Here is a 72,089-nt window from a genome sequence, read left to right as displayed (position 1 = left end):
TAATAGATTTTTGTAGGGCACTTGACTTAGTACCACATGACATTCTGATTAAAAAAATAGCACTGTATAATATCAATAAAGCACACATTAGATGTATTAAGAACTGGATAACTGACAGATCTCAATAAATAGTCATCAATGGGGAATCATCACTGAATGGGGAGTTTTCCAGTGGGGTTTTACAGAGATTGGTTGGTATTCACTATTCACCATCATTGATCTGAAAATAAATAGAAAATTATTGTTAAAATTTGCATATGGCAAAGACTGGCACAATAGTAAATAACAATAAGGACAAGGTAATCCTACAGCTAGATCTAGATCACTTGGTAATCTGGGTCCATTCAAACATAATGCATTTTAATGCAGACAAATGCAAAGCTATGCATCTAGGAACAATGAATGCAGGCCTTAAAATCTATGAATTTAACATGGTATTTTTTTATGTTCCTTGTCTGAATGACACAGATTTTTAAAAGAATCTAGTGAACAATGAGCAATATATCATGCACTTTCATAATGAAATTTGACAAAAATAATTTGTGCTATGATTGCTGAAGCTTCTGAGATTGAGCACTTTCAGAAATACCCATCCATAATTCAATGGATAATTCAATACACGTGTATAAAACACAAAAATTGCCCCACCAATGATGACAAGCCAATATCAGGGCTTTTACCTATACAAATATTTGTTTCTTCGAACTATTCAATCACATCTTCCTCTGTCTCACTGCAATCTTTCTTCCTGCTTTCTTTGACTTTCCTTCACCTTCAATTTTCAGCCAGTTCCTCATGCATTTCAATTTTCCCTTTTCTCTTCTTAAAGAGAATGGAATGGTGATAAAATCAGGGACCTGTAGCAGCTACTAAAATCTGTTGCAGCCTATTTCAGTATAACATTTATAAACAGTATAATTCTTGAATTCTATTATTGTTTTAATCTTCTAGTTCCCAGTGTCTATGTTTTGGTTGATGGTGCTCTATACAAAAGCTGGGCCACACAATAGGGAACAAAGGAAGTCAAGCTAAGTTGCCTTCTCCTTGGGCCTTGTTGACAGAGGGAGAGAATGAGCGACCATGCTGAGTAGCCTCCTACTGTAGTCCCACAGCTGGGATTTAGTGCCAGTCTGTCAACTGAATATCTATATGATGTAACAGTCACTTTGAGGGTTAGAAATATTGAAGAGACCCCATAGGCTCTTCAGAGGGACTAACTTTAATGCTGCCCAGCATGGTGATACAGTCCCCTAAAGTGACTTCAGTACTCAATGTAGACGACATTATTATAACGCTCGTATGTGGAGCTAAAAGTGAAGATGATGCAGAACAACTCCAACTGTTACAGAACAAAGCAGTCTGCCTCCAGCAAGAAAAGATACTGAGAAGACATCATGCTGGTGCTGTTCACTTTCCACTGGCTCTCATTTCACTTCTGATGCCAAATCAAGACCCTTGTCTTAATCTTTAATACCCTTAGAGAGTGGGGCCCAGTTACCACCTTCTCATTCACAACCCACTGACATAGCTGTGCTCCTGTAGGATAAGATAGCTCATAGATCCCAGAGTAAAGCTCTTAAGCCAGAGGTAAGGCATTTTCCATCCATCCATTGACTGTAGGATGACCTTCTAGAGGGGAAGAAAAAAAAAGGCTAAATGTAACCATTTTCAGGGAATGCTTCAGGACTCATTTGCAAAAGCCTTTCCTCAATGGCTGAAGACAACTCATTACTACAAGAACAAGATGGAGGGTTAAAATAAAAGATGCTTAACGTGGGAGAGTTTAGAAGTAGAACCTGTGACAGAGTCCAGTAAACACATCACTAAGTAAAACTGAATAGCACACGCATGCACTACAGTAACAGCCATCCTAAATAAAACAACATAGCCAGGCAAACGTGAAGGGTATGAAGGGTACTGAATCAGACCAAATGAGCTGTTTTACCATAGGAAGGTGTTTCCAGCAACAGAAAAGTATTGAATATTTTTCCATGGGGAAGTTTCTTCTTAACACTAGGCAGCAACCAGCTAGCCTAGGTTCTGAAACATGATGGTTTATGTCCCTTGTACATTTTCACCTTAGCTAGTGTAACTGAAGAGATTCTTACTACCCATAAAAATATCTGATCATTTTTAAAATCCTACTAAGGCTCAGGGAATTGGCATTTACAATACACTGTGTATTTCCCCCACAAACGTAACACAGAATGCACCTACTCTACGCACATATCAATGCTGACTATTTTCATATAGAATTGCATACAAAAAAAATCATTAAAGGAACATTAAGGTTGCAAAGTGAATCATGCAGAAGTCTGGAAATGTCAATAGTAATGTTGCCCATGGAGTTCTCCTGAATTATGATCAATAATTAAGATATCTGTTCAATATTTATTTTAATCTCATTAGTCAATGTATGTGGCTCCCACTTTACAGCCAAGTAAAATAAATCTTCCTTCCTATTCCCTTTTCAAACCTAAATTCCTTTATTTGGGTCACTGTGATGGGGTTGGGGACCCACCACTGCAGCACCTCCTGCTGGCAACTCTGGGAATTAGCTCTGTCCGTTGCAGAGTGCCCTCTGCTGGTGGTGTCCCATCCGTCTCTCGCCATCCATTGGTGTCCGGACCCGCATTGGGCTGGAGCTCTCCTCAGCTCCTCCAAGCCTGCCCAGCACTGTCTTGTCTTGTCTTGTCTTGTCTTGTCTTGTCTTGTCTTGTCTTGTCTTGTCTGCAGGTCTCCTTTACTCAGGAGACAGACCTTTTCCCTTGAAGGTCTGAGAGAGACTCCCTACTCCCTTCCTGGGCAGCCTTTATATAGGGCCTAGCCTAGCCCCGATTGGCTGGCTGTAATACTGGCTTTCTAACAGGCCCCCCCTGACTGGCTGCTGCCTTGCCAGGCCACTCTGGCCTGTTGTAGCCCAATCTGGCATGGGGGTGGGGCACAGCCCCATCACAGTCACTAACAGCACCTCAGACTATCTACCATGGAAAGTTCATAAAATTTGCTTTACACTATTTATGTTGTTTGCTCTTTTGCATGTCACTCAGCTTGTACAAGAAAACAGACTAGTCAGTTCCATTTTAACACAGCACTGTCATCACATCAGTGTCAGTCAATGTAATCGAGAGGCAAACTCACAGCCAATCAAGGCTGCTTGCTCACGCACTGTGATGAGTCAGCCGTCAGGCGGGAAGCAGCAGCAGATCACAGATCAGTCTGAGCAACAGCACTACCCAGCCAAGAACCTTCCTGCTGCCTTACAGTGCACCAGACTCCAGCAAGTCCCAGCCTGCTCCTGCACCAGCCTTGCCAGAGCCCTGTCTTTGCCCTGGACTAGCCTCAATCTAGTGTTGTCACCAACTCGCTCTAGCCTTGCCTCCACCTCAGGATCTCCCCCTAAAACTTTCAGACTCAGACTATCCGTTTTGATGTTTGGCGTGTATCTGGACTCGGGATTCTGTATCAACTTGTATTGCCTTTGGACTCTGACCACTTGGCTTTGACCTCTGGCCTACACTTGGACTCTGGCTACGCTTCTGATTCTGGTTTCTGGACGAACGCTAATCTCAGGTTTGACCCTGAGTCTGCCTCCAGATCTTGATCCCAGAACCACCCTTGGCTGAGGCCCAATCCTACACCTACCTGTGACCGACGTTCCAACCACTAAGCCTGATTATTGGAGGCCATGCCTGACAGTAATTTACAACTTCAGATTTAAGCATCAAAGTACCTTCAATTTCTACTTTTGTTCAATAAACTTGCTGACTGCAGCTGAATTAAAAACTGTATGTTTTGGCTTCTGTGGCCTTCATTGGCAATAAAAATGGGAAATATTTTGACATCTAAAATTGAAGGCGATCAGTTGTATTTTGTGAAGTCCAGAGGAAGGTTAACAAATTAAAATCCTCGTCTCACTTCCAAGTATCACCCAATCATCACTCAGCTAAACAGCATTTCTCCTGGAGTAGCAGAATAGCTTTGTTAAAAATATCAACTACAAAATGAAGGAGTCAAGTGATATATAAGCAAATTTGTCTCTAATGAGTTTTCCAGAAGGCATCGGTGGCTCTTTAAAATGGTGTCTGAAATGCCTATGGAACACTGGGTTAGGAAGGGACTCATGGATCAACAGGACAATCTGGAAGCTATCCCTTTTTTATGCATAAGCAATGAAAGATGCCAGGAGAGAGGATATGTGATCATTCTTTGCATGGTATAATATCTTTGCAGCAGACATTTGGACAAGCTGAAGTTTGGCAATCAATCTATTTGGCAGACAGAGCAATACAATAGCTTAAGCTGGAGAAGATAAAAGCAAAGCAGAGTTTCCTGAACAGAGTCCCTGAGTAAGAGTTCAACAGCAACAAGAAAGAAATACAACCCAAATTCTTCCTAAGGGAATATCAGTGAGAGCGATTTTATACTATGTGAGGGCACATCAATTTCTCTCTTTTCCTTCCCAGAAAAATCAAAACCACAGAGGTACAGGAGTGTCTAGGTTCTTATATTGGTACCCCTCACAATAGCTCTTGTGGCACCAGGGTAATATTGGCAATTTGCTAGGAAACAGATGTAATTTGTAATTTGCTACATGTAATTTGAACGTTAATTTACACTGCACTGCAGTCAGTAAGCAAAATATAGTATTTTTGTTTACACAGCATACACAATGTTTAACAAAACTGGAAAAGGTTCAGAAAAGGGCAACAAAAATTATTAGGGGTATGGAACGGCTTCCGCATGAGGAGAGATTAATAAGACTGGGACTTTTCAGCTTGGAAAAGAGAAGACTAAGGGGGGAATGATAGAGGTCTATGAAATCATGACAGGTGTGGAGAAAGTAAATAGGGAAGTGTTATTTACCCCTTCTCATAACACAAGAACTAGGGTTCACCAAATGAAATTAATAGGCAGTAGATTTAAAACAAACAAAAGGAAGTATTTTTTCACACAACACACAGTCAACCTGTGAAATTCCTTGCCAGAGGATGTTGTGAAGGCCAAGACTATAACAGGGTTCAAAAAGAACTAGATAAATTCATGAAGGATAGATCCATCAATGGCTATTAGCCAGGATGGGCAGGGATGGTCTCCCTAGCCTCTGTCAGAAGCTGGGAATGGGCGAAGGGATGGATCACTTGATGATTACCTGCTCTGTTCATTCCTTCTGAAGCACCTGGCATTGGCCACTGTCCGAAGACAGGATACTGGGCTAGATGGACCTTTGGTCTGACCCAGTATGACCGTTCTTATGTTCTTAACCTAAAATGTATAGGAAGACAAACATACTTAGACGGTTCCAGCAGGGAAGTATCATTACTTCACTGAAATCAACTTCTTAACATGCAACTTTATTGTTAGGGTGGCCCTGTGCATTGTGTATTAGGCAATTTGGATTTGTTTAGATTGATAGTAGAAGATTCAAATATAAAGTACTCCCAAATGGGTTTACACAAATGGGAGCCCTCTCTAGGAACTCTGGATATCTGTACTTGACTGGCATTTATAGGATTTCAATATATTTCCTCTAAAAGACTTGGATTGCAGCAATGTAAGTTAACACATTCTACCTGAAATTCAGCCTCAGCTGAAAGTAGGTTCAAAAAATCTAGAGCACTTATTATCCCTTTGAAAGTTTCTGAACCATTGATCAAGTGATTCTTGAAACTTCTTCATCTGTTCAGCATAGGAATGAGTGAGGTCATGACTCATATTTCCTGAGACAGAATGTGAAAACGTATTCCACTAAAAATGTAACGGAAAAATCTTTGCAGTTTTGTTTAGTGGGATGTTATTTGGTAACCTAGGTCAAAAGCTAGTTGATTTTTGCCCTGTAGTAGTAAGGTATTTAAGGGAGATACAGTGTTTGAGAGAAATTCAAGCACAGACAAATCATTCACTCTCATCAGCTTTTCCATAGTTAGACTAACTTTATCCAGACTTCCCCTGTGGTGAAGTTACATTCCAGATCAGTACAGCAAATTACTGTATTCAGAGGGGTGGACCTACCCAGAGTCCTGATAAATGACTAGTATTTTTGTTTTGCTGGGTAGAATTTTCAGTTTCTATCCACTTCAAGTTTGTGCCCAATCAAGATTTGTACCTGACAACCATCTGTAAGTCCCTCAATAGTGAATTGGCTACTGACAGCAGAAAGGAGTGAACTGCAGGGGAAAGGGAAGAGGAGGAGTCAGCATTGACATCGCTACCTGCCTACCGAAAATGATGCCACAATTCATTAGCCCTTTACAGTAGCATCACCTGAAGGAGCAGGGGGTGCATTCGGTGTGATTGTGTTGTTGTTGTTGGTAATAGGGAGGCAGATTATTGAGACTTTAAGGTGTTTTTTGCGGAGAAGGGAGACTGGGAATCTGGAGGGTGGATGCGGGAGGACAGGACACAGATGCTATATTCTATCATTGTAACTTTATTATTAAATGCAATTAATTACAATCCTTTGGGTAGCAACAATCAATAACTGAATTGTGTCAAGAGCTGATTTCAATGGCTGCATAAAGGAAGATGTGTGCACTAAACAAGTGTTATTGGTCCTGCAAAATCCAGAAACTATGCTACATGTTGTTACTCTTTGTTGACCTGAACGTTAGCCTTTTGTGGTCCTGCAGGTTTTTTCAGTTAGGAGGAGAAATTGATGACAGAGTCAGGTAGCTGTCACTGTGCCTCAGTGGGTCACAGCTGAGAATGTCAGATGCAGGACAAACTGCTGGGAAATAGGGCAGACTTACCCCACACTGGTGGTTATTCTATTATTAGATTATGCCAACCCAGTAACAAAGGTAATCCTCTGTCTCACCACATTGGTTAACAAGAAGTCAAAAATACACCTTGGAGTCCATATGACTAATTCCTACTCTGTCCTTGCGTGTGGCTTTGTTTTCATCATAGACCACTACTGTTTCAGCTATCTATTCCACAAAGGAACTTGAATACTTTTTTACATTTTCCCTGAAAGAAAGGAGGCCATTACACCCACCAACATCAAAGTTCAATCCAATCCATAACAACGATCCTGAGCACCATCTACTGGCACCTTTCCTATTAACTAATTAACTATTCACATACATAACAAGGAGTCCGGTGGCACCTTAAAGACTAACTGATTTATTTGAGCATACGCTTTCGTGGGTAAAAATCTCACTTCTTCAGATGCATAGAGTGAAAGTTACAGATGCAGACATAAATATAATGACACATGAAGAGAAGGGAGTTACCTCACAAGTAGAGAACCATTGTTGACAGGGCCAATTCGATCAGGGTGGATGTAGTCCACTCCCAACAATAGATGAGGAGGTGTCAATTCCAGAACAGGCAAAGCTGCTTCCTTAATGAGGCAGCCACTCCCACTCCTTATTCAAGCCCAAATTAATGGTGTTAAATTTGCAAATGAATTTTAGTTCTGCTCTCTCTCTTTGAATTCTGTTTCTGAAGTTTTTTTGTTCAAGTATAGCTACTTTCAAATCTGTTATAGAATGTCCAGGAAGATTGAAGTGTTCTCCCACTGGCTTTTGTGTGTTACCATTCCTGATGTAGGGACTGTCTGGTTTGGCCAAGAAAAATGGCAGAGGGGCATTGCTGGTACATGATGGCATATATAACATTAATAGACGTGCAGGTGAATGAGCCTCTGATGGTGTGGCTGATGTGGTTGGGTCCTATGATGGTGTCACTAGAGTAGATATGGGGACAGAATAGACAACGAGGTTTGCTACAGGGATTGGTTCCTGGGTTAGTGTTTCTGTGGTGTGGTGTGTAGTTCTGGTGAGTATTGGCTTTAGGTTGGGGGGGGGGGGGGACTGTCTGTAAGCGAGGACAGGCCTGTCTCCCAAGGTCTGTGAGAGTGAGGGATCATTTTTCAGGATAGGTTGTAGATCATTGATAATGTGCTCTTGCTCATATCAGGTGGAATCAGGGCTGTACAGTATATTTTCTCTGCTCTACAGTAGCTAAAATCTTAAAAATAACTGTCACCAGATTGAAGATTATTTCTCTAAGTACATTTTCTTGTTTATTATGTTAGCACATATTTGCACTGCACAGTACTTACAAGCTTTGTTTTGGGGTTTTTAAGTTAGCTCAGTAAAATTAATGCTCAGTCAGTTAAAAAAATCTTCCTCTGAAGCTTTGACTCTTGTCATTTATTTCTGAGTGGTATCCATCATGCCATTACTATGCATCCTGCTATTTAACACTAACCCTTACTTAAGGCCAAATTTTATTCAGAATTACATCATGGACTGCACTGGATTTACTCCTGACTTACACCAGCATATGATAGCTGAGTACCGATTTGGGATAAAATTTTGAAAAGTGCCTAAGTGATTTAGGACACTAAGTCACATTTTCAAAAGTGACATAGGCACTTAGGAGCCTAACTTTCACTGAAAGTCCATGGGTGTTAGGGTCAGATTTGTAAAGTTATTTAGACAGCTAAAGATGGAAAATAGTGAAATTTTCAAAAGCACTTAGGTACCAGTCTGCAATGATAATGTCTAAATACCTTTAAAATTCTGGCCCTTCGTGCTTATGTTATTTTTGAAAATGGGATTTAGGCTCCTAAATTAGTTACATGGTTTTGATAATTTTATCCTATGCCCTTTATTAAAGAACTGCTACAACTTCATGAAAATCTTGAAAACAAGTTATATGTAGGAAGAATTCTTCTATCATAGCAAATATTGTCTTTATTTTTTACTAAGAATATTTGCATGAGAACAGAATCTTTATTTCCTGTGAGTTCCCCTAATGTATACAGATTTTTTCACACCTAAAGTTCTAATCTTCTGCACTTCTGATATTGCAATAGGTTGTAATGTAAAAATGTCTATAAGGGCTCAGTGCTCTACCCACTGAAGTCAATGGCAATGCCTGGGCTCTAACAGACCATTATGAATTCAGGGAGAGACTATTCAACAAAAGCAAGTGGATAAAATTTAAAAGAAAAATATCCAGGCTTCTTGTACAGATTAATAATTCGTAAAAAGTCAGAAAGTGAATTATGGATAACAAGTTGTTTATTCCTTATCTTAGCATAATATTTTGAAAGTATTCTGAACAGAACTTGATGGGGTATCACTTCTTTATTTCTAGTCTCTGTGCTAGAGAAAGAGCCTAGCTGTTATTTCAAAGAGATAACACAGATAAATAATGCCATTCTGACTTATAAAGAAAAAACAGGTACTTAAAAGTTGGGAATATATACAGTATGGGTCTGATAACTTTTTCACTGCTATATTAAAGAGGTACTGGTCATGATTCCATAAGATTAGTTTCAGGTTTTTACTTAAAGTAGGAGATGCAGAGATTGTAACTGCCAGTGAAAATATGCTGGGTGGGTGTTAAAGAAGGGTACGTTAAAAGGTGCCCCATAGCTTGGCATTTTGCTGCTTCTAAAAGTTTGCATTAAGTGGAGTCACCTTAACTGGCTTCAATTGTAATACGTAATGGCCTGCCCTAGTATCCAAGTTAGATTACACAAAACGGTGTATTTATCCCCAGCGCTCCGATATGGGTGAATTATATTGAGCTACAGTATCAGGACAAATTGTTTAAAAATATATAAAGGTATCCCAGGATAAGGTGTTGTTCTGATAACCTCTCTTCTATCCACTGGTGATAGTAAGAAATACATATTCAGTCTTGAGAACAATTATATAATCTTATTCAGGGGAACGGACTGTTGGGATACATGATCCCCCCTGCAACACAGACTACAGCTGAAGGCTGGCTGTGTCCTTCTCTGCTTGGGGTCTGTACATACGTTAATTACTGATAAATGGTGTTAGGTTGTAGGAATGTGTGAGAGAGAATCAATTCAGTGAATATCCTGGGCAGATAGGTAATACTATTCTGTGTGGGACAGTGGGACTACATAAAAGAAGCTGTTCCTACTTTCAGAGGCCTGCTTGAGTTTAATATAATGAGGTCAAGTGGAGATGAAATCATCATAAAGAGACCAAATTAATAAACATGGAGAATGATAGCAGAACATGAAATTAAATCCAGTGGTTATTAATCCATAATTATGGATTACATATAAAAGTGTGTATGTTTTCTGCATATGAGATGAGGGAATACACAGCAGCTAAAGATCATTAAGTGAGACAAAGATCTGGCCACAACAGACAAAAATAGGAAAGCTCACATACTCAGTTACTTGGTGTCAGTGTGACAAATAAATGAAAGTTTTGATTTTATATTTAAGACCAAGAAGAAGAAAAACCTGATGATGTGCAGTGGTTTAAAGAATTTACTAGAATATGTACTACCCACTAGTAAGGCAACCAAAAGTGAGTCATGAAGGACATGCTAAATGAGTGCTGGTTACGATTTTATATTTCACCTTCATGCCTTTTGTATAGGCAATAAATGTTATTAAAAAGCTATTTAACAAATCTTTACAAGTTTTCAAAACCTGCATATTCTCAGATATGTTCATTAATATAATCAAACAATTACGAATAGCAAACCAATTTTGGGGGAAATATTGGTTTAGGAATATTATTTGAACAGAAGTAAGGCCAGAATCTGACAAATAAATTGTTTATAACAAATAGCTCAGCAGATCTATTGTCTCTGTAAATATAATGTCATTTTCATCCCATTTCTCCTATGGATCAAGTTTTATCGGATTATATTTCAGTTGTTTAGGGTATTTGCAATCCCTTTCAGCTTCATACCAACACACAAAAGTTATCTAAGTCATTGCTATATATAAGATCCAGAACAAATCTTTGAAGAATTACACTTCGCATCAGCTGCCATGTTAACACTGAACTGTCAATTTCTATTAGCATTTAGGAATTTGATCTAATTTTGCATGTGTCTCATCCAAATTTCACTTGCTTCCATGAGTATGTCATGTGGGAATAAATCAAATGCTTTTATAAAGTCAGGATACACCCTAATTAATTTCATGTCTTTTATTAACAAAGGGGTGAGTCCTATATGCCTTGTTCATTCAAATTGCCTCAAGTGGGAATTTTAGTGCACAAGGCAAGTAAGATTGGGCCCCAGAGCATGCTATTCATTAAAGCTCAGTCAGTTTGGTCTAGGTCATACTAGTTTCAAATCTATATTGTATATTATCAGCTTTGTACCTCATTTACTCAATATGCTAAAATGTGTCTGCTCTGTGAACAGGTATTGAAATTAAATTTATTGGTGCATAATTTCTTTGGGCCTAATTAAACAGACTGCCTATCTGTAAGTCCTATTGAAGCCAGTGGGACTAATGGAGCCCCTGTATTTCTTAGTTTCCCTTTCTTAAAGATAGGTACTCTGTTGACCTCTTTTTAATACTCTGGCTCTATCCATTAGTTCTCCAAAATATTTAACTATCCTAAAACTACTTCACTCCTTACCTTTATCAATTTAAGGTGAATTTCCATAGATTTTTAGGACCAGAGAACACCACTCTCTGTAACTGCATAATGAATTTCATTTGGCACCATTAATCTGAATACATTTAAATGTGTTCTTTGGCTAATACATTCACATTCTCCCCATTTTCTTTGTTAAGTATTATTGCACTAAGTGTTCTCACTATTATATTTTTTTTACTGAAATCTGTAGAAAAATATCTTAAACATTCTCCTTGTAATCTATTATTCACAATCCTATCTTGGAAGGATAATATTTTCATGTAGCAGAATGTGATTAACTGAGCAGAAGGGATGTTTTGTGTGTGTGTCAGTGCTTGAAAATGCCATGGGTTGCATCTATTCTCCTGCCAACTTCTTCACTCATACAGCTTAATACAAAATGCCAATCTTTATGGGATCATGCCATTTATTCTGCATTTTTACTACCCTTACCCTGGGAAATTATTTTTATTTCGTGCAAACAGGAATAACCCCATAAACCTTAAGAATGTGTGTCTGTATTTTCTGGTTTCAGAGTAGCAGCCGTGTTAGTCTGTATTCGCAAAAAGAAAAGGAGTACTTGTGGCACCTTAGAGACTAACAAATTTATTAGAGCATAAGCTTTCGTGAGCTACAGCTCACTTCATCGGATGCATTTGGTGGAAAAAACAGAGGAGAGATTTATATACACACACACAGAGAACATGAAACAATGGGTTTATCATACACACTGTAAGGAGAGGTTTCAGAGTAGCAGCCGTGTTAGTCTGTATTCGCAAAAAGTGAATACTTTTTACCACCTGCTGAAGTGAATACTTTTTACCACCTGCTGAAGTGAAGAAACAGATTGACAGAGCCAGAAGAGTACCCAGAAGTCACCTACTACAGGACAGGCCCAACAAAGAAAACAACAGAACGCCACTAGCCATCACCTTCAGCCCCCAACTAAAACCTCTCCAACGCATCATCAAGGATCGACAACCTATCCTGAAGGACGACCCATCACTCTCACAGATCTTGGGAGACAGACCAGTCCTTGCTTACAGACAGCCCCCCAATCTGAAGCAAATACTCACCAGCAACCACACACCACACAACAGAACCACTAACCCAGGAACCTATCCTTGCAACAAAGCCCATTGCCAACTCTGTCCACATATCTATTCAGGGGATACCATCATAGGGCCTAATCACATCAGCCACACAATCAGAGGCTCGTTCACCTGCGCATCTACCAATGTGATATATGCCATCATGTGCCAGCAATGCCCCTCTGCCATCTACATTGGCCAAACTGGACAGTCTCTACGCAAAAGAATGAATGGACACAAATCAGACGTCAAGAATTATAACATTCAAAAACCAGTTGGAGAACACTTCAATCTCTCCGGTCACTCGATCACAGACCTAAGAGTGGCTATACTTCAACAAAAAAGCTTCAAAAACAGACTCCAGCGAGAGACTGCTGAATTGGAATTAATTTGCAAACTGGATACAATTAACTTAGGCTTGAATAGAGACTGGGAATGGATGAGTCATTACACAAAGTAAAACTATTTCCCCATGGTATTTCTCCCTCCCACCCCACCCCCCACTGTTCCTCTGATATTCTTGTTAACTGCTGGAATTAGCCTAGCTTGCTTGTCACCATGAAAGGTTTTCCTCCTTCCCCCCCCCCCCCCCCCCGCTGCTGGTGATGGCTTATCTTAAGTGATCACTCTCCTTACAGTGTGTATGATAAACCCATTGTTTCATGTTCTCTGTGTGTGTGTGTATATAAATCTCTCCTCTGTTTTTTCCACCAAATGCATCCGATGAAGTGAGCTGTAGCTCACGAAAGCTTATGCGCTAATAAATTTGTTAGTCTCTAAGGTGCCACAAGTACTCCTTTTCTTTTTGTATTTTCTGGGTGTGTATGAATAGCCTATGAATCTATTAATAAATGTTTTAAAAATATTCTTGTGAATTTAATGTTCATAAAAGATATGAGACTGAGAGTAAGTTCTTTTCTTTGTCACTAGAATCAATATAGCATAGAAGGGAGCAGTGAAACCTTCCCAACACTGCCCTGGCAATGTGTCTCAACCCTTGCTTGAAGAAAGTCTCTCTAAGGCTGCTTTGAGATTGTTTCAGTCTCCGTACACATTCCGTCTTTGGTTGCTGGGATAAGACACCTATCAAGGGTATGAGTAACATTGCTCTTCTATAATACCTTCTCATCAGTGGCTCTCAAAACACTTTACAACTATTAATGAATTAAAAAGGTATTACTATCCTCATAAAAACTCACCATTCACCCTATTTAGTTCTAGCTCCCATCATCCCTTCATTTCTAAATAATTGTGTGCACCATCTACAAATGCTTCCTTGGATTTCCTTTCTCCAATTCAGAGATTTCAAGGCAGAAGAGACCACTGTGAGTGGTTACTCGGACCTCCTGTATAGCACAGGCCAGAGAACTTCCCCCAAAATAATTCCTGGAGCAGATCTTTTAGAAATACACCCAAACTTGATTTAAAAATGGTTAATGACGGAGAATCCACTGTGACCCCTGCTAAACACTGCTTTCCAGGATAGAGTTGCCCATCCTGTAAACATGGGCTGCATTCTTTGCTCCTAGATGTACACATTTACATTTAGCTATATTAAATGCATATTGTTTGCTTGTGCCCAATTTATCAAATGATCCAGACTGCTCTATCAGTAATCTGTCCTCTAGCATAGCATAGGGCCAAGAACTGATACCTGCTGAACCTACTAGAAACACACCTGGTCTCTGATGAGTCCCCTTTAGCAATTACATTTTGAGACCTATTGATTACCCAGTTTTTAATCCATTTAATGTGTACCATGTTAATTTTATATCATTCTAGTTTTATAATCTAAATGTTGTGCGGTATCAAGTCAATGTCTTACAGAAATCTAGGTCTATTATATCAACACTATTACCTTAATCAATCAAACTTATGTCACCCAAAAAAGATATCAGGTTAGAGAGGATCTATTTTCCATTAACTCAATGCCAGACTGATAGGCCCAGAATTAGTCAACTTATCCAATATATGGCACAACATTAGTGGTCTTCCAACTCTATCCTAGATTATTTATTATTTTGAATACAGTATTACCTAGGAACCCCACTCAAGGATCAGTATCTAATTGCATAAATAATTAACACAGATGCCTGTCCCTGTCACAGAAAGCATATCCTAGCAGACCATCTAAGTGTTCCTCACTTTATATTCACTTAAAAGCTCTTTTGACTGGCAGAGTGGTGCAAAGAGGCATTAGTGTAATGTAAATAAATATCAAGCCTATGTCTTAGTGATATTTGTGATTATCTGTTTTAGGATGTGCGCACACAAATACCTGGAGAAATGTACAGAATAGCATTTTACTTTTTTTAGCATAGGCCAGCAAATATATAGGATGATAAACATTTGTCTGTTGTATTTATGACAATAGTACTTCAGCAGTGTTTATGATAACAATAAGAAATAGTTTTATTTTCAACTCCACTTGGTTAAACCCAGTTATCACAGTCAAGTTCAAAGCACAGTTCTCCCACTGGTCCAAAAGTCAGTCAACCAGGATGAAAGCCAGCTGTACCAATATGCACTCCCATTTATACAATGAAACCTTGACCCTTCTTGTCCCTTTATGTATTCTTATAAGTTTTGACACAGATAAATGTCCCACTGAAGTTTCCCATGCATCAAAAGTAGGTCTGGGTGAAAACTGCAAATAAGTAAATATAATATTAAATTTGTTTGAATTTAGTAAAGATTTGGCTTTGGCTCTTCCCAGACTAGGGACCGAATGGCTCGGCAGCAGTTCTGCGGAAAAGGACCTAGGGGTGACAGTTGACGAGAAGCTGGATATGAGTCAGCAGTGTGCCCTTGTTGCCAAGAAGGCCAATGGCATTTTGGGATGTATAAGTAGGGGCATAGCGAGCAGATCGAGGGACGTGATCGTTCCCCTCTATTCGACACTGGTGAGGCCTCATCTGGAGTACTGTGTCCAGTTTTGGGCCCCACACTACAAGAAGGATGTGGATAAATTGGAAAGAGTACAGCGAAGGGCAACAAAAATGATTAGGGGTCTAGAGCACATGACTTACGAGGAGAGGCTGAGGGAGCTGGGATTGTTTAGTCTGCAGAAGAGAAGAATGAGGGGGGATTTGATAGCTGCTTTCAACTACCTGAAAGGGGGTTTCAAAGAGGATGGCTCTAGACTGTTCTCAATGGTAGCAGATGACAGAACGAGGAGTAATGGTCTCAAGTTGCAATGGGGGAGGTTTAGATTGGATATTAGGAAAAACTTTTTCACTAAGAGGGTGGTGAAACACTGGAATGCGTTACCTAGGGAGGTGGTAGAATCTCCTTCCTTAGAGGTTTTTAAGGTCAGGCTTGACAAAGCCCTGGCTAGGATGATTTAACTGGGACTTGGTCCTGCTTTGAGCAGGGGGTTGGACTAGATGACCTTCTGGGGTCCCTTCCAACCCTGATATTCTATGATTCTATGATTCTATGATTCTATGTTTGTGTTCCTGTGCTGCCAGCATTTAAGTAATCAAGTTTTCCACATCCAAATCCTCACAGAAAGAAAATGTTAAGCTCTTACACAAGTGTTCACAATAGAAATGGTATTTTAGAGAGGATGGGAGGCAGTTTACCATCAAATAGTAATGAGACAGTGTTCCCAAAACCCCATTAACAGAGAGCTGAATGACGCAAACAAACATCCTTCACATCTAGGACCACAAACACAAATTATTGTGTGTCAATACATCAAGAGAAAATTAAATACTATGTACCCTCTTCTCCCAGGCAAAACAATTTTAAAATTGCCTAAATCTTACCAGACCTAGAAAGAAAGAGGAGAAAGTTTTCAGAATCCTAATCCTGCCTCTCGCCTACTTCTTCTTGACAGACCCAATTATCTCCCTGCATCCCTTAAACTTTCCTCATCATGATAATGTGGATCCAACCCCTTCTGAAGTCAAAGGCAATCTTTTCATTAATTTCATTGGGAGCTGGAATAGGATATATTGAGTTTACACCTATCCAATCAAAGAGTAGAAACTATACAATATGACCAATTGCAAGCAACAGCTCAAATTTCTATTGCCACGTACTTGTACTGGATGGTTTGTTATCAAACCATAAAGAAAAATCTCACTGAACATTTGGCAAGTAATTCCAAATAGATCATTTCAATATCCAATAAATAGTAAGAAAATTACAAGCTACTCGTGGATATTTCATGGACAAAAAAGGAAGCTCAATTAGTCAGGTAAATTATTCACTGCAAATTGCTCACTGAACACTGATGAGGATTACAGGACTAAGACTTCAGGAGACAAATTTCAAACCTATAGAAACTCAAAAATTGATCTCATCTGACAAGGGAGTACAAAAGACTGAGCCACTTCTTACAGAATCATAATGCACAAATGAAAGAGTGCAGAAATACACCCTCCATTTTTCAGTCTGTCTCTTCTGAGACAGTCTTGCAAGCAGCACGCACAGAGAGAGAGAGAGAGCTGCTGCAGTCAGACGTTTTCTTGTAATTAATTCAAAAATCCCTCCAGTGTAAACAATTTTGGTAATATTGAAAAACAGTGTTGCCTAGTGTTCAAAGCAAATGACATCCGTGTTTTGTTCCCAATTCTGCTGCTGACTTGCTTAAGCAAAACTTTTGTATCTCAGTTTCTCACATACATGCAGCCACTAGGGAGAGAGACAGAATAAAAGGCACTTGACTACCCAGATTATTACTATTTTATTATCATTTATGATTTTTATAATAGCACGTACAGGCTTTAATAATGGTGCAGGTTCCCATAGCGCTAAGCATTGTATAACACAAACTCAATGCTTGCCCTGAAGGGTTTACATCTTAGTATAATAGATGACAGGTGGATACAACAAAATGGAGAAGGAAAAGGAAAGATTGAGATAACTAATAATAAATTTGGTTGATAAAGATAATAGCGTTGATGTAATATACTTAGGTTGATTTGGTACCATCCAAATTCTGACTGAAAAACTGGAATGATATAAAATCAATACGGCACCCATTAAATGGATTAAAAACTGGCTAACTGACATGTCTGAAATGTAATTACCAACAGGGAAACATCAAATGGGTGTGTTTCTAGTTGACTCCTAGAAGGATGCATTCTTACCCCTACTCTCTTTAACATTTTAATAAATGACCTGGAAGAGAAGATAAAATCATCACTGTTATTGTTTGTCATATACAAAGATATGGGGAGTGGTAAATAATGAAGACAAAAGGTCACTGATAAAGTGGTCAGGATTGCTTGTAAACTAGCTTCAGAGTAGCAGCCGTGTTAGTCTGTATTCGCAAAAAAGAAAAGGAGTACTTGTGGCACCTTAGAGACTAACAAATTTATTTGAGCATAAGCTTTCGTGAGCTACAGCTCACTTCATCGGATGCATTCGCTGGAAAATACAGTGGGGAGATTTATATACATACACAGAGAACATTAAACAATGGGTTTTATCATACACACTGTAAGGAGAGCGATCACTTAAGATGAGCTATTACCAGCAGGAAGGAGTGGGGGAAGGAGGAAAACCTTTTGAGGTGAGAATCAAGGTGGGCCACTTCCAGCAGTTAACAAGAACGTCTGAGGAGCAGTGGGGGGTGGGATGGCGGGAGAAATAACATGGGGAAATAATGACAGGTTTCAGAGTAGCATCCGTGTTAGTCTGTATTCGCAAAAAGAAAAGGAGTACTTGTGGCACCTTAGAGACTAACAAATTTATTTGAGCATAAGCTTTCGTGAGCTACATTGCATCCGATGAAGTGAGCTGTAGCTCACGAAAGCTTATGCTCAAATAAATTTGTTAGTCTCTAGGGTGCCACAAGTACTCCTTTTCTTCATGGGGAAATAGTTTTACTTTAGGTAATGACTCATCCACTCCCAGTCTCTATTGTGGATGAGTCATTACTTAAAGTAAAACTATTTCCCCATGCTATTTCTCCCCCCACCCCACCCTGCACCGTTCCTCAGAAGTTCTTGTTAACTGCTGGAAATGGCCCACCTTGATTATCTCCATAAAAGGTTTTCCTCCTCCTCCCCTCCTTCCTGCTGGTAATAGCTCATCTTAAGTGATCACTCTGCTTACAGTAAGAAAAGGAGAACTTGTGGCACCTTAGCGACTAACAAATTTATTTGAGCATAAGCTTTTGTGAGCTACTGCATCCGATGAAGTGAGCTGTAGCTCACAAAAGCTTATGCTCAAATAAATTTGTTAGTCCCTAAGGTGCCACAAGTTCTCCTTTTCTTTTTGCAATACAGACTAACACTGCTGCTACTCTGAAACCTCTCCTTACAGTGTGTATGATAAAACCCATTGTTTCATGTTCTCTGTGTGTGTATATAAATCTCCCCACTGTATTTTCCACCGAATGCATCCGATGAAGTGAGCTGTAGCTCATGAAAACTTATGCTCAAATAAATTTGTTAGTCTCTAAGGTGCTACAAGTACTCCTTTTCTTTCTTGTAAACTAGGCAGAAGCAAACAATATGTAAGGTCATACATCTGGGAACAAAGAATGCAGTCCATACTTAACAGCATGGTGTACTCTATCCTTCGAAAAACTGATCCTGAAAAACACAGTCAATAATCAGCTGAACATGATCTCTAGGTACAACTGTATTTATAGAGTCATATAGTTTAAGGCCAGAAGGGACAACCAGATGATCTAGTCTGACCTCCTGCATATGACAGGCCATCAGCATCAGCCACTACTTGTACACTAAACGCAGCTACCAAAACTGGACCAAAGTTTACAGCCCACAGGGGACTACACTGTTATACAGAAGAGTTATATTTTCTATCCAAGCTACTTTCCAACAGTTTATATAATAGAGCTGGTTGAAAAGTTACAATTGTTTTTTCACAGAAAATTTCAAAATATTTTTCTAAATTCTCCATGAATTCAGTTCTAGTTTTTCACCAGAAAACAAAAAAATCAAGCAAAATAAATTCTGTAAAAATGTTTGCTTTAGTTGAAAAGTCTTTTTTGGAGGGTTGGGGGGTTAAAAATGCTTTGATGAAAATTTTTTGACCAGCTCTTTTATATATTTACTTTCCCTCTCTCTTACCAACCACCTGCACACTGGGTCATATCCTGCACTGATCTACCCCTGTTGCTCCCACGCTTTCCTGGAGCTCCAGTGTTTCTGCATTGGAGTAGACTATTGATTCAATAGACTTCAATGTTAATCATAAAGACCGACCACAGGCTTGGCTCAGTGGCATAGGCTCAGCCAGGTTTATTGTTAACAAAAGGGCCTCATATAGCAGTTTACAACTACACTAACACATGTATGCCAAGACAAGTGACAAGATATCAGGTCCATCGACATAATGTTGTTCCCTAGGCTAATACAATCCTGTCACTTCTATTACTCTTTATTTGTAAGGTCTCCATGATTTTCGTTCTGATCCCAAAGTCAGAGGAACTGCCTCACAATTAGTCATTTGAGTTTACCAATAGAACAGGCAACTTTGAAGCGTGAAACCTGGGAGAACGGATTCTAGCAGACTTAAGCATGGCAATGTCTTTTGAGGAAATAGTATTGAAAAATGTCACACATCAATCACACAATGTTCAATCTCCAAACATGGCAGGGTTTCAGTCAAACCCTTGAGCCTGACAAACACGGACAATGACGAAGAAATCTTTGTCCCTGGACAACTGAAAATGACTGATAACAAGGATGGCAATGTTGATGAATAACAATGTTTTGAAGTACTAAAAAAAAATTGAAGCTGTTGCATCTTTATGTTTTCTTCTGCTTTTTGCAGTCCAGTCTGTTTCGATGGCTCTTTATTGCTTAGGTAGGAATTGCTATAGGATGGAATTTGACTAGATGTTCTCTAATCCCATTGCTTGTCAGGATTGTTGGTATGGATGCACTGGCATGAAGTGAGCCATGTTATTTTGATGAGAATTCATGGCCTTTTCTTCAAGGGGAAAAATGTGCCATTGCCACTGTTTCCATTACAATTTCTAGCACAATTTCCACAGGTGAAGTGGAGATATTTTGATCATGTCCCAGACAAAAAAAGGCCAAGTCGTAATAGGCATTTGGAGGTGAAAACACTAGATAAACATCTCTGAAGACCCTGAGTAGGAAGATGAGTCCTTGTGCGCCTCCTCCAGGTCTCACCTGGTCCCTTCAGAATTCCTTTAAAACTTTCATTTTCAAGAGTAATGGCAGTGTAGAAAGTAATCTTTGGCGATACGTACCATTGTGTAACTCTAATTGTATATTTTACTTCTCCTTGATTAAAATTTTATTTAAGCAAACCTGAAAGGCTGCAAAAATGAATAAAAGGAAATACTTTTTATTGAATAGAAAATTAGTCTATGGAACTCATTGTCACAAGACAACATTGAGGACAGAAGCTTCTAAAAAGAACTGACAATGAAAACATTTAGAGTTATAATACTAAGGATTAAAAAATAAAATTGCAAAAATTGGTAACTGCCATGATTTTGGAAGGTCTATAAATAGTCAAGCTTTGGGCAACAAGCCAATCCCCAAATAATGAGGGTTTAAAAAAATATTATATAACTGCATGCTTCAGGGCTCTTGCACTTTATTTTGAAGTTCCTGATAAAGACCAGTATCTAAGACAAGGACATTGGACTAGATGGACCACTGGTCTCATCCATAATACATTGCTTATTTTCTTAACTGGAAACAGAAAATCATTACACTTGTGCATGTTGTATTTTGGTATATGTGGAATGCTCTAGCCTTCCTGTGAACTTTTTCCATTTTAGCAGGTAACATGTTCTTTCACTCTTTTTAGATGTGATGGCCTTTAGAGCTCCATAGTTCTACAAAGAACAGGCAGATATATAGTTTTCCTGAACATGTAGCACTGAGAATTAACTACACCTGTTGAAAATGTATTAAAGCAGCAAAAAGATCACATTGCAATGTACCATATAATCAGCATGCTAGTGTTCAACATTAATGTTTTGGGTACATCACCTTGCCGCATCCAGCAGACTTCACACCCTTTAGACTTCCTGCCCCCCCACCCCCATAACTGGTGCCAGACAGCATATGGTTCTCCTTACCTTTGTCTTTCTGAAATTGTCTCCTGACAGAGTAACCTATCCTCCAGGCATCATGGTCCTTCCTTAATCCCTGTAAATCTCCTCACTTGTTCCTTGTAATACCACAGGAAATTCTAGATTCCTGGCTAATACCAGCTGGCTACTTGCTCTCTGTCACCTTGGACGGATAGCATTCCATAGGAGAAAAAGGGAGGCCTTGGGGAAGGAACTTCAATGCAGAACTAGGGGCCACCAAATGAAATTAATAGGCAGCAAGTTTAAAACAAACAAAAGGAAGTATTTCTTCACACAATGCACAGTCAACCGGTGGAACTCCTTGCCAGAGGATGTTGTGAAGGACAAGACTATAACAGGGTTAAAAAAAGAACTAGATACATTCATGGAGGATAGGTCCACCCATGGCTATTAGCTAGGATGGCGTCCCTAGCCCCTGTTTGCGAGAAACTAGGAATGGGCAACAGGGAATGGATCACTTGATGATTACCTGTTCCGTTCATTCCCTCTGGCACACCTGGCATTGGCCACAGTCGGAAGACAGGATACTGGGCTAGATGGACCTTTGGTTTGACCCAGCATGGCCGTTCTTATGTTCAGAGAAAGGAAAAGGTGGGCTGGAGTTAAGCACGGGACCCAGAGCCCAGAAGGGGAGATACAAGAAAACCCTAAATGGAAAAACAGTAAGCCACAAAAGTGGGGCCCAGGTAGGAAAGGCCAGGCCAAGGAGAAGCTGGAGGGCAAAAACTGTAGACAAATACCAACAAGCCAAGAAAGCGAGGCCCAGGTGCAGAATACCAAGGCAGAAAGGGGATGAAGGAGCAGGTGTCACCCATACAAGAACAACCTGAAGAAAGGGTGGAAGGTGAACCCATCATACCACAGTTAGGGGGCCCAGAGGTGGGAGCAACCCCCAAAGGCCTCACTCCTAAGCAGGACCAGAGCACCATGGAGAATAAGGGGTAAGTTGGGGAACAAACCCAAGTGTTGTCTACAAAGGATAGGGTAGATCCCAAGTCAGAGACTGCAGGTTGTCCCTGCTGTGATGAAACTAAGTTGCGGAGTAGACCCCCACCTAAAGGGTACTTATTCTGTGGCTGGAGGATGGGAAAAAACCCCGCACAGGCCACCCACGGAAAGGCAGAGTAAGGGAACTTCAGGTACAGCGCTGGATCCTACCTCCATAAGGAAAGTAGAGCTCGGTCAGGGAGAAAATGAAGCTGTAGTGGAAAAGGGGAGCCCTAGCCAAGCTGGGAAACAAAGGGAGAATTGCTGTTAACCGCTTGAAATAGGGCTCTATGAAAGCCAGCACCCCACTCACTTAAAATTACCATAGCTCTAGGGGTGGTTAAAGTAGAAGGAAACACTTACACCTGCTGGTAGCCTGATGAGGTAATGAAGTAATTAGCTAACCAGCTGGAGAAACCTAAGCAAGGATACAAGACAGCAAAAAAGCTAACCCACAGAGCAGGAGGGTGCTCCTTAGAACTGATGCTATATGGCTGTATTGTACCAGGAGCTTAAAAAGGAGACAAACAAACACATGTGGTGAAATTACCTTGGTGGACCTCTGTGCTGTTTAATTTACCAAGAGGGCTTACCAGCCAGGATTTTCCCGGAGAGGAAGGGGGAGCCCATTCACAATCCAATATAACACAGGCCAAAGAATTTCACTAAGTTACCCCTGTTAGGAGCCCAATAGCTATGGAGGTCTCTCTTTTAGACATTGGCACCTTCAAATTCAAATGGTCTAGATTCCAGAGCTTCACTTGTCAGTATTGCCCTCAATGTGTCTTCCTTATTATTTATCAACAATTTAAATATATTCTTATAGCACCAAGTACTAAGCACTAGACCTGGGCAAATTTTTGTTGGATGAAACCTCTTTTTTCTATGAGAGGAAGGGTAGAGGTAGGGAGACAAAAAAAAGTCAGGTTCAGAAACGTTTGGCAAATTCATGTTGATTTGACAATTTGTTTTGGTTGGGGAAAAAAACAACCTAAAAAAATGTTCTGAAACTTGGAACAAAGCATACTGATTTTTCAGTTCAAAACAACTTTATTTCAAAATTTCCTTTAATTTCACCTAAAAAAAATAAATCAAAAATGATTTTAAAATGGTCAAAACCTAGATTAAATGTTTCCATTTTGTCAAAAAACAAAATCCACGTCATTCAACCCAAAACACATTTGTTGCTGAAAATTTAAAATTATGTTTTCAGATCTCCTAAGCACCAAGCATGCTTCAAGTGCTCACTGAACAACAACATGAATGCATTCCAAGGCACTGGAATCAGGACAAGAGGCTGAAATGATGGCAGAACTTAACTTCAGCTATTAAGGATAGGGTCATATTGAGATTGGAATAGCAATTCCTGGTGGATGGATTTGGAAGAGAAGAAAAGACAACAGTCTTAGGGCCAGCTCAACTACAATGGGACATCTTGTGGAGTAAGGTTCTATTCAACATGAGTAAAGGGTCTGGTCCTTGGTTAACAAGGTCTCCTTCTCAAGAAAACAAAACCATTCTACTGAAGTATAAAAACTTCACAAGATGGTGACCCAGTACCATGAGCAAAGCTGACCTGGAGTTAACTCCCTGTTTACCAATTAATGCCCCTGCACAACATCACACTAAAGTAATCCAAATCTGGGGAATATAGGTTCATTTTGGCAGAAGGACTGAGCCAAGATCAGGATGAAACCTTGTTTAGGCTGAAGCAATTTTACCCAGTTCTCATAAATAATACATCCCTTCCTTTACAAAGATAACGATATCAGAATAGTGCCAGTGTTTTGACAGAAAACAATATCTTAAGATAAGTAGGTAGTGAAAATCATGGAGGCTGGAATAGAACTTGGAGGAGACTCATTGACCATAATTAACCAGAATAGATTCAGGGAGAAAAATAAACTGGCCCTCTAAAATCAGACAAAATGATAATAGCATTAACATAGTGCTAGAGAGGCCCACCAGATGCTCAAGTCAATTACATCATGGCCCCGTGATCGTCACAAGCCACCAGCAGCCCTAATAAAACTAAAAAGTGAACTCATGCCAGGATCAACCTGACAAAGAAGGTCATTAAAGTCCCTCCCAATTACAGTCTCATTAATATGCCTGGGCCTGAAGCCAGAGAAAAAACATTTCACAGATGATTTTTGCAGAGATAAAATTGCAGCTGTTCTCACACAAAACATTTGAGTTTCTTAAACAAATAGAGTAGATTATATATAAAATAATGGGATGCTTAATTGATTGTAGACTTTTGTTTCACCAAGTAATATTTTTTCATGAGTGGGCAGGGAGCTTTTTTCCAACATGACAACGGACAATGTATTCAAAGCACTAATATAAAGTACAGTAAGTTTTCTGAAGAAGATAAATGCAAAAAGGGAATGAAAGGCAGGGCTCAGGGCAATACAGACAATGTGTATGATACATAGGGCAAAACTACTAACTGTGGTATGTAACCTATCACTTAAACCATCTTCTGTACCAGGTGACTGGAGGATAGCTAACATGATGCCAATTTTTTAAAAAAGGATCCAGAGGCAATGCTAGCAATTACAGGCAGGTCAGCCCAACTTCAGTACCAGCCAAATTTGTTGAAACTATAGTGAAGAACAGAATTATCAGACACATAGATCAACACAATTTGTTGGGGAAGAGTCAACTCGACTTTTATAAAGGGAAATCATGCCTAAGGCTAAGATTTAGTCATGGATATTTTTAGTAAAAGTCATGGACAGGTCATGGGCAGTAAACAAAAATTCACGGCCTATAACTGTACATGTCTTGTAGTATGTACCCTTAACTAAATCTTAGGTGCTCTGGAGGGGGCACTTCGGGGGCACCACATGTGCTCCGGGGCTGATGGCAGCCTGGGACAGCCCCTGGTGCTCAGGGGGTGGGGTGGGGGCCCGAGACTGCCCCAGCAGTTGCAGGTGCCGCTGGCCTAGAGACTGCCCAAACTGCTCAGCAGCTGTGGGGTCAGTAGCACCGGCCGCTGCAGAAGTTACAGAGGTCCCAGAAAGTCATGGTATCCGTGACCTCCATGAGAGACTCGCAGCCTTAATCATACCCCACCAATCTACAACAATTCTCTGAGGGGGTTAACAAACATGTAGACAAGGATGATGTGGAACTCATTGCCCGGGGATGTTTTTAAGACCAAAAGGATAACTGAGTTCAAAAAAGAATCAGAGAAATTCATGGAAGATAGGTCCACCAGTTGCTATTAGCCAGGATAGGCAGGGATGCAACCTTATGCTCTTGGTGTCTCTAAATCTCTGACTGCCAAATCCTGGGACTGGATGACAGGGAATGGATTACTCAATAATTGCTCTGTTCTGCATTCCCTCTAAAGAATCTGGCATTGGCCACTGTCAGAAGACAGGATACTGGGCTAGACGGATGTCCTACTCAATATGGCCATTCTTATATTCACACGTAAGCTTTCTGCTAAATCAGGATGGAGAGTTGTCTAAAGGCTAGAACAGAAAACTGGGAGTCGGGAGCCCTGGGGTCTACTTCTATCTGTCTGACTGTATGAGGTTGGGGAAAGTCATTTTGGGGGAGATTTTCAAAAGAGCCTAACATGCACAATTATGATTAATTGGAAATCAATGGGCATATGCCTCTAATTCCGTTGCACTCATGAGAATATCCCCATTAACATTTCTCCTGGAAAGATTTCAACGTATTTAGGCTACTCAAGATGCAGATTGATGCCCAGTGGGATTTTCAAAAGTTAGTGCCTAATTCCCTTTTAAGTCAATGGGAGTTACATAGCTGAGCACTTTTGAAAGTCTCACCCTGAGCCTAATAATATCATAAGGCATCTACATACCCTTTAAAATTGGCTGTCTTATGTCTCAGTTGCCTATGTCTAAAGTGAACATAAACTAGGAAAGAAATTGGCCCATTAACCCCACTGAGTTTAACAGACAGTTAAACAAGGGATGCATTTGATGCAATATGCTTACCTAACGCACAAGGTGTATTGAGACTTAGGTAACAGTTGTGTATGAAGGGTGCTCTATATTATATATTGCCATACAGACCAGGGAGATCACTAGATGTGCTCCCAAAGTGAGGAGAATGCCTCCCATGCCACCCCACAGAGGGAACACACCTACTACTAAACTCCCTTGAAGGGTGAAACCTATTCTGTTCCACGGACCAGTAAAGGAAGAGGAAGGAGAGACAGGAAGGGATGCTACCCCAGTACAAATAATTAGCGTTTTAACCTGTCTACCTCAGAGATTCCTTTCGCAAATGAGGATAATAACTAAGGGTAAATGAGAGTGATAGCTACATGTGCCATATAAATATTAATTCCTTTAAAATTATTATTTATATTGTGTTAATTCCCAAAAGGACTCAGTCCAGATCAGGCCCTCCCAGTGCTACATGCTGTGCACACACTCTGGAAAAAACATATTATTGATAAGCTGGGTCAGAGGTTTAAAGCAGATGAGCGCACGATGACAGGCACTGTCTTATTCCATTCCCCCACACACACACACACACTTAATTTATTAATTCATTTGTATTTTGTTCATTGGGGAATGGAGTGAGGAGGAACCACAGCAGAAGAGAAGCAAAAGTGACCAAGGAAAAGAGGAACGTTGAAGGGGAAGGAGAGACAGGACAGGACAGGGGATGAAGGGAAGGATAGAGGAGCATGGCAGGCAATGAGAGTGAAGCAGCCAGCTGAAGGACTGAGTGGAAGGATGAAAGTGGCACACTCAGATCCAGAGGCTATGAAGGGATAGGGCAGGGGTTCTCAAACTGGGGGTCAGGACCCCTCAGGGAGTTATGAAGTGACTACATGGGGAGTCGTGAGATGTCAACATCCACCCCCAAACCCAGCTTTGACTCCAGCATTTATAATGGTGTTAAATATATAAAAAAGTAACCCCTGGGATAGGGGGCTGTGTTGGAGTAGGTATACAGATCTACGGCTAGACCTCTCACTTCTCCCTGCTCTTGCTGCTGCTGTCACTGGGAACGTATCTACAGCTTTTGGGAGTTGTCTCTACCCCCAGGTTGGAAGGATTTCCTTTGTTTTCCCAACCTAGGACATTTCTGCTGTTGCTTCTAAGTCCTGCCAAGTTCCTTATCTTAATAGGGTCTGGTTGCAGTGAGTTCTATAGGTTAATTAATGGTAAAAGTAATATTTCCTTTTATTATTTTAAATGTTTATCCCCTTATTTTTCACGGAGTGCATTCACCCATTATTCCTCTCATTTCTGGGTTTTTTATGACAATTCACTCATGATACAGTCTATACTGGAATTTCAGAGCTTGTGTAACAGTGAGAGACCCTGGTCATCAGCAGGCAGGAGAGGACCTCTGGAGCTTAGTGAATGAGCCTCTACAGTATGAGCTAAAAGCCAACTGCCTGTTAGCTAAGGCTGTAGAGCAGACTCCTTTTATCTCTCTCTGTGGTCTCGGTGCCACTAGATGGGACAAAACACCATACCTAGGAGGTGTGCAGATTATATACTTCCCCTAAAAAGAAAAGGAGTACTTGTGGCACCTTAGAGACTAACACATTTATTTGAGCATAAGCTTTCGTGAGCTACAGCTCACTTCATCGGATGCATTCAGTGGAAAATACAGTGGGGAGATTATAATCTCCCCACTGTATTTTCCACTGAATGCATCCGATGAAGTGAGCTGTTCCGATGAAGTGAGCTGTAGCTCACGAAAGCTTATGCTCAAATAAATGTGTTAGTCTCTAAGGTGCCACAAGTACTCCTTTTCTTTTTGCGAATACAGACTAACATGGCTGCTATTCTGATACTTCCCCTAGCTGAGGAAGCACATCATGAGCTTCAGAAACTTCCCAGTTGAAATCCCAGCTGAGCCCCCAGTTGCCAGTGGCGGGGGATTGAACCTGAGGCCTCTGGAACTTAGTGAATGAGTCTTTACTGCATGAGTGAAAAACCAGCTGGCTGTTAGCTAAGGCTGTAGCACCAACTCATTTTATCTCTAAGTGGTCTCAGTGCCACTAGATGGGACAGAACACCACACCCAGGAGGTGTGTGGGTTATACTTGAGATGTGGGGGTTTTTTTTGGTTTGCTTGTTTTTCCTCACTAAGGACAAAGGACCAGAGTGTGACATCCTTTTTTACACTGACTATTACCTTACTCCAGGAGCAGAGAGAATATCTGCCGAGTGATGAACTACCCAATGTGAGTAATGATATCAAAGTCTGGCCCTACCCAATCCCTCAGTTGTGAAAAGATGTAATTTTTTTCCCCTTGGGTATTAGAAAATTAAGGAAGTCTTGAAAGTTGTGCTGCATCAGAGATTAAAGGGTCACTCCACTTGATCATCTACTGCTTTGATGTCATCACAATCAAGTGTACCCTCCTGTTGAGCATGCTGTTTGTTCATAAAAAATAAATAAATCAAGTCTGTAAACAAAATTATCCCTCCCCCAGTAAAAAAACAAACAAACAAACACAAAATAGTTGAAGTTATGTGCCAGCAACAATCTTGGCTGATACCACCTGGGAATGACCCAAGGACTTTGAGAGCTAAAAGCATGAGCTGCTGTAGCTCCAGCTAAAAGTTCTTAAGTGGAACTGTAACAGACTCTTGAGCTGTCCTCTGTTAGAGCCATATAATAACTAGTAGCATACAGGTTCCCCCGACACTGTATACAATGTGCCACTTTAGCGTTGAGAGGGTAGTTCACTCTCCATGTCTTGAATTGCTTGCTAGGACTGCCAGACAGGGTCCTCAGAAGTGTCATCTACAGCAATGATTCTTATGTGGATGCTTGTTAACTAGGAACTAGGCTGCATCCAGACATTTTGCATAAGACCTCAAAGCAGCCTTGAGATAATGGCTTCTGGCCAACATGATGCAAGCTGGTGACAGATGTGAAATGCTACGTCCCATTCAAAAGGTGGGACTTATTTTCCTATTGAGAACAATATTACTGGTTTTGTGGAAGTAGCTGGGGTCATGTTCCCCCATGCTGGCGATATCCTCAAGATCCACTATGAAATCAAGGGCCATCCCTGTGAAGAATCAACCCTTCCTGTATGCTGCTCTGTGGGCTCCCTTTCTCCCTGTCACTGAATGCCCACCCTTTTCCCCACTAGTGGATGCATTATAAAAGCCACAGCAGGGACTTTTATCAGCATTAAAAATGTAGAGTTACACTTGGAAATCCATGAGATCTGGGGGCAGCACATGTTATGCTACTTCTCATAGAATATCAGGGTTGGGAGGGACCTCAGGAGGTCATCTAGTCCAACCCCCCTGCTCAAAGCAGGGCCAATCCCCAACTAAATCATCCCAGCCAGGGCTGTCTCAAGCCTGACCTTAAAAACCTCTAAGAAAGGAGATTCCACCACCTCCCTAGGTAACCCATTCCAATGCTTCACCACTCTCCTAGTGAAAAACGTTTTCCTAATACCAAACCTAAACCTTCCCCACTGCAACTTGAGACCATTACTCCTTGTTCTGTCATCTGGTACTACTGAGAACAGTCTAGATCCATCCTCTTTGGAACCTCCTTTCAGGTAGTTGAAAGCAGCTATCAAATCCCCCCTCATTCTTCTCTTCTGCAGACTAAATAATCCCAGTTCCCTCAGCCTCTCCTCATAAGTCATGTGCTCCAGCCCCCTAATCATTTTTGTTGCCCTGTACTGGACTCGTTCCAATTTTTCCACATCCTTCTTGTAGTGTGGGGCCCAAAACTGGACACTGTACTCCAGATTAGGCCTCACCAATGCCGAATAGAGGGGAATAAACACATCCTTCAATCTGCTGGAAATCTCCTACTTATACAGCCCAAAATGCCATTACCTTTACACCCTCTTGTCCCCGCATAGCCAGTGTAGGCAAATGAGGATATAACCCTCCACCAGTACTGCTGAATCTAGCTTGAGGTTTTTCTAAAAAGAGCAACAGAAAAATATACTTTTGCCTAGCAATTAACTACAGTGTGCTGAGGGTTGAAATGCCTCTCCTCAAATAGTTACATAAAACAAAAGTTCAGGAAGCAGTGAGAGAACGCAGACTACAGTGACAACTTTTCCCTAATAAAACCTATTAGCCCAGGAGCATGCTGCTATTCACTGAGGGATGCATACAATTCATTCAAACCCATGCTAAAAATACCCCTGCAGTATATTGCTGGGGAGGTGGGGGCAGAGGAGCAAATGGCACCAGCAGCCAACATGTGATAAAAGGAGTGCTTTGTTTCAAGGCTAGCGACTTAGAGTGGTGATGACAGTGGCACTGTTTGTCCCCTTTCTGCTATTCAATGGATGGGCCTGCTGGCAGATCACTGGCCTTAACACTGCCACCTTCACCTCATACCATGATAACAGTTATTAAGTGAGACATCTGAGCTCTTGCCTGAAACCCCACAGGACAGTGCTTTAGGGTTCTACTGGTGATTTCTGGTGTGTGTGTGTTCGTTCAGAAAAAGGAACCAAGCTAACCGTAGCCTGATCTTACAGGTAGGCCACATACACCTCTAGTGATGTTCTGCACACAAGATTGCAAGGTCAGACCTTAAGACAGAAATCCCAGGAGAGAAGCATTACTGTGAAAAGGTGCTAGTTGTGTTTTCTGTGTACGTTTCATAAACAAAGGACATACTCAAGGAAAGGAAGTTTAGAGGATTTTGTTCTTTTTTTCCAAAACCAAGGATATCATATACTTACGCATGTGTGTACGCACATGTATCCACGCACCCACCCATAGCGCACTGCTGAATAACTGCTTGTGTTACCCAACAGCCCTCAGATGTAGGATTCATCACATTCAGTGTATATGTGAAGACACTCAGGGAGATGGTGGGATATTTTGGACTGCTGTGCCATCCATATGCTGCTGAGTTTTACTTCTAAATCTCCTTGTCATCAAGCCCAGATTCCACAGTGTGATTACTTTCCCCAAGGTCTGACAAAAATGGGGATCTAGATTAAAAACAGACTGTTTGAAACTCTCCCCACATCAGATGGAACAGATGCTTAGTGGCAGGGAGAGGAATTCGTGGAGTGGTTAGACACTGTGGCTACATCTTCTATTAACAATGCATGCCCATGTTTAATTGAAATGGTTCAGAGCTTTATAGTCCTGTTGAATTCACCACTTCTCCTGCATTTTAAAGCATCCAGAATGGATATTTAATTATCTATAGCTGGTCTGGCGGAAGATGGCAAGCCTCCTCTACAATGCAGAATTTACAATAGTAACCCATGCTTTTGTCACATCCAAGTTTAAGTAAGGTAATAAGGGCATGACAGATACAGGGGTGTAGATAAGAGACTGGTTCTCATTTCCTGGCCTCCTGTCACTGGACATGAAACTGGATACCAGAGGTCAAAGCCCGAGGATACCTGTGGTGAGATTGACCAGTCTGTAGTTCCCCAGATTCTCCTTCTTCCACTTACTTTTATACTTACTTCCCCCTGAGTAAGCTGCTGTGAACACACAACACCCTGTGCTTTCCTTTTGCAGTGGCTTCTAACACAGTTTTGGAGTAACTGCATCTTTGACCCATTCTGTGGTCTACCCAAGGGATGCCCCCTTAGGTCACATGCCTCTAGCTGTCACCTCCCTATAGGCAGAGTCCCACAACTGTCCCCCTCCAGGCTGGGATTTTAGGGCTTGCAACATTCCTACAAGTCATTGATTGTTCCAGCAGTTCTGGCCTACCTCAGTACCTGCAGTTATGCTCTCTCTCTCTCCCTCTAAAGGGTTACGATAGTGGCTTATCAGAAACTAGCCTGCTTTACACAAAGCAGTTCCTTTCTTTTGGGACAAAATTATGAAGAAAACACCATAAAACACTGAAAGATCTAAATGCTTACTAAGCTTACCAGGGATTGCCCATCTTCCACAGGAGGTCTGGTAGTTCAAAGTCTTCAAAGCTTTCGGGTAGGGTTTGCCCCCTTGGTAATAGGTTCATGTCCAAATGAGAGCTTCTCGGTTAGTTCAGGCTGACATTTTACAGTGTGGAGGCCTTTGTCTCCCAAGCCACCTGCAACAGATAGAACCAGTCAATGTTCCTTTCCCCAGGGGGATGAAGCTTCAAAGGCTGTGTACCTGCATAACTTACATTGGGGTTTTGAATTAGTCAACCCCCTCATGATTCCAGAGTTCAAAGGAAATCCATTCAGTGAACCAGGAACACACACATCCATATAACACTTATCGATACAAAGGTCTTTGAATATTCTACAGAACCTTATCATCTGGCACATCTCAATATAACAGTTTGAAGTCTTCATGTTTCCAAGGTCTGGGCAGATAACATTTATAAAGTTGATACAATAATCTCAAAGATATGGCAGTGTTCACCGTATCAGTCATAGCTTCCTCTTTTCTTATGGTGAAATTCAAGGTGTCAGGAGAATCTTTAAAGTCTTGCATAGTCTGGGATAACAATTATTTGAGTGCTCAAGCTCTAATCTCATAGGCCATCTCCACAGAGGGGCTCTTTGTATTAAAGATTCCATGACAGCAGAGCTTTCTTAGTAGAACACCTTCCTCTTACTTTTGGAATTTTCTCTCCTTTACCCATATCTAGCGAGCTTCAGAATAGCATTGAAGGCTATTTACTTTGCCTTTATCACTATTAGTGCTACTTACAGTGGGTATTTTTTTTAAACTTTGTAGCTAATATTCTAGCTGCCATGGTGTGATAAATGAAGGGTGGGTGTAGCTCCCTTTTATGGACACCCAGCCAGTGAGTTAGCTATAAAATTCGTCTTAGTAGCTGTTCTCTACTTGCTTTACCTGTAAAGGGTTAACAAGCCTACAGGTAAAAGAAAAGGAGTGGGCACCTGACCAAAAGAGCTAATGGGAGGGCTAGAACTTTTTAAAATTGGGGAAAGAAAAAAAAACCCTTCCCTTTGTGTGTTTGTTCTCCGGAGAGCAGAGACACAGAGCAATGATGCTATAAGCAGCTTAAGCCAGGTATGATCATAAATCATCAGATCATACCTAGAACTACTTATCTGGACCTCCCAAATGTGTAAGTAGATCAGGAATGTTTGGAAAGACGCGATTAGAATTATTTCTGTTTATTTCTTATGGCTAATGGACTCCTCTGTGCTAACCCCAGATGCTTTGGCTGCTACTCTGAAACCTTTGTTTTGCTTGTAACTTTTAAGCTGAACCTCAAGAGAGCTATCTTGATGCTTAATTTTTATAATTGTTTCTTTTAAGATCTAGCAAAAAGCCTAAGTTCCAGATGTATTTTCTTCCTTTTTGTTTTGAATAACATTTACCGTTTTTAAGAACAGAATTGGATTTTTGGTGTCCTAAGAGGTTTGTGCATATGTTGTTTAATTAGCTGGTGGCAACAGCTAATTTCCTTTGTTTTATTTCTCAGTTCTTCCCTGGAAGGGGGTGAAAGGGCTTGAGGGTACCCCACAGGGAGGCATTCCCAAGTGCTCCTTCCTGGGTTCAAGGGGGTTTTGCATTTGGGTGGTGGCAGCGTTTACCAAACCAAGGTCAGAGAAAAACTGTAACCTTGGGCATGTAATACAATCCTGGAGTGGCAAGTATTAGTTTTTTTTAAATCCTTGCAGGCCCCCACCTTCTGCACTCAAATTGCCAGAATGGGGATTCAGCCTTGACACATGGTGACAGACGCTTTAAAAGCAATGCAATAAATAAAGAATGGATTTGAAATCAGTGATTCTGTTGCCTCAGCAGCTTTGATAAGAGAAAAGTTGTGGTAGTTGGGGGATGGCTTGATTTCTGCTATTTTCTTTCATTTACTGAATTTATGTTATGTAACAGTCTCACAGAGAAGCGCACACAGCTTAACAGCCTGCATGACTTTGCAGTTTATTCTTGAAATTACTGTAATTCCCTTTTGAAATTATTTGGCAGCTCACCATCTGTAGAAAAGGACAGATCTGAAAATCTGGCTTTTCTGCAATTTTGCAGTGTCAATGCTGAAATAGCATTTTTCCTCATCCTGTTATAAAACACTGCGTAGAATGCACGTTTCTGTATGTCTGTTGGAAGGAAACAAAAACATTCAGAGGTTCTACAATGCCAGCGGCTAATGGAGATTCTCTTAGTTCAAGTGATAGCAAGCTGAGGTTTCAGACTAGGTGTATCTGAATTCCTTTCTGCCATCTCAGGTCAATTTCAAGTAGCAATGACAAACTTCCTAGATTGCCATTGATTTGTTAAAAAATACTTTGGTATTTCTGGTAATCAACAATAGCAATTAAATAAATTGTTTTTCAAACATTTTAATTTCTTAAAAGACGCTTTGAATTGAATTTAGATCTCGTAATGGGAAAACTCTTGGGGATGGGGCCAGGGTTCTTAATTTTTTTTTTTATCTGGACTCATTAACTGATTCCCAAGAAACATCACTTTTACAAAGAGTTTTCATTGTGTACCACAGGACAGCAATTTTTCACTCCTCACTACTAATATATATTGTTGTGGGTTGGGAGAAATGTCATTGAAGCTGGGGGGCATAACCACAGCCCAGAAGACAGCTGTAAGAAGCTGTTGAGCTCCCTATGGCACAGACATCTGAAACAATAGCATCCTAAAACACAGGCAGGTCACTATCTAAAACAAAGGCACAGGTAGGCAGAGGGGTTTTGTTGGGTATTGTTTTTAGTACAGTGTGTATGTAACAGAAGAAACACCACTGAAACAGACACAGAAGGAGCAGAAAACTGAACAGAGTTTGAACAAGATAGCATAGCCCTGAGAAAAGCCTAGAGAGATTTTGGGCTGAGTATTAGCTGTTGTACAGATAGAGAGTTTTCTTCCAGCAAATTTTTTCCCTAACAATACCATGCCTTGCTAAAATGACTAAAGACTAGCTATTATTTTAGGATCCTGAGTGTTAGCTATGATTCTTTCTTCAATGACAGAGCACAATCAAAGGCTCTACACTAAGATTCCTTTGGACAATCTCTGTCTTAACTTGGAAGCAACACTGGGTATAGTTAAACAGACCCAATAATAGAAACCAGTTTTGAATATCTCCATTTATCTTTATCCTGCATATTGAATGAGATCATGTGCTCAAGAAGGAAAGAAGACAGTTTATGGCAATTTTCATCTGCACCAGAAATACACAGTTAAGGTACTTATAGTACAATCCTGCAGAGTTCTGAGTACCTCCTGCAATGTGCTGCTCTTTACCATTAACTCCCATAGACATTAAAAAGAGAACTGAGGGCACTCATACCTTGCTAGATCAGACTCCTGGAAGACTTTGGCTGACTAGCCCAGATGTTTGTTTTCAGAAGCAATACACCATGAACTGCTTTTTAAAATTAGATAGATGATGCCATATGTATTTCAAGGACATCGCGCATAAAAGATTTGTGAAACCTCTAGACAAAAACAACCCTTTAGATATATGTTCAAAGCCATTGAAGATAATGTGAACTGCATATGCATATATTCTAACCATTAACAACTGCACTTACACTGCCCCATTTAAAAAAAAAATTCACTCTGGTTTGAGAAGTATTGGTTCCAGCAATGTTTTATATACTCAGAATGGAGAATACTGCAAAAGTAGGACCAGAGTGAATATTACAGCTCACCTGCAATGATACCATGACATGAATGTGTTACAGAACTACAGCAGCAGTCTGCCAACATTGAAATAATCTCAACTGAATATCAATCTCCAGCCATTGTTCCACTCACGGAGCTGACAAAGAAGTCAGCAGGAGCAATGGGAGAATATAGCACCCATTGTTTTGTACCAGCTTTTGCGCAATAGGGCTGTGCCACCCTGGAAACTTCCTTTGTTGGATGAAATTTTCTGATTCTCAATCAAACAGAAAAATCCTCAGATTTCCTCACACATTTTCTACTATGTTTACAAAACATATAAATCTCCACTGTTGGCTGCTTCATTTACTATATCCTTTCTTTCCAGCCATCTTGAATTGATCCTCCTTGTTGCCCCGAACCAAAATAGAGATGCCTTTCATCTAATGGTGAGGTACATAAGATTAAATCTCCCCTACATTTGCAGAGATAGACATATCTATTCTTCTATTTTCTCTAAGTTTAGGTCTAGGTTTTTAAAAAAGGTTCCACTAGTTTAAGTGCCCAATATGGAACTCTGATGTTCAGGAGGTGTTGAGCACCTACAGCTGCCACAGAATTACTCTCAGATGGAGTTTGGGTGTTCACCACTTGTGAAATCCAAGATGTCTCAACCAGGGCATCCAAAATCAATGGACACTTTACAAAGTGCAAGTCTGAATCTATCGGTTTGTCTGTATTTGCATTGCAGATGAAAGTACCTGTCAGCAAAGCATTGTGTTCTTACTCACCTTCTTCTGTATTGTAAGAATCATCTTTGCCCCTTTAATAACATTTTCATTTTCTTCTTCAGGACAATATAAAGCAGAGTCAATTTTCCTTTCCAGTGCTTACATACCAGGGCCTTTCTGAACCTCTGTCTTGCAACATTAGTCAATACATGACTCATCATTATCTTTCCTTTCACTTCTACCAGGCATGTCACTGGCCCAGCTTCCTTTGCTCAGTGCTCAGAAACCTTACTATTCATTCAGGGCCCCTTATATTTCTCTCTCTCTCTCTCTCTCTCTGACCCCCGAAAACCCACACAGTCAATCTCCAAGTTCTTCCAGGAGCAGGCTACCAAAACAGCAGGTTGTAGACAGGATTTTTTAGACAAGCTAGTATGTATTGAGTGTTTTCTCCTTATGTTTTTTTTTTTAAGTGAAATACATCTTTCAGCTAGAAAATGGTTTGTTTTATTTGTACATAAGGGACTATATTCTGACCTCACTCTGTGTGTTTAATTAAGGCACAATTTAATCAAATGCTTTTTAAGCACCTCTGTGAAGTCCCTTTACTCCATCTCATGTGATTCCTATGGAAAAAGGAAAGCCAATATGTTCAAAGGGAGACATTAATTTTAAGTGCTTCCATTTCTGAGGCACTAAGGACCAACAACTGGCAGCTCAAGGTTGTGTTGTGGGTGCTCAGCACCTTTGAAAAAAAAAATCAGGTTCAAAGTATCTGCAGTTAGGCACCACTAATTAGCAAAGCCAATGGAAAATTTTGGCCTTATTCTTTGAGCACAAGTGTCAACTTTCCAACTTGAGTTAGTAAAAGAGGTATTTCCTTGCCTTGGTCTTTAGTAAAATGTGTATGAAAATTACAGTAAACCCTCAGAGTTACGAACACCTCAGGAATGGAGGTTGTTCATAACTCTGAAGTGTTCATAACTCTAAACATATTATAGTTGTTTTTTCAAAAGTTTACAACTGAACATTGATTTAATACTATTGATTTAATAATATTGATTTGAAACTTTACTATGCAGAATAAAAATGCTATTTTCCTTTTTTTTTAGTAGATTTCATTTAACACAATACTGTACTGTATTTTTTTTTTAATATAATCTCTGCTGCTGCCTGATTGTATACTTCTGGTTCCAAATGAGGTGAGTGGTTTACTGATCAGTTCGCAACTCTGGTGTGTGTAACTCTGAGACTCTACTGTACGTCTTTCAAGCACTTTCCTTTTTCATTTAACTGTCTGTGTTTCCCTATGTGGCCATCTCACTTTTTCTGTTATCCTTATTTTCAATCAGGGAATTCACTACTTATTCACTTTCTTTGAGCATTTTGTTTTTACAGTCCACACAAGAGCTCCACTTGCTGGACACTACAGTGCTAATAAGCAACGGTCACATAAACACCACTCTATACCGGAAACCTACTGACAGCTATACTTACCTACATGCCTCCAGCTTTCATCCAGAACACATCACACGATCCATTGTCTACAGCCAAGCACTAAGATACAACCGCATTTGCTCCAATCCCTCAGACAGAGAAACACCTACAAGATCTCTATCAAGTATTCTTAAAACAACAATACCCACCTGCTGAAGAGAAGAAACAGATTGACAGAGCCAGAACAGTACCCAGAAGTCACCTATTACAGGACAGGCCCAACAAAGAAAGTAACAGAATGCCACTAGCTGTCAACTTCAGCCCCCAACTAAAACCTCTCCAACGCATCATCAAGAATCTACAACCTATCCTGAAGGACAATCCCTCACTCTCACAGATGTTGGGAGACAGGTCAGTCCTTGCTTACAGACAGCCCTCCAACCTGAAGAAAACACTCACCAGCAATCACACACCACACAACAGAACCACTAACCCAGGAACCTATCCTTGCAACAAAGCCCGTTGCCAACTCTGTCCATATATCTATTCAGGGGACACCATCATAGGATCTAATCACATCAGCCACACTATCAGAGGCCCGTTCACTTGCACATCTACCAATGTGATATATTTCATCATGTGCCAGCAATGCCCCCCTGCCATGTACATTGGCCAAACTGGACAGTCTCTATGCAAAAGAATAAATGGACACAAATCAGATGTCAAGAATTATAACATTCAAAAACCAGTTGGAGAATACGTCAACCTCCCTGGACACTTAATTACAGACCTAAAAGTCACAACAACATTCTTCAACAACAAAAACTTCAAAAACAGACTCCAATGAGAAACTGCAGAACTAGAATTAATTTGCAAACTGGGCACCATAAAATTAGGCTTGAATAAAGACTAGGAGTGGATGAGTCATTACACAAACTAAAAACTATTTCCCCGTGCTAATTTTTCCCCTACTGTTACTCACACCTTCTTGTTAACTGTTTGAAATGGGCCATCCTGATTATCACTACAAAAAGTTTTTTTTCCTGCTGATAATAGCCCACCTTAATTGATTAGTCTCAGAGTTGGTATGGCAACCCCCATTTTTTCCATGTTCTCTATGTATGTATATCTTCCTACTTATTTTACACTGCATGCATCTGATGAAGTGGGTTTTAGCCCATGAAAGCTTATGCCCAAATACATTTGTTAGTCTAAGGTGCCACAAGTACTCCTCGTTCTTTTTACATTCTAGTCTCTAGTTTTCTTTACAACATTTTCCATTCCGCAAAAGCAAAGTTTAGGCTTTTGCTTTTAGTCTGGATTACTTTTAATTTCAGAGTTACTAAAGGCACCTCTTTTGACTTTGAATACACACATGGAGCAGATCTATTAAGGGAGAAAATGGCAATTTTGAATGGTCACTTGTCATCTGTAAAATGGGTGTAATGGGCCCCCTGTGTATGATCTTGACTTCTTTATGGGGCAGTCCCCAGCAACCATGCCAGATGCTATAAATGCTAAAAGGAATTCTTCTTCATCTCAAGTAATAGAGATCTTTGGGTTGCTGTGGACAGTCTCTGGTCCAGTCTAGGGTTGCCACCTGTCCAGTTTTCAACCAGGCAGTCTGGGTTTCAGCTTGTGTGTCCAGGTGCCACTTGCCAAGCCCTTATATCTGTTTTGTTTTTTAAATTGGGGTGGGGGAGAGGGAAGAGGTTGAATAGGGGTGGGGCTTTGAGGAAGAGGCAAAGAAGGGTGGGGCTTTGGGGGAACAGGAGGAGCAGGGGCAGGGCCTCGGGGGTTGGGTTGCCAGCTGTTAGAAAGGTGGCAACCCTAGTTCAGTCCCTTCTGATAATATACTGGGCCATGATTTGTTACAGTAGGTTGTGTGCAGACATGTGCAAGTAGGGCAAAGGGTGCCACCTTCCTGCCCTGGAGCACCCATGGAAGAAAAGGGTCACTAGCTCACCCTTCCCTCCCAGCATCTCCCACCTGCTGGTGGCCCCACAGCACCGCCAGCCCACTACAATCAGCTGTTCCGCAGTGTGCGGGAGGCAGTGGCGGGGAGAGGGTGTACTCGGGGACGGTGGTGGAATTGAATGGGAAGAGGTGGGGTGGGGTGGGATGGGGTGGGGTGGAGTGGAGGTAGGTGCTTGGGAGAAGGGATAGGGTAGAGGCAGGGGCAGAGTGTGGGCAGGAAGAGATGGGCAAGTGTGGGGAATTGAGGGATGGGGTTGGTGGGAGACAAGGGTAGAGCAGTGAGTTGAGCACCCCCCAGGACCCGGAAGAAGCCAGTGGCTGTGGTAGGGATTATGCAGTTTTAAGCGGGGGAATAGTCCCACTCTTGTGGGGAACTTTCCTGGCTTCTGCACTACCCCGGTAAAGTGGGCTAGCGAAAGCATCTGAGTCCTCGCTCCCACTTCCTTTACCCAGTGGCCTCCCTGCCCTTGAGGGCTCCCCTGCCACTCTCCTGTCTGGCAGAGTCCTTGTAACCCCAACAAGACTGGGCCCAGGATTCCTGGGGGGCTCGACCCCCAACCCTGCTGTGGTCACCTAGGACAGGGGCTAGGGTGTCCCCACTCCGGGGCACTCTCTCTGCACAGGGCACTTCTCTGACCCACTGACCATTACATACAAGTTAAAGTTATTTAATCAACAATTAATTTTAAAAAGTATAAGGAAAATGGGAAAGGTTAAAGGAAACACATCACCCCGCTCTGTGACAGGGAACATCACAAACAGTGTCTCTGGAATGTCAGGGCAGTTCACAGTCTGTTCCTTGTAAGTCCCAGGCCTTCTTCTCCGGCCCTGGCTGTGCTGCAGGGATGCTGTGGGTTGGACACTTGCTCTGGTGGTGGCCACACGCTCTCAGGCTCTAAGCGGTAGGGCCCTTCTTCCCAGTGTCGCACTGTCGGGGTTAGGATCCAAGCCTGGCCAGCAGAGCCTCTTGGCTGAGGCGTCTCCCTGTGCTGGGCCTGCTGCCCAGAGTCCCCCTCGGTCTCCCCAGCTGCTCACCGCACCCAGCTCCAGACTGCTCCAGCCCCAGCTCCACCACTCGGTCTCAGCACTGCTGCTGCTGCTCTGCCTCCAGCTCCCTGGGCTGCTTCTTTGGCCCCTCTGGCTCTGGTTGCTGCAGTTCTGCTCCCAGGACAGGTCTGCTCTGCAGGCTGCTTCTGTGACTCTGCTCCCAGCACTGACTTGCTTCGTGGGCTGTTTTTCTGGCCTCTCTGGCTCTGGTTGCTGCAGCTCTGCTCCCAGGACAGGGTCTGCTCTCTCTGGGCTGCTTTTCTGGTCCCTCTGGATCTGGCACAGCTCTGCTCCGGAGCCCTGCTTGGGCCCCTACTTTCTCTTTAGCTCGGCCCCACTCTGTCTGTCCAAGGCAATTCCAGCTCACACGGAGGACGGGACCTCCCTGGCCTCCTGACTCCCTGATTAGCCTACCCGCCTTGTCATTCAGGCTGACCTGGAGCATTGGCCGCTCCCCATTGTACCTGGGAGCTGTCAGTCTCAGGGTGCCGATTCCCCATCGACCCTTCCTTTTTTAGTACTGGGAGCTAGAAAACCAAAACACCCCCACTGAATGTTAGTAAGGGGGCAACAGTCCTCTTACACAGTTATGGCATTGTTAGGATTTGTTTTGGTGTACTGCAACTTTCTCCAGAATGTTCTTTCCTACATCCCAGGTTCAGGGCCTGTGCATTTGTTTTCTTTTCCTTTCTGCTCTGAGAGAGAATCCCAGTGACACTCCTCTTCTGCATATCATCTTTCCTAAACAAAATGAGGATGCAATAGCATTGGTGTTTGGAGTCCAAATTTTGAACCCATCATTTTAAAATGAGTTCAAAATTAGGCAGAATGATTTCACCCATTCCTATTGGGCCAATGCCACTTGAAGGCAAGACTGTTTGACCTGGTCATTACTGCAGTGTAATAGGTGTAATTTTTTGGTCATATCTCATGAAAACTAACATCTTCTTGTGCTGTTACACTACATGTCATGCTCAATTTTGGTTAAGTTGCTAAAAGCAACTTCAAATACAGTAAGACCTCATTTGAAAAGATTTGTTTCATTTCATACTGAAAAAATGATTTTCAAGAGTCTTACATGACTGACTATCTGTATCCATGTAATCTGTCAGCTATTCCTAAGGCATCTATCATCTTCATTGGTAAGTGCCATACAAAATTGTGAAGAATAATGTTTAAGAAATGTGATTCCCAAATAATATTGACAAAATCCATTTAAAAAAGGGGCAATCATTATAGAAGCTTATTTTCAAACAAAGGAAGCTATTAATTAGTTTATGTTCAGAAAATTGGTTCCAGGAGGGCAAAGCTGATTAATAATCCAAGCAGGAGCTTAGAAGAGACTACGTTCACCAAATGCAAAAACCCATCAAACACCACAATTTCTAACAGTGAAACATTCTTCATTTTCTTCTCAATTTTTTTAAACAAAATAAAAAGTTTTCAAAGGAATGAAGAGATAAATTTCCAACTCTAACAAGGGATATCTACTACAACCAACAATGAGTACATTTACATAGGTGTTACTAAACTAGATTAGACTAGTGGTCCATCTAGCCCAGTATTTTGTCTGACAGGGGCGAGTGCCAGATGCAACATGCATCAGAAATAGCAAGACATCACACAGTAGACAATTATGGAATAACTTCCCCATACAGATGTTTCTTCCTAACCCACATCAGTTAGTGGTTGGCTTACACCATGAAGTATGAAGATTAATATCCCTCATAATTTTGGTCTTATCTACTTTAACTGTGAATGTTATCAATCATATGTTTAACCCTTCTAGTAAACTGTTGGCCAAATGAAATCTTGTGACAAGAGTTCCATAATTACTTATATGTTGTGCAAAAATGTTGTTTGCTTTTATCAGTGTTAAATGTTTTGCTTTTCTATTTGCTCTTAAACTCTAAGAGGTAAAAAGATGTGTGTGATTCAATTTCTCTATAGCATTCATCAGTGTGTATGTTTATCATATCTCCTCATTGATCTCCTCTCTAAACTAACCAGCTCCTATCTTTCACATCTTTCCTCATCAGGATTTCTCTTCAGAACTCCATAATCCTTGTATGTCTGATCCATTTTTACTATTCTAAATTTGGTTGGGGGTGAAATTTCACAAGTTTTCCGAGCAAACATCTATATTTACTGTCAGATTGCTGAAACTCTGCTGTGAATCAATTCATAAGTACTGGAGTGGTCACAGGATATCCATTTTTGAGTGTGAATGCTTGCAAAGCAAAGATAGCAGTTTCACGGAGCGTAAATTGAATCCAAACAGCAGCTCCAAAGGAAAGTTGACCCATATGAGAAGCCAGTTTAAAAAAAAAAGTTACTACTAAAAATATGTTGAAGATTATAGCTCTTGGGACCTGCAGGCTGCCAGATCTAACTCTTTGCTACAGCTGTTGTCAAAGACAGAACTGAAGGAGGAGAGGGCATTAAAATAAAGTGTGCCAACACAATGATAGAAGGCAGCAGGAATAATGGAGAAAAAGTGTATATAAATTCTGATTAAGGCCCAGAGTGTTACTCCAGGCTTCTGCTGTACAACAGTAAACTGAGCAAAAATGTTAATGGAATATGTGATGAGGCATTTAAGAAAGACTCAAATCCAAGCTTTCCAAATGAAATCCTCTACTCTTTGCTTATTTACACATTCTTTTACTCTCATGCATTCATTTTTAAGAGTCTGTCTCAAACCTGTAATTTATAAAATAAATGATTATTGTTCCAAGACAAGTAGGTCAATATGAAACTACTTAAACCTGAGCATGTTGTTACCCTTTTTTGGCTTAATTATGGATATGCCCTCAATTTTATGTACATACAATAGGGATCCTTTAAAAAACTTACAAATTATTCTGTATTCAGGATAAACACACCAATCAACATGGTTCTGCAACTTATTTACATGACGCTTTGGAGCATTTGGATTCTTCATGAAGACTACATGATCTCCCTGTTCAGAAGGATGCACCACTTAAACCCAATTCTGAGATTCATCCTGAACAAATTGGTGTTTATTAAATCTGAGCAGACCAGTTAAACAGCAATCTGATTGCCCTTATTCTGATGATGGTTTCTTGTGAGTTACATATTTATGTTGAGGCCTAAATTCTGCCCTTCAGCCCTAATGACTGCAAAAGAGTTGAGCAAGTGCAACTGAGGGTACAGTTTAGCCCAAAGGGGAAAATCCTAACATCCTCCTTCTGGTTGGCCCAGAGTTAAGCAGTCCCAGTGTGCTTGCTGTGTGCTATAGTTAGGGCAAGATACAAAAACCTTCACGGGATCCACACAGCCCCTATGAAGCTGTGATCCACAAGGTCTCCAAGGGCCCCCAAATGCAAGGGATTTTGAAGGTGTTGCTATGTGTTGATGGAGCAGAAACAGTGTATCCATAGTCAAGGGGATCCACCAGCCGCCTTCATCTCCCCAGAAAAAGGACCCACCTGTGACAGGAAGCAGATGGAGGTGAACTAGTATCTGTGCTGCAATTCTACAGCTTGGTAGGGAGGATTCCTTCTTGCTGCCACAGGACCTTCTCTGAATATAATCTGGCACTTAATGTCTGAGGGCTCAATCCTGCACTCTGGCCCTGATGCGGCAAAACCATTTGACACAATTATACGATTGTGCCCTGTAACCAAGCAAGCGCTTTTACAACGGATCTTGCCATCTCTACATCTTTTCTTGCTCTTTTAAATTATAACTTACTTTCTCCCAAAAAACCTTTGTTCCTAAAATTGTACCTTATTAATTGTCTTCTAAAGTGCTTCTCCCCCCCCCATCTGAATTATTTCCTCTCTGTTTTACTTAGAATACTCACATCCCCTTTCCCCACCATTTATTCTGCAGTCTCTTGCTGTCTGGTAATCTGTCCTTCCTATTTAAAAAATTTGCCCTGTTATGAATTAAACAAAATATATATTCCTCACAGACTACTCATTTTGAATAGCTAAGGTATTTTTACTGTAGCATCACATTGCCTAGCAACACATTTCAGCCCTCCCACTCATACTGAATTGTCAGAAGATATAGATTTCCTGTGGAGGCAATCAAGTCCCCACTGGTGCTGCTCCAGTTTTTCTTCAAAGAATAATATTTGGTTTCTTTTCTCAGTTTGTTATAATAAGCTAATAAGGAATAGTAGCTCCTCAATTGCGTCTGTCAAAAGCTGCACTGTCCATAACGAAACGGCTGACATGCAAATACCTGTCATGTCAAATTGAGGTTATTTATTTATTATTCCAAAGCCAAAGGGGTTAGGAAATGAAATTGAAATATAAGCAAGTTTGATCTTCACTGTCTAACCCCGAATATGCCTTTGGGGCATTTTCTGAACATGTCCACAGAATACTTGATTGCCTTTAGCTTATGACAAAGCATTTCAAAGCAGGTCAGACAATACCACTTTCACAAATGTGTTTTGTAATCAAATGAAAGGGAGTCGCAGAAACAAAACAAACAAAAAAAAAGATCTATGAAAACAAAAAATAAGCAACTATAAACAGTACTGATCTTCTCTCAATATGTTGGAATTATTTGAAAAAAGGGTTACAGGGGAATTAAGATATCATAATAAACAAATATAAAGTGAAGAACAGCCTGAATCAGCTGACATTTCATTTTAACATTTATTGAAGGGAGGCTGTATTGATGTGAGAAAATGAAGACAAAGGCATAGTTTTAAATATTTCTTTAACAATACCTTTGAGTATATTATTTTCCAGCTCAGTAGAAAGCTAGTTTCTCATACATTCTATTGGTCTTCCTTTAGTTCAAGCTTGTGTTTTACCCTTGATTTCCCTCTTACTTTGGTTCTTATGGTCATTTTTGTGTGTCTTCTCTGTAAACTGTAAGCTCATCAGGGCACAGATGGTCTCTTACTAGGGGCTAATCTATGCAAGCCTTACCATGTCAGTAAGCACTTACTCACACACAAGTAGCCTTATTGACTTCAACCTAACCCTATAGGCAAGATCCTGATATGCCATACTTTCACTGAATAGTACCTAAATCCACGAGTGGACCCACTAAATTGTATGGGATTACTTGTGGACTAAAATGCTGCTAAATCTGACTTTAAATGTTCACACAATGCCTACCTCAGATGTTCTGATCCCGACTGTGCCCTCTATGTGCTAAGCAATGATAAATATTCTGAGTCAAAAAAATAAACCATGCCTCAATTGTTTTAAGTGTGTTTACTGCAACATTTTATATGCATTAATGGTTTGTTTTAATATAGGTTTCCTCCTTACATTAGTATATATTGCTAAAGAAGGGGAGGGGGGCATCACAGTACATGAAAGAGAGTCAATTTCATTAATTCCCCAAAATGCCAGTTAGATTTTAAAGCTGAAATCGAACCATTTTTCCTATTTGATGTGTGTTGTAAACAAAATAGAATGGAATCTAATAGGATAACTCCTTTTAACTGAGCCCAAGGAACATTACCTTACTAATTTTAACAGCAGGTTCTTGTCAGATCAACTTTTAACATTATTTCTCAAATCAGGACACTTAGTTATTCTTAACCAATCATAATTTATGAACTCACCTAGAACCACCTCAGTATACAATCAACAATTCACCAATTTAGTGTCAACACAACCAGTGTTCTAGGCATGTTCTGTACACACCAATAAGCCTTGAAAACAACTGTCAAAGACTAGGGTTAAGATTCAGTATTTATGCTACAAAACAATGCAGATCACCAGCATTTCTTATTACATTTACTTATGATCATCAGTTCTTTGGTACCTAACATTTATTACCCTTCCAGAATTACTCCAAGGAGTAAAAATTTTGAGAGTGTGGTCCCTGCTATTTGAATGGATAGATCCAAAAGTAACAAGTTCAGACTCTTAAAAGCCATTGCTCAAAGATACGGTTTAAATCTCTTAGGCCAATTTGCTTGGATTTGTAAAGGAGAGCATGTATATAGCATTAAAATCTAAAATATGTTTACTTGAGGTCTCAGAGACTATAGACTTAGCAAGATAACCTACAGTTATTTATATTAAATAAATAGAATCTTTGAAAAGAAATCTCACCACTTCTTATCCTGTTAACCTTGGGATGTAGATAGACTCCTTTCCACACAGCCGGTCCAGGCTTCAGTTGCACTGGGGATTCTGCAGCTTCTTCGTGGGTTCAGACAACTCTAAGGTCCCATATGGAAATTTCAGTTTTATATACCCTGATTCTAGGGATCTTTGGTGGGGGCTGTTCTGATTTTTATTGGCCATTTGCCAACAGAGTACTCTTTCAGTTCCTCTGTTGCTTCCATCCGTATCCAGTAGATGGCAAATTTCTTCAACTCTTTTCTTATCAGAGGCATTTTATGTTTGATTCATTTCAAGGATTGTATTTCAGTATTAGCCCATGTTACTAACTGGAATTTCCCCCTTTTTTAGCAATTTCTTTTAGTAAGTAAAAGTTATACCTTGGCTAGGGGAATTACATCTTTCAGCCTTCCTTTTTGTACTATACAATACCTATTGCTTCTAAAGTGCAACAGTCATTTACCAAGAAAACAAAACAAAATTGGTCAAGTGTGGATATACTCCATACATCATTTGATTGTGGGTAAGCATTTCACATTATTTAAGGCTTGCAATACTTTGAGAGACATTATTCACATATATAGAGAGAACATTTTTCTGACAATCTGGGCAAAAAATATGCAGCTTCTAATTCGCAGTGAAAGGCATATTGATGAGGCAAAACAAATGATCATAGTATATTTCATTTATAAGAGAAACAAATGTATAGTTTATAATTTAGGGTGGAAATGTGAGGTTTGATTTCTTGGGTTAATAGGCAATTTGCCCTATTTTACCTTCAGTCTTACAGACCATTATTTCTGGTTTGGTTAACTTGCAGCTTCCCCATGCATCACAAGTACTCCTTTTCTTTTTGCGAATACAGACTAACATGATCAAATAAATTTGTTAGTCTCTAAGGTGCCACAAGTACTCCTTTTCTTTTTGATCCTCTCAGTGTGTGATGGGCCACTTTGTATAGGACAACACTGCTTTGGTGACTTTCTGGAGTTTTTTTTTAAGCTAGGTTGGGAGAGAAAAGGATGTTTTATCCATATGCAAATTGTGAGAGATCATTACCAGTAATCTCATTTACTCATCTTAGGCTATGACTATACATACAGCTGTGCCACTGCAGCATGTCTGGTGAAGCTGGTCTATGCGAATGGGAGAGAGTTCTCCTGTCAGCGTAAAAAAACACCTCCTCAAGCAGTGAAGCTATGTTGGAAGGAGAAACTCTCCCACCAACATAGCTCTGTGCACACTAGTGCTTATGTTGATGTAACTTATGTTGCTCAGGGGGGTGGAATATTCACACACCTGAGCGACATAAATTTTGCCAACATAAGCTGTACTGTACACATAGCCTTAGTTTTTATTCTTGGGGAGTGAAATTTCCAACCTTGGCTGATGTATGTCCCTTAGACAAAGTGTCTCATATGATATGAGCCATTTTCTTATTGTCTTTACATTCTAAGTGGATCCTAGTTTGGAATAAATAGAGGTGGATAGCATTTCTAATTTTTTTAAGGTGTGTAGGAATTAATAGTTATTAATTATTTTAGGAATATCTGTTCTCTTTACCCGTTACAGTACCCAGATTCCAATGAATTCCAATGTGAGTTGTGTGTCTAACTCTTCTAGGTGCCTTAGAAAAATCACACTCTCTGTATGCTGACTGGCATGTTGTTTACTTCATGCACCAATAGAGTTTCTGTGCCTGGTACCTCAACAACAGATTATGCTGATTAATGACTGCAATAAAATTATGCAAGTATATTTAACCTTAAGGGACACTATCACATAAGGGAATGATTAGTGGCCCTTCACAAATCAGTGGCCCTTCACAAAAGATTTCTTTAATCCCGGGTTTCAGCAAACTTCTCCTCTATTCAACTTCCTTTCTCTAGGATTAAAAGTCTGATCATTTTGAATTTGAAGAACTACCACAAAAACACACAAGTAAATATACCGTAGGAAGCCAAGATGCATTTTCAGCAAGGTGTGAATGGTCTAGCAATCTATTAGATCAGACTCCCAACATCCAGTAGGACTCAGGACTCATCTGGGAGGGCCTTGTAGCAAATTTGTTACTCCAGCACATCCCCTTGTGGCCAGAGGTAGTGCTACAGGAACTCTGTCCCAGTTTCCCCCCACCCTTCTTTGGCCTGGCCTACACCTACGCCTGCTGTAGGAGAGAGCTGGACCTCCAGCCAGACCACTTTACAGAGTCCAGCCCTGTGCAGAGCCTGAGTCCTTTATCAACTGTGGCAAATAGCCAATGCTATTGTGGTGGGTCCCAATGCTTTTTCTTGGTGTGGTAGGTCAGGGCGTTGCCCTGCCCCTATTGTTGGTCTCCAAAGTGCCCTGGAGGGGGTGAGAAGAGGAGCGGGGAAGGGACCCGGTTTGCCCCCTACTCTAGTCCCAGTCCCTTCAGCTTCACAGGCTTCTTATCCTCTTTTCCCAGTGGTAGGGTTTCTCTTGGTCCTCTGTGCAGGGAATGTCCCTCTGCCCTGCTTGGGGTCAACACCAATATGCCTCCAAACTACAGTCAGCTTTCCTTCCCTCTTCTTGTCTGACTGAAGCAGGAGTCTTTATTAGGTCTCGGGTGGGGCCTTACTTGGCCCCAGGTGCTCTAATTAACCTGTAGTAACCTCTCCTTAGTCTACAGGGAATAAGGTGCTGATCATCCTGGGGTTTATATACCTCCTATCAGTCACTCTCCTGTGACCCTCTGGCCCTACTGTATCACACAACATCTAACTATATATATATATATATATATAAATATAAATATAAACCCCAAATCTTCCACCTGGCTGGGCTCAGCTGACAACTACCTTGTTGCAGCCATGCCTCAGCTATTCTAGACCATCCTCCAATTGAACCGCAGACTTCTGTGCCTTGATCAGCTCCATGGCTCTGTAGTCAGGGGTTCAGGCAGGCTGCAGTTCATCAGAACCCATCTTGAGTCAGGCTTCCAGCTTGCCCATGAAAAAGCCTATATGCTCTTCTCCCCTTCCTCTCCTCTTCCTCTGCACCCTGGCCTATCAACCAGTGCAGGGGCACCCCGGGAGGGGCTAACAGGACCTCTGGCTGCAAGTTAACCCCTTCCAGACCAGAATGGAGTTTATACACCTCATCACCAGCCTGCTCAGTAGAGTCATCACAAACTCATGCCACTAGGCTCTTTATCCTGCACAACCCCACTGGGTATTCTGCATATGTTTACAGATTTTTTTTTTAGAAACAGACAATTTTAAATAAAGGAATGAAGAGTGAGGACAGGTCCCAGAATGGGCTGGAAAGTGACAGACTTAGAAAGTCTCAGGGCTACAGGCCAAGATATTTCTGCAGGAAGGCAAGTATTTACCTGCAGGGCCACCAAACAGCAGGAGTCTTTTAGTCTTCCAGGAAACTAGACTGGAGCATGTAAGAGGAAGTTCAAGCTATCAGCAAGGGACTGGGATTGGCTGAACTGCCCAGTGGATTGATTGACAGAGGGATGTTGGGGTTCCCAGTTATCCGGTTTTTGGCCAGAAATCTAGTCAAAAAAGGGACCTGGCAGTGTCCAGTCAGATGTACTGACTGGACACCAAAAGTCCAGTTACCACAGGAGGGGTATGCTGGATCATCAACCCGCACCATCCCCTGGTCAGTCGGGGCCACTTCCTACGTGAATCTTGTGGGCAGGCAGGCAGCAAGCTCTGCATTAGGCTACAACTCCCAACCTAGCCCCAGAGTAGAGGGAGCCCAGCTGTTTGGGGTGGGACATGGATAGGATTGAGCGATGAGGAAGGGGGAGGGAGGAGAGCAGCGAGTGGTGGGTGGGGGGAAGAGAAGTGAGCAGTGACTGGGCCTCGAGAAAAGAGGCAGAGCAGGGGCAGTGCCTTAAGGGAAGGGGCAAAGCAGGGGAGGGGGCCTCAGGAGGAAGAGATCGGGAATGGGTTTCCAGTTTTCAGAAATTAGAAAATTGGCAACCCTAGCGAGGTCTGTTCCTCAGAGAGAAAATGGGGCTACTGTCAGTTTAAGCCTGTTACAATGTAAAGAACATGTTTGTGTTGAGACTGTTTTGATGGCCAATTAGTTTAAAGGCTTTTCTTTCTCATTGCTTTGAAGAGGAAAAGGATTGCATTTGCTTTCAGCCCAAACTATAAGGCAGGTTGGAGTTCCCATCTCCCCTTAGCACTGAAGGACTTTTGGGAAGTGTGGCTAGGATGGGATGCTTGTAGATTACTACTCCAGCTGCACAGCCAGGCTCCTTAATTCTCGCAATCCAATTGTATGCATCACATAGAGAAAGGAAAAATATAACTAATGTAAAACATCCTTGGAAATGATCTCAGATAGCTTTTTAACATTTACAAATATTATAACTTTATACTCTGATATTTCACTCCCTTCTAGAAGAGAAGCAGGTGCTATTTGTCAGCACTAATGGATCATAAAATATCAGGCCTTAAATTTCAAACATTTCTTCTGCAGGTGATTTAAACAGAAGCTTTTTAGGTTGATCAAAATGCTAGAATACGTACTGCAAAAGGTGGATTACTCCACAAGAAGCAGCAGCAATTTATCATAATGTTTTACTATACACCCACACGCATACTGAAAGAGGAAGATAATGAATCTTTCATCTCAAAGGATCATGTAGTACTCTACAAACACTGCCCCATTTCTGCAGTGCTATACTTGCAATACTCCCATTAAACTCCATGGCAAGTCTACCTCACTGGCGGGTCTAGAATCTACAAGAACCACCATACTCAGCATTCAAGCACAGACATGATGGTATCTGGGGTGAAACAATGGAGCTATTTAACCGCTCACTGCAATTTGTATGATTGTGAGGAGATGAAGTGAAGAAGAATATCACATCCAACTGAATCTGCACATTGGATTTAGGAAGGAGACTGTATAGTAATTTCAGTGTGGAATTTGAACCTAGTACCATGACTACTCTTGCAACAACAACATCAACAAAAAAAAGCCCTAGTTTTTCTAAAGCCAAGCTTTAAAAAATGCAGATGTTCAGGGACTTAGTATTATCTCTTATTGGAAAGATGGCACCTCAAGCACCACAGCACTTCAACCCCAGGTTGTATCCTGGGTTAAATGATTTATTCAGGTAGAAGATTGTCACCCATGAATCATCAAGACTATATCTTGCAGCACCTAAGTTGATCCTGGAGTTTGTTCATTCTATTAGTACTATCCAGTCCCAATTATATTTCTCAAATGAGACTAAGATCACTGAGCTATGGCTGAAAGTGTCACAAATTGTCCCTAAAAGAGTTGCATGAGCTGTTTCTAGAGCTTTAGTAAAAAAAATATATTGGGTTCAGTAAATTACCATATTTCTTTTGTCCATTTTTTGACAGAAATCTTTACTCTACCAATGTGATATATGCCATCAGTGCCAGCAATGCCCCTCTGCCACATACATTGGTCAAACTGGACAGTCTCTACATAAAAGAATAAATGGACACAAATCAGAGGTCAAGAATTATAACATTCAAAAACCAGTTGGAGAACACTTCAATCTTTCTGGTCACTCGATTACAGACCTAAAAGTTGCAATTCTGCAACAAAAAAAAAACTTCAAACACAGACTCCAATGAAAGACTGCTGAATTGAAATTAATTTGCAAACTGGATACAATTAACTTAGGCTTGAATAGAGACTGGGAGTAGATGGGTCATTACACAAAATAAAACTCTTTCCCCATGTTTATTCCCTCCCACACCCCATACTGTTCCTCAGATGTTCTTGTGAACTGCTGGAAATGGCCCAACTTGATTATTATTACAAAAGTTTCCCCTTCCCCCTGCTCTCCTGCTGGTAATAGCTCACCTTAAGTGATCACTCTCATTACAGTGTGTATGGTAACACCCATTTTTTCATGTTCTCTATGTATATAAATCTCCCCACTGTATTTTCCACTGAATGCATCCGATGAAATGAGCTGTAGCTCATGAAAGCTTATGCTCAAATAAATTTGTTAGTCTCTAAGGTGCCACAAGTCGTCCTTTTTTTTTTTTTTGCGAATACAGACTAACACGGCTGCTACTCTGAAAACTGTGAGAGTGGATGAGGGTGGAAAAATCCCAACAACTTGTGGGCTTGGGTTCTGCTTTGGACACAGTTTGGTTAATGTATAGAACCCTGACCCAGCCTTCTCTTGTCTATGTTGTGGTGATGGTCTCACAGAATGCAGGGTCCTTCTGCTGAGCTGGTCAGGTTTTTTCCATGGAAAATGTCAATTAAAAAAATCACTTTCGTCAGATTTTCCACTGGAAAATTTTGACTTTGTCGACAATATAACAATAGAAAGTTTTCAGCTGAAGCATCACTGCCCAAAGTTTTTGGCTTTCCAACAAAAACAATCAACAATTTAAGAAGAAAGCATTATCTGTGAAAACTTTTTTTTAAGCTGAAAACCCTTATCTCCTTCCAAAAAAATGTTTCAACAGCAGCCAGCCCTACTCTGTGTGTCCAGCAACAAGGAAGCACCTGGTGCTCCTATCCCAAGTAGTGTGATGTTTACACTGCAATGTCTTGTGCAGTGTCATGACCTTGTGGTATCTTCTAGCTGCTGGGCCAGATCCAGGTTTGGTTTGGTGGACTAAAGTACAGATAGTTTCATGAACCTGTATTTTTGCCCTAACCTCTCATAGAATCATACAACCATATGAAGGGCCTGAAGGAATCTCAAGAGTTCATGAACACCTGTGCTTAGGCAGTACCAAGTAAACCTAGACCATAACTGAGAGGTGTTTGTCTGACATGCTCTTAAAAAACTTCCAGTGACGGTCATTCTATTTCCTCCATTGGAAGACTATGCCAGAGCATAACTACCCTTATAGTAAGAAAGTTTTTCCTAATATCTAATCTAAAGCTCCTTTGCTGAAGATTAAGCCCATTACTTCTTGTCTTACCTTCAGTGAACATGAAGAACAATTGTTCATCGTCTTCTTTGTAACAGGCCTTTAACATATTTGAGGAGTTATCCAGTCCACCCTCAGTATTCTTTCTCAAGACTAAACATGTCCAGTTTTTTTAACCTTTCCTCATAGATCAGCTTTTCTAAAGCTTTTATCATTTTTGTTGCTCACCTCTGGACTCTCTCCAATTTGTCCACATCTTTTCTAAAATGTGACTCCCAGAACTGGACACAGTACTCCAGCTGAATCCTCACCAGTGCCAGGTTGAGCAGGACAGTTATCTTCTGTGTCTTATATACAGTATTCCTTCTAATACATCCCAGAATTATATTAGACACTTTCACAAATGAATCACATTGCTGATTTATGATCAATTTATGATCCATTATAATCCCCAGATCCTCTACAGGAATACTACCACCTAGCCAGTATTCCCCATTTTGTAGTTGTGCATTTGATTTTTCCTTCTTAAGTGAAGTACTTTCCACTTGTTCAACCTGGTGATTTCAGACCAATTCTCTAATTTGTTAAAATAATTCTGAATTCTAATCCTTACCTCTGAAGTGCTTGCAACTCCCAGTGTAATATCATCCACAAATTTTTGAAGTACAGTCCATTATCCAAGTCATTAATGAAAATATCGACTAGTACAAGACCTAGAGATTGACCCCTATGGAAGTCCACTATGTATGTCCTCCCACTTTGACAACAAACCACTAATAACTACTCTTTAAGTAAAAAGAACGAGGAGTACTTGTGGCACCTTAGAGACTAACTCATTTATTTGAGCATAAAGTTTCCTGGGCTAAAACCCAGTTCATCGGGCCTCCTCATTTTTTCTGCTGATTCAGACTAACATGGCTACCACTCTGAAACCTGTACTCTTTAAGTATGATCTTTCAGCTACTTGTGTACCCACCTTATAGTAATTTATCTAGACCACATTTCCATAGTTTGCTTATGAGAATGTCATGAGGGAATGTGATAAAAAGACTTAAACAAATCAAGACATATCTACTACTGCTTCCCCTCATTAACCAGGTCAATAACCCTGTCAAAGGTGATTAGGTTGGTTTGGCATGATTTGTTCTTGACAAATCCATGCTGGCTATTCCTTATAATCCTATTATGCTCTAGGTGTTTACAAATGCATTGTTTAGTAATTTGTTCCAGTATCTTTCTGGATATCAAAGTTAGCCTGACTCCCAGCCACTAGCACAGAGTCAGGACTATAGATGTGTACTGTTAAGTTCCTTATTCTAATATTTTCAGATATGAGGACAAATTCAGAAGTTCATGGGGATGAATCCAAACTGGAATTTGTCAGTGCAAGAATGTTCAGATAGGGTGCATGTAAATTCACAAGTGGGCCAGAACAATGGAAATGCCAAATTAGCACTGCAGTCTGCAAAGTCTAGTAGGAAAGCTGCTCACTGTCACACAGTACCAAAACCCAGTGGAACTTAAGGACAATGAGAAATCAGGTCATTCTTGCAGTAGCTCAGACCATCCCACTAAGGAATCCCACAAAGATTCATACAGATAGTCCAGCACCAGCCCATGGATCCCATAGAGGAGTGACTTTTTGACGTCTATCAGAAAATATTAAAAACTACAATACGGTTAGTATTGTCCAAATGCATCCGATGAAGTGAGCTGTAGCTCACGAAAGCTTATGCTCTAATAAATTTGTTAGTCTCTAAGGTGCCACGGGTACTCCTTTTCTTTTTGCGAATACAGACTAACACGGCTGCTACTCTGAATACGGTTAGGATTTTCAAAAAGCAGTTAGACACCTAGATCTCATTGACTTGCATATTTAGGCACCTGCCTATGTGGCCTGAGCATCCAGCAGCACCTACTAAAGTCAATGGAATCTGCCAGGCGCTCATCATTTCTGAAAAGAAGGACACTTTTATTGGTACCTACATTTGGTCTGTGGATAGTATTTTCAAAGGACATTTAGTGAATTAAGCACCCAAATACCACTGAAATTCAATGATATCAGGGTGCCTATTTCCTTTAGGTTCCTTTGAAAATCCCAGGCTGTGAGTATAGCTTTAGGCTCCCATTTTTGAAAGTCTTGGCCCATATGCTTCATTTCTGTACTATTAAAGGGTGTCAGGATCATAGTATTTAACATATATTCCAGTGGTTAAACACTGCTTGACCCAAAAGGTTTAATGCCAATACTGGGGGCCTGTGTCAGGGCTATGTAAGTACTGGTAGCGCTTAAATTGTATGGTGTATGCTAAAGTGGGTGTGCGACGGGAATTTGCTTTGTCTTATTATTAATTAATATTTCTGTATTTATTTATATTACTGTAGTGCCTAGGAGCCCTAGTGACAGACCAGGACCACATTATGCTAGATGTTGTACAAACACAGAAGAAAAAGAAAAACTTCCTATCTGAAGGACCTTGCAATCTCTATATAAGAAAAGTTACAGAAAGATATTCACAGATAGGTAAGAACAAGTAAACAAAAAGATAATATTAGTCATCGTGATAGGTACAGGCTCTTCTTATGTCCTTGTGTTCATTAGTCTCAGAAGCTTTCAAATCAAAGGACTGTTTTAGTGGGACTTTCCCCTTTAAATTTCCTACTTTTTGACCAGCCACTCCTCTATTTTCCCAGTCACGCCTCCCTTTCAATCCTAGGAATTCAATTCCTTTAGAGGAAATTGCCACAAATAGAAAATTCACTGAATAATACATTCAGAAATGTTCAAATCACATATATTATTCATTGAATGTTATTTAACCAGCTTTACCACTGACTAACTTACACCCAAAATGTCACTAATCCTAACATTTATTTCAGTCCAGAAATTAGTCGATTAACTAGACTGCTTAAAGGTTAATGATTCCATTAGCCCAGGGCACTATATAATCAATAATACTAAAAATAATCCCAACAATATTTTGCATTTCTATTGCCCCATTACCAGAAAATCTTAAAATATTACAAATATTAACTAAGTAAGCCATGCAACAATCCTCTGAAGTAGGTAAAGGATATTATTGTATATTGGAACCTTACTGAGACAATCATTTGGGAGAATGAAACAATGGCTGAAATTGTAGAAAAGCAGCATCTCTTGCCCCATAACCTCAGCCGTGCAGAACACAATGCCATCCACAGCCTCAGGAACAACTCTGACAACATAATCAAAAAGGCTGACAAAGGAGGTGCTGTCATCATAATGAATAGGTCGGAATATGAACGGGAGGCTGCTAGGCAGCTCTCCATCACAACTTTCTACAAGCCATTACCCTCTGATCCCACTGAGGGTTACCAAAAGAAACTACACCATCTGCTCAAGAAACTCCCTGAAAAAGAGCAAATCTTCACAGACACACCCCTAGAACCCCGACCAGAGGTATTCTGTCTGCTTCCCAAGATCCGTAAAACTGGAAATCCTGGACGCCACAACATCTCAGGCACTGGCACACTGACAGCAGGATTGTCTGGCTATGTAGACTTTCTCCTCAGGCCCTATGTTACCAGCATTCCCAGCTATCTTCAAGACACCACTGACTTCCAGAGGAAACTACAGTCCATCAGTGATCTTCCAGAAAACACCATCTTGGCCACTTTGGATGTAGAAGCCCTCTACACCAACATTCCACACAAAGATAGACTACAAGCCATCTGGAATAGAATCCCCGATAATGTCATGGCAAACATGGTGGCTCACCTTTGTGACTTTGTCCTCACCCACAACTATTTCACATTTGGGGACAACGTATACCTTCAAGTCAGCGGCACTGCTATGGGAACCTGCAGGGCCCCACGGTATGCCAAGATTTTTATGGCTGATTTAGAACAACTCTTCCTCAGCTCTCATCCCCTAACACCCCTACTCTACTTTTGCTACATTGATGATATCTTCATCATCTGGACTCATGGAAAAGAAGCCCTTGAGGAATTCCACCCTGATTTCAACAATTTCCATCCCACCATCAACCTCAGCCTGGACCAGTCCACACAAGAGATCCACTTCCTGGACACTACAGTGGTCATAAGCAATGGTCATATAAACATCACCCTATACCGGAAACCTACGGACTGCTATACTTACCTACATGCCTCCAGCTTTCATCCAGACCACATCACCTGATCCATTCTTTACAGCCAAGCTGTACGATACAACCGCATTTGCTCCAACCCCTCAGACAGACAAACAGCTACAAGATCTCTATCAAGCATTCTTACAACTACAATACTCACCTGCTGAAGTCAAGAAACAGATTGACAGAGCTAGAGGAGAACCCAGAAGTCACCTACTACAGGACAGGCCCAACAAAGAAAGTAACAGAACGCCACTAGCCATCACCTTCAGCCCCCAACTAAAACCTCTCCAACGCATCATCAAGGATCTACAACCTATCCTGAAGGACAATCCCTCACTCTCACAGATCTTGGGAGACAGGCCAGTCCTTGCTTATAGACAGCCACCCAATCTGAAGCAAATACTCACCAGCAACACCACACAACAAAAACACTAACCCAGGAACCTATCCTTGCAACAAAGCCCGTTGCCAACTCTGTCCACATATCTATTCAGGGGACACCATCATAGGACCTAATCATATCAACCACACTATTAGAGGCTCATTCACCTGCACATCTACCAATGTGATATATGCCATCATGTGCCAGCAATGCCCCCCTGCCATATACATTGGCCAAATTGGACAGTCTCTATGTAAAAGAATAAATAGACACAAATCGGACATCAAGAATTAGAACATTCAAAAACCAGTCCAAGAACAATTCAATCTCCCTGGTCACTCGATTACAGACCTAAAAGTTGCAATACTACAACAACAACAAAAAACTTCAAAAACAGACTCCAACGAGAAATTACTGAATTGGAATTAATTTGCAAACTGGACACCATTAAATTAGGCTTGAATAAAGACTGGGAGTGGATGGGTCATTACACAAAGTAAAACTATTTCCCCATGCTTATTTTTCCCCCCTACTGTTCCTCACAGGTTCTCATCAAGTGCTGGAAATGGCCCATCTTGATCATCAGTACAAAAGTTTTTTTTCTCCTGCTGGTAATAGCTGACCTTAACTGATCACTCTCGTTATGGTGTGTATGATAACACCCATTGTTTCATGTTCTTTGTGTATATCTATCTATCTATCTATCTATCTATCTTCCTACTACATTTTCCACTGCATGCATCCGATGAAGTGGGTTTTAGCCCACGAAAGTTTATGCTCAAATAAATTTGTTAGTACCCCTTGTTCTTTTTGCTGAAACAACTAGGGCAGTGCACTTTACTACATAACACTGAAAGGAAGGAAATGTAGAATATTGTAACCAATTAAAAGATGAGGAGGATATATGAGGGGAGGGGAAGATAGCTCAGTGGTTTGAGCATTGCCTGCTAAACCCAGGATTGTGAGTTCAATCATTGAGGGGGCCATTTAGGGATCTGGGGCAAAAATTGGGGATTGGTCCTGCTTTGAGCAGGGGGTTGGACTAGATGACCTCCTGAGGTCCCTGCCAACCCTGATATTCTATGATTCTATGATATAAAATGGTCATCTTGAAATGTCAGACTATCATTCAGCGATATGATATGATTCAGTCCTTTTTAATGTTTTTAATAAAGTAAATACTAGTGGAAACTGCGTGATCATGGGAGACTTTAACTTCCCAGATATAGACTGGAGGACCAGTGCTAGTAATAATAATAGGGCTCAGATTTTCCTAGATGCGATAGCTGATGGATTCCTTCATAAAGTAGTTGCTGAACCGACTAGAGGGGATGCCATTTTAGATTTAATTTTGGTGAGTAGCGAGGACCTCATAGAAGAAATGGTTGTAGGGGATAATCTTGGCTCAAGTGATCATGAGCTAATTCAGTTCAAACTGAACGGAAGGATTAACAAAAATAAATCTGCAACTAGAGTTTTTGATTTCAAAAGGGATGACTTTCAAAAATTAAGGAAATTAGTTAGGGAAGTGGATTGGACTGAAGAACTTATGGATCTAAAGGTAGAGGAGGCCTGGGATTACTTTAAATCAAAGCTGCAGAAGTTATCGGAAGCCTGTATCCCAAGAAAGGGGAAAAAATTCATAGGAAGGAGTTGTAGACCAAGCTGGATGAGCAAGCATCTTAGAGAGGTGATTAAGAAGAAGCAGAGAGCATACAGGGAGTGGAAGATGGGAGGGATCAGCAAGGAAAGCTACTTTATTGAGGTCAGAACATGTAGGGATAAAGTGAGACAGGCTAAAAGTCGAGTAGAGTTGGACCTTGCAAAGGGAATTAAAACCAATAGTAAAAGGTTCTATAGCCATATAAATAAGAAGAAAACTAAGAAAGAAGAAGTGGGGCCGCTAAACACTGAGGATGGAGTGGAGGTTAAAGATAATCTAGGCATGGCCCAATATCTAAACAAATACTTTGCCTCAGTCTTTAATAAGGCTAAAGAGGATCTTAGGGATAATGGTAGCATGACAAATGGGAATGAGGCTATTGAGGTAGATATTACCATATCTGAGGTAGAAGCGAAACTCAAACAGCTGAATGGGACTAAATCGGGGGGCCCAGATAATCTTCATCCAAGAATATTAAAGGAATTGGCACCTGAAATTGCAAGCCCATTAGCAAGAATTTTTAATGAATCTGTAAACTCAGGAGTAGTACCGAATGATTGGAGAATTGCTAATATAGTTCCTATTTTTAAGAAAGGAAAAAAAAGTGATCCAGGTAACTACAGGCCAGTTAGTTTGACATCTGTAGTAAGCAAGGTCCTGGAAAAAATTTTGAAGGAGAAATTAGTTAAGGACATTGAAGTCAATGGTAAATGGGACAAAATACAACATGGTTTTACAAAAGGTAGATCGTGCCAAACCAACCTAATCTCCTTTTTTGAAAAAGTAACAGATTTTTTAGATAAAGGAAACGCAGTGGATCTAATTTACCTAGATTTCAGTAAGGCATTTGATACCGTGCCACATGGGGAATTATTAGTTAAATTGGAGAAAGTGGGGATCAATATGAACATCAAAAGGTGGATAAGGAATTGGTTAAAGGGGAGACTGCAACGGGTCCTACTGAAAGGCGAACTGTCAGGTTGGAGGGAGGTTACCAGAGAAGCTCCTCAGGGATTGGTTTTGGGACCAATCTTATTTAATCTTTTTATTACTGACCTTGGCACAAAAAGTGGGAGTGTGCTAATAAAGTTTGCAGATGATACAAAGCTGGGAGGTATTGCCAATTCAGAGAAGGATCGGGATACTATACAGGAGGATCTGGATGACCTTGTAAACTGGAGTAATAGTAATAGGATGAAATTTAATAGTGAGAAGTGTAAGGTTATGCATTTAGGGATTAATAACAAGAATTTTAGTTATAAGTTGGGGACGCATCAATTAGAAGTAACAGGAGAGGAGAAGGACCTTGGAGTATTGGTTGATCATAGGATGACTATGAGCTGCCAACGTGATAGGGCTGTGAAAAAAGCTAATGCGGTTTTGGGATGCATCAGGAGAGGCATTTCCAGTAGGGATAAGGAGGTTTTAGTACCATTATACAAGGCACTGGTGAGACCTCACCTAGAATACTGTGTGCAGTTCTGGTCTCCCATGTTTAAAAGGATGAATTCAAACTGGAGCAGGTACAGAGAAGGGCTACTAGGATGATCCGAGGAATGGAAAACTTGTCTTATGAAAGGAGACTTAAGGAGCTTGGCTTGTTTAGCCTAACTAAAAGAAGGTTGAGGGGAGATATGATTGTGCTCTATAAATATATCAGAGGGATAAATACAGGAGAGGGAGAGGAATTATTTAAGATCAGCACCAATGTGGACACAAGAACAAATGGGTATAAACTGGCCACCAGGAAGTTTAGACTTGAAATTAGATGAAGGTTTCTAACCATCAGAGGAATGAAGTTTTGGAATAGCCTTCCAAGGGAAGCAGTGGGGGCAAAAGATCTATCTGGTTTTAAGATTCTACTCGATAAGTTTATGGAGGAGATGGTATGATGGGATAATGGGATTTTGGTAAGTAATTGATCTTTAAATATTCAGGGTAAATAGGACTAATCCCCTGAGATGGGATATTAGATGGATGGGATCTGAATTACCCAGGAAAGAATTTTCTGTAGTATCTGGCTGGTGAATCTTGCCCATATGCTCAGGGTTTAGCTGATTGCCATATTTGGGGTCGGGAAGGAATTTTCCTCCAGGGCAGATTGGAGAGGCCCTGGAGGTTTTTCGCCTTCCTCTGTAGCATGGGGCACGGGTGACTTGAGGGAGGCTTCTCTGCTCCTTGAAGTCTTTAAACCATGATTTAAGGACTTCAATAGCTCAGACATAGGTGAGGTTTTTCATAGGAGTGGGTGGGTGAGATTCTGTGGCCTGAGCTGTGCAGGAGGTCGGACTAGATGATCAGAATGGTCCCTTCTGACCTTAGTATCTATGAATCTATGAACCTATGATATCTGAAATAACACAATCATTTCCCTAGAACAAGGAAATACCTTCTCTGTCCTAGATACCACTGCGTGATAACTGTGGACAAATGATGACTTTTCAAAGGCAACTACTATAGGCAAGTATCAGAGGGGTAGCTGTATTAGTCTGGATCAGTAAAAGCGGCAACGAGTCCTGTGGCACCTTATAGATTAACGGACATATTGGAGTATAGGCAACCTTACCTGGAATTTGAATAGGACACCAGACTTAACACCTCTGCATTTAAAAAAAGATCTTTAATGACCACAAGTGATAAAATACCAGACCTTAATTATATCTCAACAGCAGCACAGTGCCCCAGCATCATCTCAGAGTACACACTCAATTTTCATCCAGAGGGAAAGTGCCCATCTCTGAATAATCTATTCCAGGTCTTGAAGCATCTATGGATTCTTTGGAGAGGACCCATAGAAATACTGAACATGCCAGATCCTCTGATTAGTAGCCCTGTGTAATTCTTCTGATCCACTAAATCATGGTGATTTATTTTGGTAATTGATGGACAAACAGAATGTCACTATCATAATCATCATGGTAAAGGGTAAGCAAGTAAATTTTGTGACTGATGACATATTGGCTATGATTTTCATGACCTACTAAGTGGTATTTTCAAAGAGAGTTAGACCTACAAATCCTAATAAATTCAGTAGGAGTTGGATGCCTAACTCCCTTTGGCTTCTTTGAAAATATCATCTTTAATTGCATTGTAAGCATAACAAACCATAGCCACATGTACATACATTGGTTGTTACCTGCTACCTTAAACATCAAAAACACAGGTCTGAACTACCTGAGATAAAGGACAACTCTTTCAGCTCAGACGTAGTGTCTAGTTACATTTACAGCTCCCACCACTGTATACTCTGAGCACCTCAGAGTGGATTTATCCTCGCAACACTCCAGTAAAGTAAGAAAGTATTATCCCCAGATGAGGAACAAAGGCACAGAATAATAAAGTGACTTACCCAAGGTAACATGGGAAGTCTATGGCAAGGGAACCCAAGTTATCCTCAACTCCAGTCCAGTAGCCTAACTTCAGGACAAACATTCCTCTTTACTAGGCTATATAGTTGATGGGGCCAGCGCTTGAGGGAGACCTGATCACACTTAATAGACAGAGATCACAGCGTTTCCAGGCCAGGACCTTGTCTGTAAGTGACCGAATTTGCTATGATAGCTATATCATAATTATACAAATCATACAAATCTGGATCACAGCAAAAATATATTCCATAAAGAGCAAGCTTCTCCTTTTCTAAATTTTCATCTTATCATTTTTAGGCAGCCCCGAAATCATGAAGAGTAAAACATTGAAATGCACTTGTATTCTTGTTGGTCAAAACTTCAGGTCTATGAAATGAAAGGTGTTTTATCAAATGTTCATGTAAATGTTACTTCTAATGGTCATTCATTTTAAGCAGCCACTGGTCATCACTCTCAGTGTGTTTTGAACTTACATGTGGGCCTGAGCTGAACAATTCAAATCCATATCTGGGTTTCTAATCCACCAACACCTCAAGGTTTGGGTAATGTTTGAATCCAGACTGTTGGGTCAGCCAGTTCCACAGCAGCTCAGTGCAAATTTCAGCCCCCAAAACTCAGTTCAGAACTTGAGCCTCTGCAAAATTTTGTGGTATTCAGATCTATGGTTTTGAGATGAGCCCTTCTCTCCTTAAAATTGAAAAAGAAAATGCATGGTGGGAAGAAGCGGGGGGGAGGGGGAAACAGTAACAACACACCAACAATGGACTTAGAAACACAAATCCAGCATCAAAGACATAGAAGTTTGATGCTGCTGGCTCATCTTTCACACTAATTTATTAATTTTGAATGCTGTGCATGTTATGCAATGATCTGTTTGGTGTGGAGACAATCACAACCATAAACAAAGATCAAAGAAAGCCTGTAATTTAAACGAGCATGAAGGGTGCCACATTTTCCTTCATTTTAATACTTAGATTTCCAGTTTACAGTGACCTTCCCATGAAATGACCCCATCATTTAACTACATGAAATATGTTTTTCTTTATGTGGTGTTCCTATCACCACATGTGGTGCTCTGGCAATGATCTTTAACTACTCATCCTTAAAGGAGCCGAGAGAAGGATTATTCCTATGGAAAATGGACCTCATGCTTCTTTGATGTGTACAGAATTGGGTAAAAAACAGGTTAGTATTCAAACAAACTAGCGGACCTTTTGACAGATGATTTAATGGAATTTAACTGCAATCAGTGAACCTGTTTTCATTTCCACTGAAGTCAATGTAAATGTTGCTAGTGACTTTACTGGAAACAGAATGGAGTTTATTGTGACCACATATATAAATTTGCCTTTTAATGGGTCTTCCAAGGGTGAAAGACATGCATGCATGCATCCATCTTCCTTTGAACAATCAATGTGAATAGTTTTTAAAACTCTGAGGACCTGATACAAAGTCCACTGGAGCCTTTTCATTAATAACGAAGGACTTTTGGTTCAGGCACTTCATACTTAGGGACAATTTGCAAAAAAATCACTTAAACTACATCCATGGACAAAATTGTTAGCCGTACACTCATCTCCCCATTTTGTTTCTGCAATCAAATGCATTATATGCACAATTACAGTTTTGTTCCTGCCCATGCTTATTTTGGGAGGCAACGTAACCACTTATTTTTGAAAAAGTGTTGCCATTTAGGTCTTTGTTATTATCTGAATTGTATAAAATACAATTTAAGAATATTACTTGATACTACAAGATGCTGAGTTGATATTCAGACTCTACAGATGTTACAGTCACTTGAAATCTGACAGACTCAATCTCCTAAGTGTCTGTCTTGCTATGTGAACCCTTTCTAGTCTAATCAGTCCAAAGGAAATACACCATCATTGTTTTTAGCGCAGATATGCATATTAAATCCATTCTGAATCTCTCTCTTGCTGCTTGGTTTCAATTCCAGTGCTAGTATTAGACATTGAAATTATGCATTTTCTTTTCTCTTGTGCAACTACTCAAAAAAAATCACAAAAATTCCCCACCTACAATTTCTGATCTTTCACCTCTTCTGTAAATTCACCTTGCTGGTAGTTTTCTTACACAGAAAACGGCATGCACAGTCCCTGGTGAGTTATCTAATGCAGGCTGCTCAGGGTTTGTAAATGATGGCTGGCATTCTGAACACAGTGAGACTCTGCTATAAACACCTTATGATGGAATGAATCATCCTCCACTCTCCTAGTATTCCTGCCGAGGCTGAATGAAGTAGCATCTGTTTCTCTATAATGGACCAATGAAGAGTCACTGACACACTTTTCTGTTGTTATACTTTTTGTCTTTAGCTTCCAGGACTGCTTGCCAGGATTATATTGTCTGGCATGTCTTCATCCACATCAGCATTTTGCAGTATAACTCGGGCTTGGATTCAGGGTACTCAGTGTCTACAGAGGCCCACTTATTCATTGGTATTATTTATCTAGCAGCATCAGCGTCCAGGACTCTCCACTACAATTCACAAAAGCCAGCACACTTGTCAGGGAGCCACCTAAGCTAGCCAGCCAATGAGAGATGCTGACAAGAGGAGTGTGTGCTAAGCCCCACCCCTCTCACACAGATAGGTGCCTAAGTCCAGGCTGCAGGGAGGGACCTATATCTCTGTTAGCGAGTCTCAGCTGTGAAAGCCTTCCCTGGAGTTGGGTTCCTTTGCCATTTTAGTAAAAAGCCAAGGGAGGGGGAGCTCCTTCCTAACTTTTAGCCCAGTGATTAGGATATGCACCTGGGATGTGGTAGACTCCTAGATCAAGTCCCCCCTCCACTTGAGAGGGAGAAGGAATTTGAACAGGGATCTGCCATCCCTCAGCTGGGTGCCCTAACCATTGAGCTATAGGATATTCAAATGGTAGGCTCCCTCAGTCTCTCCTGAGGAAACTGTTGCACTCTTGATAAATATTTGAAGTCATTGGGATGGGGCAGGGAGAAGAACTGCCCTGGGGAAGCTTGAGAATAATATCCTCACCAATTGGTACAATGTGGGCACAGACCAAACCCTTAGGTTTTAGGACACTGACAATCAATCAGGTTCTTAAAAGAAGAATTTTTTTTTTTTAAAAAGGAAAAGAATCACACCTGTAAAAATCAGGATGGAAGGTAATTTTTACAGGGTAATAAAAAGATTTAAAACAGAGGATTCCCCTATAGGATCAGCTTCAAAGTTACAACAACAACAAAAACCAAACCAAACAAAAAAAACCAGGAATAAAAACTCACTGTTAGCATAGGGAAAATTCACAAAACAACAAAATAAAACATAAAACAAAAGATAATCTAACGCATTTCCTTGCTATTACTTACAATTTTTGTGATCTTAGGTGCTCATTTCAGGTATGTTTTCAGGAGATATATTTCCTGCCGGGTCTCTCTCTCTCTCTTTCCCCATCCAGAGAATGGCTGTAACCTGGTAGCTAAAGCATTCACCCAGGACATGGGAAACCCAGGATCCAATTCTCCTGCCACTATGACCATGTATTCATAGTGAAATACAAGCCTCTTTCTCCTTTCTCCAGCTGCTTTCTGTGAACTCATCTGGTAGGGTCCTTTGAGAATGCCTACTGGATCAGGTCCCATATACAACATAAGCATCTCAATACCTCTCTTCCCTAGTTTATGTAATGTTCTGGGGCTTAGGCAAAAGATAGAGGTATGGACACCTAGAATCAGCAGCAGTGCACCTGCTCAGATACAGAAACATAGGCACCAAGGGAATTTTTACTGCAAAAACTTAGGCACTAAGTGAGTTTAGGTGCCTACAGGGGTCAGTAGGAGTTTTGGTCATAGAAGCTGTCTCACAAGTGGGACCTAAATCCTAAAGTGAGGATTTATGTGCTTAATTCCTTTTGTGCATCCAGGTCTTCCTCTGTGCTTCTGTTTCCCAATCTGTAAAACAATACAGACCTCTGTGTAAAGTGCTTTAATATCTATAAATGAAAAAGCCCTAATATAAGAGCTAGCTATTGTCCTGTACACTCCTGTCCTTTTAAAAATTCCACCTGTCCTGCATGATGAATGCCACTAATTAACTCTGAATTCCTCTTAAAAAGGGAGGATTATACCAGGGCAATAAATATGTTTGCTGGCTCACCATGATTTGAACTCCTTTCCAGAAATTTTGTTTCACAAAAGCAATATGGCTAGGAAAGATATCACAGTGTCAACTATTCTAGTGCTGTAAAACTCCTCCTAGAAACTCCCTCTCACAACAGCAACATTTTTGGGAAGTAAGAAAAAGTCTTGGAATAATGTGAAAGGCACTTATCCTTCAGTAACAGTCTCCTGACAGGCAACTAACACATTATCCCTGGAGCAATATTATCCCAACATGTTTATGGGTGGGTGTATTAGCCGTTTGCAGGGGCCCAGAAGTATAGGCATAGGAGTGAATGTATACTGTTCAAAGAAGAGACTACATGAAATACTCCGGTGATTCTAAGGTATTTTTTTATTAGATATTGTCTTTCCATGTGTGTTAATTTCAATTTCCTCTGCAGAGCAGGGAGCCACATGAGGATTTAGTGAATGCAGTTTCTTTTGCAAGTCGCTGAAGCCACAAATACTGATGTTGTAGCAAAAACAATCTGTCACAACTCTCAGACATAACAGGCCAAGGTAATTATCATCATGAGGTGCATACAAATTGTATCTACCTATTCATTTAGTTAAAGCAATGGATCTTTACAGTTCACAGGCAACTGTTCTATTGGAGGGGAAAAAAGAGTCTCTCTGGATCTCATTTCTGTACCTGCAAAGTATCCCACCAATTCTCCTCTCCCTGCTTAGAGCACTGATAATACTTATCAATGTCTAGCCAACCTGTACTATAACTAAAGCTTCTGTTTCTTTGAAAAAAAATTGCCTATTTTCAAATATTAGTCTTGGGAGATCTGTTTTTACCCATTATCATGGACTGTCTGTAGGATAAGAGAACAGAATGTCCATACAGGGTCAGACCAATGGCCCATCTGGCACCAGATGCTTCAGAGGAAACAAACAGAACAGGGCAATTTTGAGCTATCCATCCCCTGTGGTCCAGTTCCAGTTTCTGGCAGTCGGAGATACAGGGACACCCAGAGCATGGTGTTGCATCTCTGTCCATCTTGGACAATAGCCATTGATGGACCTATCTTCCATGAATGTATCTAATTCTCTTTTGAACCCAGTTATGGTTTTGACTTTCACAACATACCATGGCAAAGAGTTGCCCAGTTTGTGCATTGTGTGAAGTAGTACTTCCTTATGTTTGTTTTAAACCTGCTGCCTATTCATTTCATCAGGTGACCCCTAGTTTTGTGTTATGTAAAGAGGTAAATAACACTTTATTATTATTTTCCCATACCATTCATGACATTATGGACCTCTATCAAATCTTCCCTTTAGTCATCTCTTTTCTAAGTTGAACAGTCTCCATTTTTTAATTTCTCCTCATATGGAAGCTCTTCTAAACCCCTAATCCAACCCTTGTTCCAATGCCCTTATATACCTTTTCCAATTCTAATATATCTTTTTTGAGATGGTGACCAGAACTGCACACAGTATTCAAGGAATGGGTGCACCATGGATTTATATATTGGCATTATATTTTCTGTCTTATTATCTCTTTCCTAATGGTTCCTGACAGGAGCAGCTTTTTTGACTGCCACTGAACATTGAGCAGATGTTTTCAAGGAACTATCCATGATGACACCCAGATCTCTTTCTTGAGTGGTAACAGCTAATTTAGACCACATCATTTTGTATGTATGTTTGGGATTATGTTTCCACTGAGCATTACTTAAAATTTGGTGTTGATAAACGGAGTCTGGCATTTTGTTACCTAGTCAACCATTTTTGTAAGATCCCTTTGTAACTCTTCACATGAGTTTGGGACTTAGCTATCCTGAGTAATTTTGTATAGTCTGCAGGTAGGAAGATATCCTGGTTACTATGAAATTGTGAAACCACCTTTGGAAGGAAAGCCAGCTGGTTCTGAATTGAGGGCCCAGATCTCCAAGACTCTTCTGGCAGAAGTAATGGCCACCAGAAAGGCCACCACGACAGGTAGGGCAGAGTGCACATTGCCAACAGTTCAAATAGGGGTCCTGTCAGCTTGCCAATACCAAGTTGAGATCCCAGGGAGGAACTGGTTGCTGTACCTGGGGGTACAATCTCTCAAAACCCTTAAGAAACTGACTACAGGTGGAGTTTTAGAAAAAAAGAACAGCCATTTGCCCATGGGTGAAAAGCTAAGATTGCGGACAGATAGACGCTAATAGATGACACTGTTAGCCCTTGCTGTTTCAGGTGGATTAAGCAGTCTAGAATGAATGGTTGTGTTGACTGTCCAGGTGAGACACCTTCCTGCATAGACCAGATGGAGAACATTTTCCATTTTGCCAGGTAGGTCGCTCTAGTGGATGGTTTTCTGTTCCCTAAAAGCACTTCTCGAACCGGCTCCAAGCATGCTAGCTTTGTGGGGTTCAGCCATGGAGCTTCCAGGCCATGAGATGAAGGGACTTCAGGTTCAGGTGAATAGGCAGCTATGGTCCTGGGAGATCAGGTCTGAAAATGGATGTAGATGGATTGGCATTTCCATCGAGAGGTCTAGGAGCATGGTGAATCATGATTGGATCAGGTTGGGACTATCAGGATGACTTGCACTTTGTCCCTTCTGACCTCAGCAAGACCTTTGTATGGGAGGGAACGTATAGAGAAGATGACATGTGCAAGGGAGGAGGAAGGTATCTGCAAGTGACCCCAGGCTGTGACCCAGGAAGGAGCAGAAATGGAGACACTTCCTGTTGTGCTTCATCTGGAAAATGACTTTCATGACATCTGTATGGATGGACCACCATGGATGGTGGTTGGAGAAGGATCTGCTGAGGTGATCCGTTATCTGCCAGGGTTGCAGAACATGCTAGAAGGCATCGACATGGATCAAGTGGGCTATGCAGAATTCCCACCAGCGAAGTGCTTCCTGGCACAGGTGAGAGGAGTGTGATATACCCTGGCTGTTGATATAAAACGTCACTATTGTGTTATCTATGATAATTGACATGCAGTTGCCTGCAACGTGGGACTAGAATTCCTGGCAGGCTGGCCCTGAGCTCCCTGGAGTTAATGTATAGCAAGAGCTCTTCCAGAAACCAGAGGCTCTGAGTTCTGAGTGACCCGAAGTGAACTCCCAAGCCCATCACCGAAGAATATGGGATGAGAGACACTGGTGGTTGGGGTCTTCAGAATGGTATTCCTGCACACACTGCCAGTGGATCCAACCACCAATGGAAGGATGGGGAAGTGCGATGACCGTGTCTAAGTGGTTTTGGCATGGTGATTATACAGACAACAGCCAGGCCTGGAGAGATCTGACTGAAGTCTCATATTCTTCACCACATAGTTGCATGGTGCCATGTGGCCCTGGAGCTTTAAGCAGTTTCTCGCAGTGGTGACGGGGTGATTTTTGAGGCTCTCAATAAGCATCCCTATTGCTTGGACCCAATCATCCAGAAGGAAGGCTCTGGCTTGGACCAAGTCAAGGATCTCCCTTTGAAACTCTATCCTTTGAGCCAGGGAGAGAGCAGACTTCTGCACATTTATTAGCAGACATAAATCCTGGAAAACTGACTGTATTAACTTTACATCAGACTCTACCTGGACGTTGCCAGTCATTGAAGTAAGGGTAGACCTGAACCCTGTCTCCTTGGGAAGGCTGTGATGGCTGTCATGCACTTCATGAATATCCAAGAAGCTTCTGACAGGCCGAACAAGAGCACCACAAATTGGTAATTCAGTTGGTTTATGATGAACCTGAGGAACCTTCTGTGTCCCTGAAAGATTGAGATATGGAAATAAGCATCCTTCAAATTAAGGGCAGCATACCAGTCCCCTGCCTCCAGGAACAGGATGATGGAAACCAAGGGGACTATGAAGAACTTTAGCTCCTTCATGAATCTGTTGACCTTTTGCAGGTCCAGAATCAGTCTGAGACCGCCCTTGGCTTTCGAAAATAGGAAATAGCAGGAGTAGAACCCCATGGTCCCTTAAACTGGTGGAACCTCCTCCATAGCTCCCACCTTAGGAGCGACTGCACCTTTTGGGCTAGAAGTTGCTCCTGGGAAGGGTCCCTAAAGAAGGATGGGGAGGCAGACAACTGAACTGAAGTCAAGGATTGCCCTGATGAATTCTATCCTGTGAGCCAGGGAAAGAGAAGACTTCTCCACATTTATAAGCAGACCTAAGTCCTGGAAAGTTGACTGTATTAACTTTACATTAGACTCCACTGGGCCTTGATCCAACCTCTGATCAGCCGGTCGTTGCAATAATGGTAGACCTCAACCCT

At 40.9% G+C, this 72,089-nt stretch overlaps 1 long non-coding RNA gene across 1 annotated transcript; it reads right to left on the bottom strand.

Annotated features, from left to right (window-relative positions):
* Positions 1-31,255: 31,255 nt before the first annotated feature.
* On the bottom strand, positions 31,256-47,408 carry LOC122459624. Its single transcript, XR_006280430.1, has 3 exons — positions 47,304-47,408; positions 32,380-32,540; positions 31,256-31,473 (listed from the first exon to the last, which is right to left on the bottom strand). It is a non-coding gene; the product is annotated as an uncharacterized LOC122459624 (long non-coding RNA).
* Between the last annotated feature and the right edge of the window lie 24,681 nt (positions 47,409-72,089).

The sequence above is a fragment of the Dermochelys coriacea genome, chromosome 3 (genome assembly GCF_009764565.3).
Source record: "Dermochelys coriacea isolate rDerCor1 chromosome 3, rDerCor1.pri.v4, whole genome shotgun sequence".
Lineage (NCBI taxonomy): Eukaryota > Metazoa > Chordata > Testudines > Dermochelyidae > Dermochelys > Dermochelys coriacea.
Note: the sequence above shows the minus strand (reverse complement) of the source record. Positions and strands in the feature narration are given on the sequence as shown.